General features: G+C 41.9%; 11 protein-coding genes and 1 pseudogene across 13 annotated transcripts; 4 read left to right on the top strand and 8 right to left on the bottom strand.

Moving 5' to 3' along the window:
• Positions 1-750: 750 nt before the first annotated feature.
• Positions 751-7,186, bottom strand: LOC120453011 (esterase B1). Its single transcript, XM_039637526.2, has 4 exons — positions 6,723-7,186; positions 3,317-3,629; positions 1,885-2,772; positions 751-1,623 (listed from the first exon to the last, which is right to left on the bottom strand). The coding sequence occupies exons 1-4, from the start codon at positions 6,767-6,769 to the stop codon at positions 1,147-1,149; spliced, it is 1,725 nt and encodes a 574-aa protein (XP_039493460.1). The 5' UTR covers positions 6,770-7,186; the 3' UTR covers positions 751-1,146.
• A 2,442-nt stretch (positions 7,187-9,628) lies between these two features.
• Positions 9,629-12,644, top strand: LOC120453272 (esterase B1-like). The gene is made up of 5 exons (XM_039637899.1): positions 9,629-9,721; positions 9,780-10,053; positions 10,249-10,399; positions 11,332-12,065; positions 12,154-12,644. The coding sequence occupies exons 1-5, from the start codon at positions 9,708-9,710 to the stop codon at positions 12,604-12,606; spliced, it is 1,626 nt and encodes a 541-aa protein (XP_039493833.1). The 5' UTR covers positions 9,629-9,707; the 3' UTR covers positions 12,607-12,644.
• A 1,652-nt stretch (positions 12,645-14,296) lies between these two features.
• On the bottom strand, positions 14,297-14,970 carry LOC120451962 (ubiquitin-conjugating enzyme E2-18 kDa). The gene has a single exon (XM_039635986.1). It carries the CDS (start codon positions 14,834-14,836, stop codon positions 14,375-14,377), a length of 462 nt encoding a protein of 153 aa, XP_039491920.1. The 5' UTR covers positions 14,837-14,970; the 3' UTR covers positions 14,297-14,374.
• A 358-nt stretch (positions 14,971-15,328) lies between these two features.
• On the bottom strand, positions 15,329-24,874 carry LOC120453806. The gene is made up of 9 exons (XM_039638680.1): positions 24,406-24,874; positions 21,157-22,032; positions 20,595-21,040; positions 19,520-19,696; positions 17,187-17,499; positions 16,821-16,971; positions 16,201-16,764; positions 15,969-16,138; positions 15,329-15,904 (listed from the first exon to the last, which is right to left on the bottom strand). Exons 1-9 carry the CDS (start codon positions 24,787-24,789, stop codon positions 15,431-15,433), a joined length of 3,555 nt encoding a protein of 1,184 aa, XP_039494614.1. The 5' UTR covers positions 24,790-24,874; the 3' UTR covers positions 15,329-15,430.
• On the top strand, positions 22,381-24,360 carry LOC120453390 (annotated as a pseudogene).
• Positions 24,875-24,934: 60 nt separating the features above from the next.
• Positions 24,935-25,980, bottom strand: LOC120454393 (reticulon-3-B). Its single transcript, XM_039639645.1, has 2 exons — positions 25,393-25,980; positions 24,935-25,333 (listed from the first exon to the last, which is right to left on the bottom strand). Exons 1-2 carry the CDS (start codon positions 25,865-25,867, stop codon positions 25,020-25,022), a joined length of 789 nt encoding a protein of 262 aa, XP_039495579.1. The 5' UTR covers positions 25,868-25,980; the 3' UTR covers positions 24,935-25,019.
• Positions 25,981-26,694: 714 nt separating this feature from the next.
• Positions 26,695-28,646, top strand: LOC120454392 (tubulin alpha-3 chain). The gene has a single exon (XM_039639643.2). The coding sequence runs from the start codon at positions 27,174-27,176 to the stop codon at positions 28,524-28,526; it is 1,353 nt and encodes a 450-aa protein (XP_039495577.1). The 5' UTR covers positions 26,695-27,173; the 3' UTR covers positions 28,527-28,646.
• Positions 28,647-28,893: 247 nt separating this feature from the next.
• LOC120453793 (tubulin alpha chain-like) lies at positions 28,894-29,100 on the bottom strand (the record flags this gene model as incomplete). Its single annotated transcript, XM_039638664.1, has 1 exon — positions 28,894-29,100. A coding segment is annotated over one exon (192 nt), but the record flags the coding sequence as incomplete, so codon positions are not given.
• A 51-nt stretch (positions 29,101-29,151) lies between these two features.
• Positions 29,152-31,733, bottom strand: LOC120454389 (esterase B1-like). 3 transcript variants are annotated; one of them, XM_039639639.1, is made up of 5 exons: positions 31,704-31,733; positions 31,371-31,644; positions 31,055-31,205; positions 29,771-30,504; positions 29,153-29,683 (listed from the first exon to the last, which is right to left on the bottom strand). In XM_039639639.1, exons 1-5 carry the CDS (start codon positions 31,715-31,717, stop codon positions 29,231-29,233), a joined length of 1,626 nt encoding a protein of 541 aa, XP_039495573.1. In that variant the 5' UTR covers positions 31,718-31,733; the 3' UTR covers positions 29,153-29,230. The 3 variants fall into 3 exon arrangements, with proteins under 3 accessions (XP_039495574.1, XP_039495573.1, XP_039495575.1); XM_039639641.2 differs by lacking the exon at positions 29,153-29,683 and having other exon boundaries at positions 29,930-30,110; positions 30,185-30,504; XM_039639640.2 differs by lacking the exons at positions 31,055-31,205; positions 31,371-31,644; positions 31,704-31,733 and having other exon boundaries at positions 29,152-29,683; positions 29,771-30,110; positions 30,185-30,354.
• Positions 31,734-35,747: 4,014 nt separating this feature from the next.
• On the bottom strand, positions 35,748-37,553 carry LOC120454391 (esterase B1). Its single transcript, XM_039639642.1, has 4 exons — positions 37,540-37,553; positions 37,209-37,485; positions 37,004-37,151; positions 35,748-36,934 (listed from the first exon to the last, which is right to left on the bottom strand). Exons 1-4 carry the CDS (start codon positions 37,551-37,553, stop codon positions 35,748-35,750), a joined length of 1,626 nt encoding a protein of 541 aa, XP_039495576.1.
• A 637-nt stretch (positions 37,554-38,190) lies between these two features.
• Positions 38,191-48,857, bottom strand: LOC120453781. The gene is made up of 8 exons (XM_044006450.1): positions 48,667-48,857; positions 47,599-48,095; positions 45,243-46,424; positions 44,989-45,040; positions 43,040-43,225; positions 40,227-40,491; positions 38,849-39,748; positions 38,191-38,782 (listed from the first exon to the last, which is right to left on the bottom strand). The coding sequence occupies exons 1-8, from the start codon at positions 48,711-48,713 to the stop codon at positions 38,321-38,323; spliced, it is 3,591 nt and encodes a 1,196-aa protein (XP_043862385.1). The 5' UTR covers positions 48,714-48,857; the 3' UTR covers positions 38,191-38,320.
• Positions 41,665-44,232, top strand: LOC120454388 (esterase B1). Its single transcript, XM_039639638.2, has 3 exons — positions 41,665-41,931; positions 42,086-42,552; positions 42,939-44,232. Exons 1-3 carry the CDS (start codon positions 41,885-41,887, stop codon positions 44,123-44,125), a joined length of 1,701 nt encoding a protein of 566 aa, XP_039495572.1. The 5' UTR covers positions 41,665-41,884; the 3' UTR covers positions 44,126-44,232.
• Positions 48,858-51,821: the final 2,964 nt, after the last annotated feature.

The raw sequence follows: 51,821 nt of genomic DNA, 5'->3' as shown, positions 1-51,821 counted from the left end.
TCAACGCAACCGAGCTTAGTAAATTTGAAGCACGTGTAAGTTTTTAATTACAATTAATGGTGGGTGGTGTGGTGTGGCCCCAGTTATGCGAGGTTCAGAGGCTAACGACTTTGTTGTGTGGGTGGGTGTATGTCTTGTGTTTATAGCGGTCTTTGAAGTTGCCATAGTCACAAACACATAAGCCCCGCGCGTGATGTTGCTTGTGTAAAATTGGTGGGGAGGTGTACGATATACGCCGGATGCATGTGTTTTTGTGCACAGGTGTGCGCGCGCTTTTGGTCTTGTCACCTGACAGCCTTCATCTGTATGCGTGTGGGGCCTCGTCGGTGAGCGGGTGTTAATATTGTCATGTTTGAGCGTTTAAGTATTTTTAATATCACAACATTTTGCATACTTTATGGGAGGCTTCGCATGGGTTTAACCAATACAAACGCACACGTGATCCTGTCACTCAGGCAGCGCAATAATATTTATAAGCAGATCAATGTCTTTGCTGTAGAACCTTGATTTTTAACCATCAGTTAAAACATTGAAACGACGTAATGGTTTGTTCTGTTATGTTTAAAAATTGAAAATACTTCCACAAAAGTGCACTTGTTGATCATATATTTAAATATAATTAAAAATAGCTACATCATATTGTATTGACGGATAGGCCAAATAAAAAATTTTAATTGGGAATTTAATGAGATTTATTAATAAATGGATGAATTGAATACCAATTCAGAGAGTAGTATTTAATATTGTAAACAATTAATTTAATTTAATTATACTAAGTATACATAAAAACACTTGCAAGGGTATATGAATAATAACATAATATAACAATCTATATGCTTTGCTTAACGATAAAAAATGTACCTTAGAACTAAGTATGATTTTTTACCCAAAGAACTCCCATCACGTAATGCACAAATAATTCCGCTTCGCCTTTAAAGTTCGATGGCCAACTTTCAAGCAAACAAAATATTTACCCACTCATGTTCGTGTATAGATTTTTGTAATTGCTATTTACATGTGTACATTTGATGTGCGTTTAAGGCCACCCCAGGGCCAGTTAAGGAGCTATTTCTAAATCTTATGCTATATTGCTACGGATAAATGGTTGCGATGAGGAGTGTTGGGGGAAGGTCTGTGGGTGGGCCTTCAGTATAGGAGTTCTCTTTCGTAGATGCAGTCCCAAAGTCTCAGCTTCTCGGCTTCGGGCAAGTCAATCACATGCACATCGTGCGATATGTTCAGGCACTGGAAAACCTTATCGTCCTTCGAAATGGGCAGCCACGCACCCCGCGGCTGTTCCTTCTCATCCTGGCAGACCATTGGGATGTTCGGATCCCCGGAAATGGCGAAGTGAACGATCATGGAAACCAAACGCTTTATGGTCTTGAACTCGGCTGTGCGGCGTTTCAGCTTCTTGGCAGCCGCATTGTAGAACAGGTACGACAGATCATCCGCGTGACAGGTGCCGCGTACCTTACGACCACAGGTGATAATTCGCATGATATTGAAGTGCTTCGAGTCGAAATCGAATCGGTACAGGAATGTTGGGGCCAATGGGGCGTGGTGCGCACGCGAGAGCAATGTCCTGTGAATGCCGTGCCAGAAATATTTGTACGAGAAGAGCTGAAAAGTGAAGTATTTATAATTTAGTTAAGTATATTCCAAATTGTCTATTTAATAAAGCGTATACATAAAGAATAATAAATTGGAAGCTGATACCATGCAATAAAACGTAAACATAATAAATCATAAATTGGAAGCTGATATCCTACAATAAGTTCGACTATTAATAGCTTTTAGTTCTCCCAGCATGAATGCATCAAGTTGAAAACAGACATTTTAAAACAAAATTAACTTAGTGGTAATTTATTCCCTAAAACTTACATCGCTGTACTCCAATATGGTCTTCTTGCCAGGAGTCCTATCGCCAAAATATTGCTCTCGTACTTTCTTTCCAAAGGCTTTTCTTTGCTGCTCATCTACGTGGGCATCTCTGGGCGCCAGGTTCTCGCATTCACCCAGCTGGCAAAGCAGTTCCGGCCACTTGTTCACCTCGGGAAACATCAGGAGACCCTCGAAGGAGTTTCCTCCGATGACCATGGGAATGCTGTTGCCCCAACAGTCCCGCATCATCTCCAGGGGCGACTTGGGAATCACACAGTGAGGGGTCAAATAGGGTTCGATGGTGGGTCCAAAGCTGAACATAGTTAACCGCTGGTGACGCTCCTCCATAGTGATGATATCCTCGGCCACCTTTAACATGCTGCTGGCCTTGCATTTCTTGAGATGGGCAAATATGCTCCGATCGTCTGATTCTCCCGTGTAACCAGTGGCCTGAGCCAAGCGATAGGGCCAATTTATATGGGTAGGCGTCTGAGCCCAGGGCGCCAGTGCGGATCCCGACATAATAACCGTCTTATGGAATAGTCCTTTTGCCTGATCCGTCAGCATCATATAATGCGTGGATGCCCCTCCAGCACTCTCACCGAAAACGGTTATATTATCGGGATCGCCACCAAAGAAGTGGCAATTCCGTTTAACCCATCGCAAAGCCATGACCTGATCCTTCAGTCCAGCGTTTCCAGGAACATCCAGATCTTCGTCTTCCAAACTAAGGAATCCCAGGGCTCCTAGACGATATGATATTACGACCAGCACGACATGTTCCATCATTATGTAATCCGGGCTATATAGATCCCGCGAGGCTTCACCCATTTGGAAACCACCGCCATAGATCCAAACCAGAACCGGCAAAGGTCTGTGTGGATGTAACTTTGAGAAATAAAATAAAAGAACGATATTATATGTGAGACAAAAGATCAAGTTTTAGTACAAAAGAAAAATCTAAAAACCGTATAAATAATTACTTTAGGAGTTGTGCACCAATTCGTTATCTTTAGGTGTACTAAAATGTCGTAAATTATAATTTTTCTGACACGGCTCTGGTTATCTGTACATTCAGATTCAAAAAAATCGTTGCTTAGTTGTCTTTAATAATTTACTTTGATTCTGCACTCTTTAACTATTTTCTAATCCATTTTACTTATGCCTTAAGGTGTGGACTTAGAAAATATATATTTTGAACTGAAAGGCCAAAGGCCTTGTTCGTAGTTCCCTAGCAAAACAATAGTTTCCTAAAAAGGCAAAAATAGCGAAAGCAAGCAACGTTTTAGGCTTAAAGTTATTTAGAAACATTTTCTGTGTCCTAAACTTAAAGCTTGTTTTATGTTAAAAGGTCGTCAATAATGAATTGGTATTACACACAAAAGTACACACAAATTTTCTTTGACACTCGCTTTACTGATCTTCGACTCACCTCCCTGGTGTAGACATTGAGGTACAGGCAGTCCTCGCTGCCCTGCACCTGTTTCAGAACGATGTTGACCTGGCAGGGCTTAGCGCGAACATGAGTGCACCGCTTGACCTCTGACCAGTGCTCGGGCTCCACGGGCGCCTTGAAGCGGAGCTCGCCCACCGGCGGCTTGGCAAACGGAATGCCCTCGAAGCTGTAGTAGTTGTTCCCGTAGATGGACTGCCACTTCACCCCCTTCACCTTTCCGTAGACCGTGTCGGCGATAACCTTGTCGTTGCTGCGCAGGCGCTGCTGGTTTGTCTTGAACTTGACGTAGCTGCAAGGACGAAATGTGAATAAATTAACAAGGACTAAATCAAAGGAGGCAGAGTCGGAAAGACTTTGCTGGGAAAGCCACCTTTCGGAGTGTTTGGTAGTTCGCTTTCAACTTTGTTTGTAAACAAATGCTTGACGACGGGTTTGTCGTACTGTTGCTTTTTGCGAATTTTCAATTAGCGCGTAAACAAAATCAACTATAAATAGCCAATAGTGAAAATTAAATGAGTGTGTGAAGTGATGAGGTGTGAGGGGTGCTGCCCTGTAAGCCCAAGCAAATTGTGGCGAAGTGAAATTATTAATAACCTTCACAGTGCAGTTGAGTTCAGTAAAATCTTTTAAAAATGAGAATTATAAAAAGAGTATATTTTCTGTCAAATAATTTATATTGGAACCCATTTGTGATATGTAAATATGTGATATTAATGCAATATAACACAGTAGACAATTATTAGGAAACCTAGTTATTGCCCTAGTCTTAACTATTTGATAAACTTGATATATTAACAAATAAAACAGGTTTATTTTAGGAAAAACATACATTTTATTTCTGGCAAATCGAGAAGTTATAAGTGTTCTTTAAAGAAGCAAACTGATTGAATTATAATGTGTACACCGAACATATATCATCCGAAATACCCTATGGCGATGGAGGCGCGGCCCATTTGAATTTCAAGTGCGTTTTTATTTGGGAACGTGCTCTTTAAACGACGCGTGAGCCGATCCACAACAGATCGCCATACGCCGCCGCAAAATAGATGGAATCATAAATGTCTGAAATAAATGTATAAAATAAAAGAAGACGGAATGCCCGGCCCAGACAAAATTCAAGTACGATGCTCGCAAATCAAGAGAGCAAACGGGTCTACAAGTAGTAAACAGAGGCACTGATTAATTAACAGCTTCCCGGCGTCTACTTCTGGGGTTTTTAAAGCCACGGCCTTCAGGAAATTCCAGTAGAAATCTTTTTTGAGGTGCAATCAGTGCGATCTGTTAGAGATCAAGTGCTAATTACAACTGGCCAGTCGAGGCCGAGCCCTAAGATCCACACATCGAATAACTAGTATTCTAGCTGAGAACTTGTTTCTTGTCTGTCCCCGTTAAATACGGAATTAAATGTATTTTCATGTTAGCATACGAGAGTATACATCTGCATTGCGAAATGAATATCATATTTTTCAAGGTTAAATGCTCTGAGAGTCAAATTTAAGGATGAATTCAAATTCGATTCCATTTCAAAAAAATATGCCTTTGAGTTTCCGAGTTTTCTGTGTTTTTAGAAAAATAAACTGTGCGACGTGCAACGCAGAATACTTACAAATTTAAATACGTATGCGGGGATCTAAAATGGAAATGAAAGTGGAAATTTTTGGAAATTCAATCAATGTGGCCATGCATCAAAGCATTGCATGCGGGTCAATGGCATTTTGTTAGAGTGCATTCTGTATTCAATATTATTTTCTGTCGAGAAGAATAATAAAGGAAGTATAATATTCCGCATTTTACATCTATCAAATTTAAGCATTCGTGTGTAAGGTGAACCAGAAGGTTAGAAACGGCCTTTGATTTTTAAACAAACTTGTTTTATTGGCTTTTCTCGTCGCATTTATTTTATCTATACAAATGGGCAATGAAATATTTACAGCAGTTTCTAGTTAAGTAATCGTTATCTTTAGAATGGCTGGCGAGTTTTAAATATTTGTTATAAATACACGTTTTGTATTTAAAAAGGTTCCGGTTTGTATCACATTTATAAAAACGAGAAATTTTAAACAAACGTATTAAAAACTAGGCCATTTGAAAAAAGAAAAGATTTTATTAGTGTACGCAATAAGCAGAAGTTTAAGTTCGTTGTTCAAGAGTCCAAAATTTTGCATTCGTCCATTGAACTTCTTCGCTTCTTGTTTGCCTTGCTTGACTTCTTCGTTTAACTTTTTAACTGCTATTTTTCTTCGGCTTCTTTGCGTTTAGCCAAGTTTTTACCTATAAGCTACAACTTTTGTGCTGAAGCTGCAACTTATTGTAATTGCCTTGGCATTTGCTAAACGTGATTCTTGTTAAATAATTTTTTCGATTGTCACCAGACAGTTTTTTACCTTTTCAAAGAACTCAGCTGATAGGACTGCTCGTAAAAGACTTAAATCAGAGGATCGCAATAAGTTAGTTTAAAATCTTATCAGCCTATTGTCCGATACCGATAATTGATAATTGGCTCAAACAGGAGGAACACTAATAAGTTGTGCGTTATCAATGGTGTGTGACTAGCTTCGACATAATTCGCTTGAACTTTTTCGCACTCAAGAGCCCTGATACTGATTTCCAAAACTGATGTGTAATGTTCGGGGGGTACAAGGTCCACACCAGATGTCTGCTGATCATTTGATGTTCGAGTTTGATTGCGAGACTTCGTTTTGATGACGATTTCATTTGATTATCGCTCATGCCAATGATGCGGATGCAGAATCAAGAAATTATCTGCGGCTTTATGACTATTAATAAGACCCAAACAGTGAACCGGATTCGGCTCTAAGCTTTAGCAGCCTGTAATCGCTTAATAAGAAATGAGGCTCGGCGGGCCGGACTTCTCTTATCAGGGCCTCTAAACTTAAGACTCGTATGGTCACGGCAACCGGGTGCTCATGTCACTCAGAAGCGCGGCACCCAATTGACCTTACTGATTGATGGATTTACTACACTGTAGTGCAGCGGAATGATGGCTTGTGACAAACAACAAGTCACAGTTGGCCAGAAAAGCGCTTTTAAAAACCATAACCAAATTTGCAGTACTCTAAATTTATAGTATATTCTCTAAATGCTACATGTAAACTTGGTAAAACTGTATGTGGATGCGTTATTTAATAAATATTTAATTTAGAATTGATCACGTCATTGCTAAAGTTTTAAATTCATTTAGTATTTTGAAAAATTTATATACAGATATATATTTGGTTCTGGAATATTTTATATTTGCATCGCTTAAATAGGTATAAATATATTCAAAAGATGTTAAAAATATGCATGACAACTGAAGACTAAACTCTACATAAAATCTACCACTCGATATGGCTGTAATAAATTTTACTTTGGTACTTACTTCAGTGCAATGCGCATCTGATCAGCCACGGCTATATCGAATGACATCTTGCTGTGGTCTCACGCCGCTGGCCACAATCAATTCCCAATTCCCTTCCGGATATTCGCCTATATATGCGAAACTATTAAGTTCACAAAACACAATTGGCAAGCCGCTCGAAATCCCCGTGAAAATAATCGAGGACGGCAATTGTATAAAATACCAGCTGGACAACGGGGCGAATGCGTAACGGGAGTCGTTGACGGCCCTTAAACGTGCAATTTGTAACTTGTTGTATTTTTTTATATTATTTTAGATTCCTATTCGATAAGCACAATGTCACATCACTTGTTCCCGCCACCTTAACTGCTCTGATTTTACAGATGCCGAGTAATTGAAAAAAGGCACTGAATTGCGGGAACAGTTACTAATCACCGATTTCAAGCCCGAGAATCTAAGGCTGGCGTTGCGCTTTACTCAGGGTCCGCTCGGCAACTGAGCATTTAAAGTAAGCGCCGGCTAAGTTTAGTGCCCACCGACGTTCGCCTCGCATACACAAGCCCAAACACAAGCACAAGCACAAGCACACACAGCTTGTCGATGATGATTTTTCCACTCGTTTGCCCATTCCGCACTGGCCACGGGGTCGAATGAGTGATATTCTAGCGCTAGCTGGCCGCGCGCTTGTGTGCGCTGTGCACTCAAATAAATGCCTTGGGACACTCGGTCTGCTCTATTGAATCGCTTGCTGGCTGTTCTGGGCGCCGTTGTTTTGTTTAGGCGTTATCGTTTTTGTTGCTGCCGCTTTGTTTATTGTTTATAGCATACCCCGCCATTCGGCTATCAGCCCCCCGCGATTATTATTAATGTTATTGCTGTTTTTGGGAGGAGCTTCCCTGCCCGGTTATACAAAAGTGATTACAATAATTGAGGTTAAATCAATATAATGCTGTCTTCGATTCCTTTTAAACTAAAAAATACTTTTTTACAGATTGTTAATTTGGTAATGTTTTTATGTAGGCTTGGGAAAGGAAAGCTCATCATAAAAAAATATTTAATTCATGACTGCATAATATTAATTTCTGTTTGCCAGTTCTGCTGCTGAATCTCTTGCTGAATCATGTTTTGTGAAAATTAAATATTTATTTACTTGTTTTAAATAAGAGTTCGTGTTCCTCGATTCTAAGCATATAACATTATTCTTTTTAAATATAATTAAAAATATGTAAATAAATATACCATCTTCAATAATACAGGTTGTCACTTAAGATATAATGTAACCCAACCTAATCTAATTTACTCAACGCATTTATTTGTATTTTATTTATTTATTCATTATACAAACCAGTTTTCAGCATTTATAAGTAGTTAAGTTAATTTAATATGAGCTGTTGAACACAATTATATTTCCCTTAGACATGACCATGATAAATCTATATGGTGCAATTAGCAAAGTAGCTGGGAATATTATCGATGGCTAGAATTATAAAACAACACGAAATCAATATAGAAATATTGCTGACCATCAGAAAATGTACTCCCAGCTAATTGAGTTCGTTTCCCCAAGAGGAAGCACCAGTAACACCATATAGTTCATGTAATTATAGAATATTATATCGACTTCCCAGCAATTTCCCCCCACTAAGCCACGCAAACTGACGTGCTTGTATCAGGTTCATTTTCATGTGATAAGTCAACGGCTGGCTTTTAACTGTGCTCAGCAGAAACCGCTTTTCATTTTTATATGACAAATTTTTATCCCTACGTAATTGGTCAATTGAACCCAGCAAGAGTAATTGCCTACTGTTGACGCCGCTTTAAACCATTTGACGGTTAATTTATTGAGCTCACATCATCTCTACCAGGCATGAATCTAATTTTTGTTGTTTGTACTAATGCCAAATGCCAAGATTTACTATTAAGAAGACAACTGCTGTTCCCAAATGCTTTAGACAAACTGCGGTGCTAACGTGCCCATGTGTTCAGTTCTGGCAAAAACATTACGCAACAAGCAAGTGTTTTATAGCAGTGTAGCTTACATAGGCCCATAAATAACATAAAGGACACGAATCACATCTGATGAAGTGGCTACTTTGTTTTTTTTCGTATAAAAGACTACAATTCGTCAATTGCAACTTTAGGTATTTAGGCAAAAACAAGGGGGAACCCTATAGTCGAGCTCGACGGCTATATGATACTCGTTACTCACCTAGTGAGTAACTGCGAGGGAGAAATTACCAGCGTTTTCGACCATATAAAGTAAATATTTTCTTGATGAGGATCAATAGCCGAGTCAAACTGGCCATGTCCGTCTGTCCGTCCGTTTTTCCGTCTATCTGTCCGTATAAACGCCTCGATCTTAGGAACTATAAAAGCTAGAATGTTGAGAATAAGCATGCTCCTTCCAGAGACGCCTAATTTCTATCAATTTGCAAAAAACTTTTTGCCAAGTCCACAAACCGTCAGAAACTTGCAGCCCAGCCTTTTCAAAAATGCTTATTTTCCGCAGTCAGAAATGCCGAAACTGAAGTTTTCCGAAAGTCATTACGAAATTGGTCCTTTTCATCTTTATTCAATTCAAAATTGGTTATGTTCATAGAAATAAATAATTTGTATTATTTTTCACTTGATCGAGCAAAAATTGTTTGAATTACCTATAATCATTATTGAAGGCTCAAAGGTGATCATGAACATTTTCAAAGCCAGGCCAGCTACATTTAACAAGATAGGACGATTTAAGCTTATCGCCGTAACTGTTTTGTTTTTATTATTTTTAAACTTTGCTTTTGTGGTAAAAAAAAAAGTATTTGCTTTTGTGCAAAAGCCTTTAACAATTCACACGATTAAAAGATAAGGTTTGCCACAAATTTTACCACATACATACGTATAAAAGCTCGATCACCGCACAATGTTTTTCGGCCCCAAACTTTGGCCTTTTGTGTTGGTTTGGCTTCGGATTTAGAACTCATTAGATTGTTGGCACCCACCGCGAACGGACGACTCCTAATGATGTCAGAAAGGTGAGTTTTTGAAAATCAGAATCCCCAGAATTGAATTTATTGAGCTTGCCTCTAACAGCCTGGAAACATGCGAGCTTACCCTGCCCTTGGGTAAAATTAAGGGCGTAAAACGCCTCAGTCTTTATGACGACCCCTACTACAGCTTCGAAAAGATCCCCTTTGCGAAGCCCCCGCTGGGAGAACTGAGATTTAGGGCTCCGGTGCCTGCAGATCCATGGAGCGTAGTTCTGGATTGCACCCACTACGCAGAGAAGCCAACCCAGAGGGGTTTACAGACCCGAGTTGTCGAAGGCGGCGAGGATTGTCTGTATCTGAACGTATATTCCAAGAAGGTTAGTGTACTGCGAGCTATGTGGACCAATAATAATCCGCTAAGCGAAACCTTGTAGGCTTGTTAACTTAAATTGTTGGTATCTCTTTCCCACCTATTTTCTCCGGTTTTTTTTGGCATACTTTTAACTTTTTTAAAACAAATTACGATTCTGCATAATCGATTATAATGACTGATAGCTAATTTATTTTTACAGTTGAAGAGTGACAAGCCATTGCCGGTAATGGTATACATTTATGGCGGGGCCTTCACCATAGGAGAGGGAACCCGTGAATTGTACGGCCCGGACTATTTTATGGCTAAAGATGTTGTTCTTGTGACGCTTAACTATCGTGTAGATTGTTTGGGTGAGTAATCTGAAACTGATAGCAAAAGTCTTATCAATCACAACGGTTGTTTGTTGTGCCTGTGTTTTGTATGTAATCCTTGGATAGAATGTGACCATCTACTTTTACTAAAAATATATACATAATAATTTAATTATACCAGCTACTCGTGGAATAAAGGAGTATTCTATATTCGCTGAAAGATATGCAACAGACAGAATGTAGCGTTTCCCAAAAAATAAACTCTATACAAATATTATTGATCGATCTGGTCATTCCCGGTTGTCCATCCGTCTGTCTGGTATTTTATACATGGGACACAAGATTTAGTTTAGATGTGGCAGTATACAATATCTTATGGACTACAACAGTTTAAGACTTGAATTATTTGTCGATGCATTCAATATCATACGATTTCTAAAAAAAAAAACAATTTAACGGAAAAAACGATAGTAACGTTTTGTTTTTGAATTTAAAGCTCACACGTGGTTTTTTAGTCACTTTTCAAAATATTGAGGAGTACTTAACATAACATTAGCAAATTAATAAATCTTAAATCGTCTTAAATCTTCTGATATCAAACTAAATAACCTTCTGACAAGGGGGAAAACGGTAGGCACGATCGCTCAACATAAAAGGTATAAAATCATCTTTTGTAAGGGAAATAGTTTTTTTACTTTACTTTATAAACAAAAACATTAAGAAGGTGCTTTAGTTTAATAAGTTTTTCTTTAAAGGTTGAAATATAAAACCAATAAGCTCCATTTCAATCCTAAGTAATATTCATATTCTTTCTATTTCTGCACATTTTATTGGAAGTCAATAAAGTGAATGGTAGAAATGCACACTCACATTTGTTAAAATAAATTCATTTAATTTAAAAACGATATTTCTTAAAAAAATAAAATAAAATAAATTCATTTAATTTACTTTAAAAACGATATTTCTTAAAGGATTCCTGTCGCTCAAGGATCCGAGTCTGAAAGTTCCTGGAAACGCAGGTCTCAAGGACCAAGTGCTAGCTCTCAAGTGGGTCAAGCAGTACATTTCCAACTTCAATGGCGATGACAGTAATATTACGGTATTCGGAGAGAGTGCCGGCGGTTGTTCTACCCACTTCATGATGTGTACGAATCAGACCAGGGGACTGTTCCACAAAGCCATTCCCATGTCGGGAACAGTCCACAATTACTGGGCCATTAACCCGACCGAAGACTTTGCCTTCCGCCTGGCTCAGCAGAATGGTTTCACTGGCGAAAATAACGACGCCAAGGTACTGGAATATCTCCGGGGAGTTCCGGCTAGAGATTTAGTAAACCATAGTTTGATTTTACCCGAACACCGAAGGAATGGTCTGCTCTTCGCCTTCGGACCCACAGTGGAGCCATATGTGGGTGAGGATTGCGTGGTCCCCAAGCCGCCGGTGGAGATGGCCCGGGATGCGTGGTCCAACGATTTGCCCATCATGCTGGGTGGAACTTCCTTTGAAGGGCTCTTCATGTATCCAGCCGTTTCGGCCAACCTTAAGGCATTGGATGACCTAAGCAAGGATCCACTTGGCCTGGTGCCGGTTGAAGTGCGTAAGGTCAGCAACCAGGAAGAGAGTGTGGAGTACAGTCAGCGCCTTATCAAAGCCTACTTCGGGGATTCACCACCCAGCTCAGCACTACTTATGAATATGCTCGATGTAAGTAACAGTGCTTACCAATGCACAAAACATGTTGTTTTGTTTACTTGTTAGGGGTTTATTACTTAAAATATTTTATTTACTTTAGTTATATTCCTACAAAATATTTTGGCACGGTTTTAATCGCACCTTGAACGCAAGACTTACCTATGCAAAAGCACCAACATATTACTATCGCTTCGACTTTGATTCGCCGAGCTTCAACTTCTACCGGACTAAGTTCTGTGGAGGTAAGGTTAAAACTGGTGTAGCCCATGCCGATGACCTGAGTTATTTGTTCCGGAACGTGGGCTCTTGGAAACTGGAGAAGACATCTGCGGAATATCGCACCATCGAAAGGATGATTGGCATTTGGACGGCATTCGCGGCGACCTCCGATCCAAATTGCCCTGAGATTGGTCATTTGAACTGGAGACCATCTACAAAGGATGATTCCAAGCGCGTTGTCAACATCAGCAGTGATGTGAATATAATAGACTTGCCCGAGTACGAAAAAATTCAAATTTGGGATAGCTTTTATAAGCAAAATCAATTGATCTAAACATACAAATAAATTTTCACGCATTTACGTTCTCGAAAGTGCTGTTTTGCAAACCGAATTGGTAAAAGATACGCGTTTACGTATAATATAGATAGTTATCCAATATCCGAGCTGTAAGGCTAATTTTCGTTAAGCAGAGCTACAGGCGATTTACGCGGCCAAAAACTACGTGGTACATAAACCTGGAAAGCCTGAAGAGGATTCTTAATCGTATCGGCCCATAAGTCTCTTGTCTTCGCTATGCAAGATATGGGAAAGGCTGATTGCCAACAGATTAGGTGACTTCATTAAGGAGCGCCGTATCTTCCCGGATTACCAGTTTGGATTTCGACAAGAAAACGGGGACACTGTGGAGCCGGTTCAAAGATTGACTAAACACATACTTAAGGCTTTTGATGATTTGGATTATCTTGAGGATCACACTTATCTTTGGCTAACACTTGAAAGTGGTCAGAGAATGCAACAACTGCGATGATTGGTTAACAGAAGAAGCACCATGACCCCTAGAGCCAAAAGGGCAGTCTACGTCCACTATTTGGAGTGCAGATCTGGGGTATTGCTGCAAAATCCAACTACAAGCACATAGAGCTTTTACAAAATCGTGCCATGCGTGCCATCACCAACTGCCCATACTATGTACGTGGCTCAACCCTTCATCGGGACGAGGATCTGCATACAGTGGAAGAACAGATCTCAAGGCACACTAGCATTTATAGTGATAGGCTTAAAAAACACCACAAGATGCCGACTCCCTGCCAGACCTCTAGAAATACTTAAAAGAAAGGGTTTTGCCAAAACAATAGGACAACTTTAAAGACCCCCTCGATATTTGAGATATAGTTGTAAGTCCTCCCGCGATAAGTGTGAGGTTTGGTTATATTATTTATTTGTTTAGTAGCGCTGTTATGGTACTCGTACTGAATGTACAAATTCGTAGCCTTAATAAAATAAAAAACAAGAGAGAACGCTATAGTCGAGTTTCCCGACTATCTGATACCCGTTACACAGCTAGTGAAAGTGCGAAGGAGGTCTTCAACACTGACAAAAAGTTTTTTGGCAAATCGATAGAAATTTACAAGACTAATACAAAAATGAAAAAATATCTAAACATGTTTCAAAAGTGTGGGCGTGGCAGCTTCGGGCGGTTTGTGGGCGTTAGAGTGGGCGTGGCAACATGAATCAACAAACTTGCGCTGCGTCTATGTCTCTGGAGTCTGTATGCTTAATCTCAACTTTCTAGCTTTTGTAGTTCCTGAGATCACAGCGTTCATACGGACGGACAGACAGACGGACAGACGGACATGGTCATATCGACTCGGCTATTGGTCCTGATCAAGAATATATATACTTTATATGGTCGGAAACGCTTCCTTCTGCCTGTTACATACTTTTCAACGAATCTAGTATACCCTTTTACTCTATGAGTAACGGGTATAAAAAAATGTATCTGCCAAAAACTTTTGCCACGCCCACAGTTTTGAAAATTTTTTTTATTTTTTTTTCAATTTCGACCGATATTCCTGAAAATGTTGAAATGTATCGCTGAGTAACGGGTATCTGATAGTCGGGTAACTTTCTTTTGTTTAATTTTACTTCTTTTCTTGCCAATTTCTATCGGCACACCGTCGAGTTACCTCGGTCCATTAATACGACTTACATTTCTCTTAGCGAACATTTAAAATAGGACAACTTATGTCTGACAAGTTTTAATTCATGGTCCAAACTATATATAATTTTGAAATACAAATAATGTGAGCTGCTGCTGACCTTACTCCGGTCGCTTCTCCGCATTCTTCTTGGTGAACTCTTCGGCCGTCTTCATGAACTTCTTGTGCTCCTTGACGAACTCCTCAGCCAGGTCAGAACGAAGCGGATGTTCTGGCTCCGGGTTGTGGACGATAGCTACCAGGGCCTGGAGCACCTGCTCGGTGCGCGTCGTGGGCTTCCAGTTGTCTGTGCTGATGATAGGCAGGCACACCTCTCCCTTCTCATCCACGTTGGGGTGATAGATTTTCGTCTTGAAAAGGATCTTTGGGGGCAAAAAGGGATACTGTGGCGGGAAGTTGATCTCGATGCGGAAGGCGCCCTTATTGTAGGGCGCCTTTTCCGGAACCAAAAGTCCCGTCCACATCAGCAGGGACTCGTCGCTACTCTCGATGTTGCGCAGAGTGCTCATCTTGGCCTCAACCAGATCAGAGAGTTCCCGTGTCAGACGACGAGTGGCAGCCATTCTATCAGCGGGATCAGAGTTCCTTTCCTTTGTTTTCCCTAGATCTCGGAAAAAAACTTGTCAATTTATAAATGTCTAAAAACTTAATTTTCCTATTGCTTTAATGAAGGTTTGACAGTAAAGTCAAAAGGACTTGTCGAACTGCAATTTACATTTATGTTAGTTTAGTAAAAGATATTTGGGTTTACAATTACAAATCCAATTTATCAAACGTATTTAGAAGTGATTACATATTTTAGTAAATTGATAAAAAATTAACATTAAAATAAATATGAAATATTATATTATATAAGTATATACATATATATAGGTTTTTATATACATATATTTTTATATGCGTTGAAAAGAATTGTAGTTTCCGACCATATAAAGTATATATATTCTTGATCAGGGTAGCCGAGTCGAAGTGGCCATGTTCCTATGTCCGCCCTTGAAGCTTCCAGTGAAACTCAAAGCTAAATAATTCTAACTCAATGTAAAGCATCAAAGAAGTATAAAAGAAGCCCATTGTAGAATATATTTTATAAAGCATTTTGTCCTATCTACAATTCCTACAGATTTATTTGTTAGCCTGTACAGTACAGTAAGTTCAATTTAAAACAATAAATCCTTGTTTTCATCATAAAGGCTCTCCCAGACCTTCGACTTGGACCACTCAGGCAGATCGATGAATTTCAGGTCATCACTGATGTTGAGGCACTTGATGACCTCGTCGGATTTTCGAACTGGATCAATGGTCAGCGTGTCCATGCCGTTAATCTTCTCGCTGTAGGGATTACCCGTGGCAGCAAACTGTGTCCAGATGCCGACAGTTCGCTCGATGTTCCTGTACTCACGACTTTCCTTGGGCAACCTCCGAGCCAGAAGGCTGCTGAATTGGTAGGTCAAATCGTCGGCATGGCTCACCCCCTTGACACCGCGTCCCATTCGCATAATGCGGTATGGAAAAATGAGCTCTTCGGAGTCGAAATCAAACCGGTAGAAATATACTGGTGCTCCAGCCGCATAAGCGTGACGGGAGTGGACCACCCTCAGGGCCGGAAACACAAAGTAGTGAATCGAACAGAGCTGGAAGGAATTCCCATGATTATGATTATGATTAAGTAAGCACACCTTATTGGAAGACACTTACATCCATGTAATTATCTGGGGTGCTTTCTGGTCCAGTGCGATGAGCATCTCGGATCTTTGCACTCCACGAATCCAGCTTTTCCTTATTGGGCTCCGTGGCCAGCAATTCTTTGGGAATGAAAGGAGTACCAGCATCAAGCTGCTGCGATACCTGCGGCATAAGCTTGACCTCTGCGGAAGACAATTAAATAAACTTATTGATCGAAAGTGCAAATAAATTCTCATTATCCAACCTGGGAGCCACAGCAGTCCCTCGTACGAAGTGTTTCCTATAAACATGGGGATAGAGTTACTCCAGGCGGTCTTCATCATCTCCTTTGGAGGCTTGGGTATCACGCACTCGGGCGTGGAGAATGGTTCCAGGGATGGTCCAAAGGCAAACATTATCTTGTTCATGCGGTCCTCCAATGTGAGGACATTTTCCTCCACGCGTATAAGGTCTTTGGCCTTCACGTTCTGCAAAAATTCCAGCACTTCCTTGTCGTTGTCCTCGCCCTTGTAACCAGCTAGCTTGGCTATCCTGTAGGGATTGTGGGTGATATCGCCGTTGTACGCCCAAGGACAAATGGCACTGCCCGACTGCAAGATACCCCGGTGGAAGAGCCCTTGTGTCTGTTCGGTTATCATCATGTAGTGAGTGGATGCGCCTCCTGCACTTTCTCCGAAAACAGTGATGCAGTTGGGATCTCCACCGAAACTAGCGCAATTGTTCTTAATCCACTTAAGGGCCAAGACCTGATCCTTGAGGCCAGCATTTCCAGGTACATTTAGCTCGGGTGACTTCAGACTCATAAATCCTGTGTAGGTACAAAAATGTTTAAAAAAATATTGCGCATACGCACACGTAACCTACCCAAGGCACCGAGTCGGTATTGTATGGTGACGAGCACCACATCTTCTTTCATAAAGTAGTCCGGGCCGTACCACTCCCGATTGGCCTCGCCGATAATGAAACCTCCTCCGTGAATCCAGACCATAACCGGGCGGGCCTTATCAGGCTTCACCTAAGATTTACCACAAAAAAATGGTTAGCTTAAAAGGAAGCTCTTAAGTTTAAGTATTATATTGAATATTTAGACATCAGACAGCGGCTGATCGTTTATAAAATAAAACCACGATATTGTCGTTAAAAAAGATTATTTTGACATCAGCTTAGGCGGACAGATAGACGAACGGACGGACAAAAAGAAAAAAAGGTTGGTTTTTCGGTGTTACTTACATTGTTGGAGAACACATTTAGATAGAGGCAGTCCTCGGAGCCCTCCACCTTATCGAAGACGAAATGCACCTGGACGGCCTTATCCTTGGGCTGGCTGCAGTCCCGAACTCCCTCCCAGGGAATGGGCCTTTGCGGAGCCTTGAACCGCAACTCCCCCACTGGAGGCTGTGCGTAGGGGATACCTTCGAAACTGAAGTAGGGCACATCGTAGAGCGATAGACGTTTGACACCCCTCACTTGGCCGTACTCCGTGTCGGCAACTACTGTTTCATTGGTGGACTGGCGATACTGCTGGACTTTATGCTCGATGGTTCTGCAATTGCACGATGGTACAAATAATTAGCATAATAATATTGGCTCTGCGCCCAGATAATTTGATATTTTTGTCACAAAGTCAATTATTTTAATTCATTCTCAAAGCCACATGCCAGTAGGCATACTGCATGCATTGCATTAAATTTAAATTGTTATGCTGATGCTCATCACATCGCATCCCATCCACAATTCATTCCGATGCATCACAACCCATTTCTCAGCCCTATGGTAACACTAGGAAAAACTAGCTAGGAAACATATTAGAGAATACTTGATTTCCGTAGCCATGCAATATTTTTTAGCTCCGTCCAGTTACTTTTGTGCTTAATTTAATTTTGAATGCTTGATATTATGTTTTTTTCTATTTTTGTTTATTTAATTTGGAATTTTTGTTTTGGACCTATATAGGAAACATGATGAAATTAACACTTTCTGAACTAAGTTCTTAAGTTACAGAGGAATCAGAGTTAAAAAATATAAATTAATATTTTGTTGAGTGTGCAACTAGCTACACATACACATGTAAGGCTGAAGGATCTGGCGAACAACGGGTTTAGTTGGTGCAGTCGACTGTGTGGTCCACCTGCTAACCAGGCACGTCTGTCAGTGATAAATTAACACAGTCCGCTGCCCAAAATTTAAAGCCCACGACTGAACTTAAATCATTTGCAGTTGAACTTCAGACAAGTCCTTGGACTGCTGAACTGCTGTTAATGAACATCAGAATGTGGCAGTAATCCTAAGAATATTTAATAAGCATGAGCAGTTGTTCTGCCTTATCAGAAAATGTCAGTTTGTTATCACAGGCCAAGCGCTTAAGATGCTTTAATTGCTTTTAATTCGTTTTATTGTTAACTAAAAATAGACTTTTATTCCACATTGCTAGAATACCATTGCATGTATATTCATTTTATAAAAAATTAACAGCAAACTTAGACGGTAAAACTGTTGGTAATTATTCTAAGCCCCCCCGCACAGACTTTTAATTACATTACGTTACGGCAGCAAAATAAAATCACACCTATTTAGCTATTGGTGATAAAATTTTATTTTCCCATTTATGGGCAGCAACACGTTAAAGGCAAAACACAGTGAAACGGGTTGAAACTGACACTATTTTCGCCAATCGGCTTCATTATCAAGGTTAATGCGTGATAAGAACCGGACGAGACTACGATGACTTTGAAAATCAAAAAATTATTGTTGGGCCCACAACGAGTGGTCAATGTTTAATTAAAATTATCTGTATTGACGAGCTACTCGTCTTTTTAATATAAGGGTGCGGTCGTCACTAGAGATTGTATAGATGTTAGCCATCGGTTTGCAATACAAACCAAAGTATCCAAAGTGCCAGAACCCATTATGTTTATCACTGTGGCTATAATATTACGGGTAAATTGGTCAATAAATAAATATAAAATATCATTTACGTTACACTGATTAAGCAATGAATACAGATTTATGAATTAATGCTTACAAGTGACGGTTTAATGTTTAATACCCTCGATAAAAACGTTCCGGTATTAAACCAGAATATGTAAAAACTTTTCCAGTTAATGCTTTTGATTGGCAATTTCGCTGGTTTATTATGTTTGGCTCTCTCAGAATGCCAATAAATAATACAATACACAAATAATAATACAACTGGCCAATCGCGTCTACCCTCGCTTGCTGTGTCGCAGTGCCAGTACTTAAATTTCTATTTCATCGAAGTATTTGATGACCTTATCCCACCTTACATATAATAATTGCATTACGCTACAATGCTTCATCTCCCGTCTGCAAAGCTGACTTAATAGGGAAGCCACAAATAATTAGTTTCTGCTATCCAATAAAATTAGTCATGCGTGACTATATGACAGATATGACTTTATATTGGCAAAAAGGCAACAACTTGTTGGCAAAGCTAACCACAACAACAATTACAATCGAAAGTAAGGAAAAACACTCACTGGCATTTAAAACCCGTAATTTAATAAATAATTCCCATCATCAAGGTCAAGGTGAGCGAAACTTACTTGAGGCGCCACCGCAGGCGCTCCACAAAGCCGAGGTTCTTATTCATTTCGAATGGACTAGAGCACACACACGATCCGATCGATTTGCTATATAAATATGTGTATGTAGATACTAATGAGCACGAGCTACGTACTGTATCGCGCCACCTCCGAACCGAAACTGAAATTAAAAACACACTTTTTCACAACGAATTCCAGCGGCCAGCGAAAAAGCCCGCAAAATAGGCGAAAACAAGCGGAGAAAATATTATAGAAAAAAAATATACTACATTAACACAAATATCAGAATACAAATTACTGAACAAGAAGAGCGTGGGGAGCGGCAGAGAGAGATTAAAACACACAAAAAGAACACAACAAATTGTATTTCAAGTGCGGTGCCGAGATAAACGGAATAACTGATATAGCTGGATCCGATCATCGAGCGTGGGCTGCCGGGTGGAGGCTTGGGCTGTGGGCGTGGCAGTGGCTCCTAGAGAATGCATAATTAATCAACAATGCGAGAAAAGGCTGTTTTGAGCCCAGAGTGCAGAAAACCACAGCTTCTTTCAACCCAACCGGGTATCTGAAACCCTGGTGGAGTATCTGCGAGGTAGATAAGTATCTCGGTTATTAAGAGACCAGATGTCATAAATTTAATGCTTTACCTGAACAACTAAGCCACGTTCTCTCAGCTGATCTATCTTAAACTTAGCCAAGTGACTATTCTTCTAGCTGCTTGCTAGTAAATCAAGGGGAGAAGGGATGGGTCGCCCAGTGAGTAGGTCAACAACATTTCGATCGCGCCGGCAAAACTATTGTAAACAAACAAATTTATGCGATTTGTTTTTGTTTATACGGCCACCGAGCTTTCGACTGGAGTGGGGCGTTGCCGTAAAGCTCCGGATCGGCTTTAATTCGGAAAAGCTAACAGTGGGCTCAATCGCGGTTTAAGCGGAGAAAATAAATATGAAATGCTTACTAGGTAAGTGGAAACTCTTTGGAACAGTAAAAATGACCATTGCACTAAACAAAATAGTTTATTCAATAATTAAAAAAAATGATAGCAAAATAGACTTCCATATAACCCCCCTACTACTTCAAGTCACTGTATAGCCCGTTCCACACCTCCAGACCATCCTTTTCGACCTGCGTTACACACTCCACCTGCTGTCCAATATTCAATACCTTGAAGGGCGTCTTTGTGGAGACGGGCAACCACTGATCCGACCCCGTCTCCGGGCAATTGGGATCGCCAGTCCGGGCAAACGTGGTCAATATGCCCACCATACGCTGGATGGTCTGGAACTCCGGGGAGTCAAGCGGCTGCTTGGTTTGGGCCTGTTTGTGGAAAATATAGCCCAAGTCATCCGCATGGCAGACACCGCGCTTGATGTCATCACCGCAGAGCTGGTTTCTCATTAGATTCAGCTTGGGCGAATCAAAGTCGAACCGGTACAGATAGGTAGGTGCTTGTGCGAGAGATAATCTGGAGAGGACCACCCTATGTAGGCCGTGCCAGAATAACTTGTAGCTGAAAAGCTGTGGATCAAATATGTCAATTACCATTTTAATTACAAATATTTATCCGACTATCTCAGGCGGCCTAGGATACAAATAAATGCTCTGTGAATTGAAAAAATACCCAAGTTACTCACATCTAAAATCTGAGTGATGTTATTCTTGGTGATGCCGCGCGGTCCATAGTGATACTTTACAAGAGCTTCGGCCGCTGTATTCCGCTCCTTGACGCTCATTAATTGATACAGCTCGTGGGGCAGTACCATCGCTGGTTCATGTTTCAGCAGCTCCAGCATATAGCCATTATCCAGCTGACAGAAAGGGTAGTACACCAGTCCCTCGAAGGAAGTGCCGCCCAGGAGCAGGGGCACTTCGGTGGACCACGCCTCCTTCATCAGCTGCTGAAATGGGGCTCCAACCAAGCCGCCAACAACTGGAACAAATGAGTTGAGAAACCCAAAGCAACGGTCACGGGGTGATATGAAATCGTGGCCTATGAGTTTCTCGGCATTCACGTTACGCAGAAACTCCAATATGGCGACCTCTTCTGCGGGTCCTTGGTATCCTGCAGACGTGGCCAGGCGACAGAATACACTATCCCTTTCGGGAGCATTCACCCAGGGACTCAGCATCGATCCGGACATCATGATGGCCTTGTGGAAGAGCCCCTTAGCCTGCGGCAGACACATCATGAAGTGCACAGAGGCCGCCCCAGCACTCTCGCCAAAAAGCGTTATGTTCTCCGGGTCTCCGTTGAAGTTCCGTATGTGCTGGGTAACCCATTGAAGTGCTAGTAACTGATCATGGAGACCCGCGTTGCCCGGCACGTCCAACTCGCAACTGGGCATACTAAGGAATCCCAGGGAGCAGAGGCGATAGTTAAATAGCACGTAAACAACATCCTTGCTCATCAAATAATCCGGCCCGTATTTGCTCCTTACAGCTCCGCCCGTGCGGAATGCACCACCGTAGATATACACCATGACGGGCAAAGGGGGCTCCGATTCATTGAACTAGGGGAACATTGTTTTAAATTATTAAATATTGTTTGTTTAAGAATGTTAAACTTAGTTTATTGAAACAATAGATGCTAAAACAAGTTATACCCATCCTAATAATTGTGTGTTGCTAAGAACATGGTACGTTTTTCTCATTTTGTGTTTGTATTATCTAAATGTACTCAAACTTTTTAATCCGTCCCAGTTGTATATTGTTTATAAGATTAATTAGGGTTTGCAGGCTATCTTCTCTAATAAATGTGGATGCTTACTGCTACCATAGACTGATAAGTAGTCTCCTATCTAGCTAGTCACTCCACAGATTTCCACACAGTCAAAGTTAAGAGATACTCGAGATCGGACATGTCTTTCGAAAAGTAAAATTATTTTTTCCTTCACTTTTTATTTTAGTAAAAGAGAATATATTTCCAGTAGTGAAACTTCCCCCGTGGTGCAGACCACACATGGAAAAGTGCAGGGAACGCGGTTGAAGGGTCTTTATGACAATGAATTCTATGTTTTTGATGGCATCCCATATGCTGCTCTTGGTTCTTGGAACTTGGTTCTCTTCGCTTTAAAGAGCCAAAAGAGCTGCAACCGTGGACAGGGACTCGAGATTGCTCCAAGCCAGCTAGCAAGTGCTTGCAATTGGCATCATTAACAAAAATGGTTGAGGGTTCAGAGGATTGTCTCTACTTAAATATAACAGTGAAGACGGTACGTTGTTGAGAATGTTTCAATTTTACTATAAATGTTATTTGCCCCAATATTTTTGTAATTTAATTTAAAGCTGCAAAGCGAGAAACCTTTACCCCTTATGGTTTATATCCATGGTGGGCAATTTCTTCGCGGAGATGCTTCGAGACAAACTTGGGGTCCGGACTATTTTATGGAAGAGAATGTCATTCACGTAAGCATTGGATATCGCAGTGGACCTTTCGGTGAGTTGTTTTAAAGGTTCTTTACAAGAAACTTTTTTGGTAACCAAAAATGCTCTTTCGTTTTTGATAACCTAGGTTGATTTTCTAAAAATCTAAGGCTTTAGTAATGCATAATGCATCATTGCATTAACATTTCAGGATTTTTCAGCTTTGCTGATCCCTCGCTGGATATTCCTGGAAATGCTGCTCTCAAGGATATTATTATGGCCCTTCGATGGATAAAGGCTAATGCAGCTAATTTAATGGTGACCCCGATAACATTACCATTTTTGGCCACAGCTCGGGCAGCGTGTTGGTTCATATGCTGCTGGCCAGTCCACAAGCAGAAGGACTCTTCCATAAGGCCATCCTTATGGCGGGTTTTTTTATGGAGCTTAACCCTCTGCCACATTTGGAGTTCCGTTTGGCGAAGCGTTTGGGCTACGAGGGAAATAATGTCGATAGCCAGGTTTTGGAGTTCCTGTTGAAGGCTGATCCGCAACTGCTCGTTGCTGCTGATGTTTTTAGCCCAGAGGAGAAGGCAGAAGGTATCAATTTATCGTTTAAACCCACCGTAGAGAGGTATGCAACTCCCAATGCTGTTTTATTGGCGGAGCCCAAAGAACTGCTGCGAAACAGTTGGAGCAACCGCATTCCCATCATTTTGGGCGCTAATACTGATGAGGGCCTACTCAGTATAGTTGGTTTTAAAACTGATCCTAGTGTCTTGCAGGGGTTCCGGGAAAACCCAGAGAAAGTACTTCCCTTTGGTCTTAAGATCACCTGCAACTCCGCGGAAAAGCGTGAAATGGGTCTCAAAATGCTTGACTATTTCTGTCAGGCGAATGGTGAACAACTAAGCTTAGATCATTTCGATGCTATAAAAGATATTTTCACCCACCATACCTTTCACTCGCTATACCGAATGATCCAATCCAGACTGGCTTACGCTCAGGCACCGACTTATTTCTACCGCTTCGACTTTGATTCGCCGGACTTTAACTTGTACCGGGAATCGCTTTTGGGGAAAGGAGCAGCGTGGAGTCAATCACGTGGATGAGCTGGGCTACATATATGTCATGCCAGACACTTTTAAATTGGACAAATCCCGACCAGAGTTTACGACTATTTGCCGAATGGTATCAATGCTTGTGCATTTCGCCGCCACCTCGGATCCAAATTCACCGCTTACAAAACCTCTTGTGGATTGGAAGCCCGTAAGCTCGGGACCTGCTCGTATGGTCCTTAACATCGGCGAGCAACTGGAGTTTATTTCGCATAACATGCCTAAACTAGAGCTCTATGACCAACTATTAGAACAGGCTGGAGTGTCCCTTATTTAGTCTTTATAAAACAATCCTTTCTCAAGCTTGTTACGGAACCTTAAGTTGAGCAGGCCAAAGTTAGGATACGATGGCATGCCTCTTAATAAATGGTTAGCCAATGGTGCTAATAATAAAATACTTACATGCTTGGTGTATACGTTTAAGTACAGGCAATCCTCGCTGCCGACAATCTTGCCAGTCCTTCTGTCCATCTGCAGAGGAATCGGTCGCTCCTGCCGAGCATCGAGCTCTGAATTCCACGGATTTGCCGAATGAGAGGGCCCAAATCGGGTTTTTCCCAGTGGCGGCTGGGCAAAGGGAATCCCCTCAAAGCTGTAGTATACGTCACCATAGATACCGCTCAGCCGACGACCCTTTACACTCCCTAGTGAAAGCTTGACGACCTTGGAATCCGCATCACCTGCTGATGGGCAGGAAAATCGCTTGAAGCTGGGACCACAACGCGGGACGAGGAATCTAAAACATTTGATCCGACTTTGACTTCTCGGCTGACAGAGCTTCCACATGTCATAGTCGAATGCTATTTTTGACCCAAATGAGATGGTAGACTCGATCCAATCGAAAATGTGTTCCCGATACCCCTTAATAAACCAGAGAAGTTAGGTAATGAGGTAATAACGATGGCCAACTGATTAAAAAGAAATATGTGAGTAGAAGGAAAATATAGAATAATATATATTTCCACGATGAACAATAACATCAAAGAAGGTTTTGTTCATTTTCCAATGAACATAGTTCAGTGTGCCTCAATAGGCAAATCCCGGTGCTCGCAATCACGACAACGACATCCTTTGCGGTGCTCCTCCTCCAGGAGACTTAGAAGTTGCTCATTATCGCATACCTTATATAGCATTTTGCCTTCCTTGGATTCCTGACCCTCATATGGTGGCTTCGATGGATATTCTTTCTGAATACAATCCGATTTTTCAGCTTTAGTTTCGACTATATTCGATGGATCCTTCTTGCAACTACGCAATTTCCGGATCTGGACATCAACCAGTGGCTTATACGACTCGTACAGTTTTGGTAGGGTAAAAATAAACACGTGTCCTAGAAAAAAAATTAATTCAAGTATAATTTTATAATGCAATTAATGTGCTCATACATACCAAATAGAAGCAAAGTCAATCCGTTGAAACAATCTCCCAGCAAATTAATGCCGCAGAGTAAAACTAGGAACTTCAGGGAATCCTCCCACTTTTCCACCAGCAACAGTTCAATCATACGGTTTAAAATTGAATTCAGATGGAAAACTGCTTTCCCGGCCAGATAAAGAGTCTCCTCCCGGGGAATGTCTATCTTCACTTGAGGATAGAAACGTGAGATAAGATCTTTGTTCCCATCCTTCTTCCAGATCCTCCAGAACTGCACCAGAAGGCGATAAACAATTGCTGCCAGGAGAACAGTGATCCCTGCCATGCTTATTACACTGATCACCGAGTGGACCATTACATCCAGCAGGAGGAGCAGGATGCCCGTAAAGACTATCAAAGTCTTTCGGCAATTGCGCCACAACAATAGGTTCTTCAGATCCACAAATATCTGGCTGGACTCCTCAGCCTTCAACGAAGTATCGGAATTCATATTTTTGAATTTCTTAAAGTCACTTTCGGATGCTGGTTCTGGACTTGGAGTAAATTGTGTTTAATGTTTTCAGAGCTGATTAATATTTCAAAGGTCAACTGAATAGACATAGTGAAAGGATTTCCGGTTGTCAGGGCACTACATTTTGATTAACCACTGTGAGGGTTACTAGTTTAAATATCTTGATTAAACGTTAATTTCCATATTGGTAAAGTTCTTTCGAATTTTATTTCACAAAATTAACTGTGCACCAAACCAAAAAAAAACTGTAAGCTAGTAATTGTTATGCCATACCCTTGCCATCCTTGCACTACACCTTGTACATCTATGCACTATTTCAAAGCATGCTAGTTTCGCGCGCGCAACCAATCGATAAGTGCGCAAAGTGGATCGATAACTGCGCAGTACTGTACTGCACTCACAATATACTGCACACAAAAATATACTAAACGTGCCAAAAGCAGTCACTTGCTTGTTCCCTTCCCTAAAAATATATGAAAAAGATATATATAAAAAAATTAGTTACTCTCAATGTTGTCCTCTCAATTTATTTCTTTTTTTATAACCTACCTATAAAAATATAAATTTCGATTTAAATACTTTGTTTTTCTTGGTAACTAGTAGATCTAAAAACTACACATTTAAACCTATTTAAATGGAACATTAGTAATTTGGCATGATTTTTTATCATAAAGAAACAAATTAAACAGAAATCAAAGTTTAAAGAATATACAATTTTATACATTTCTTCGATGTGTGGCTTATGGTTTATTTAAGCAACTGTTGGTATTTTATGAACTACTTGGTATCTTTAAACTTCCACCCCGGCGGTCACACTTAATCCACTGAACAAGCGTGCTTGTGCTAAATTAATTGACTGATCTTTGAATCTGGTAAATAGCGCCAATATAGCCGCATCTGAACATCTGGTCGATGGTAATCTAATATTAGCCAAGAGCTAGCAATGTTGTGCAAAAATCAGCGTGAAACTAAAGCCGAATTCAAACAAAAAAACCAAACAGCGGCCTGACAGGGTCTTCCGTGCCACCAAAGCAAAATCGATTGGTAAAAGAAACGCGTTTACGTATAATATAGATAGTTATCTAATATCCGAGTTGTGAGGCTAATTTTCGTAAAACAGAGCTACGGGAGATTTACGTCTGTTGAAAATCCATTCTCGGGCATTCCAACGTATACGCCCGCAGAGACAGACCCCAAAATCGTAGGCTTTACACTTTTTTCGTGAATTGATAAACCGAAACTCGAAACAAGAAACCCGGAATCAGAAACCCCATTAAAAATCAATATGCGGGAATGTATCTCCATCCACGTGGGCCAGGCTGGTGTCCAGATTGGAAACGCCTGCTGGGAGCTCTACTGCCTGGAGCACGGCATCCAGCCCGATGGCCAGATGCCTTCCGACAAGACCGTGGGCGGAGGTGATGACTCGTTCAACACCTTCTTCAGCGAGACTGGAGCTGGCAAGCACGTGCCCCGCGCCGTGTTTGTGGATCTGGAGCCCACTGTGGTCGATGAGGTCCGTACGGGAACCTACCGTCAGCTGTTCCACCCCGAGCAACTGATCACCGGTAAGGAGGACGCGGCGAACAACTACGCCCGTGGCCACTACACCATCGGCAAGGAGATCGTCGATCTTGTTCTGGACAGGATCCGCAAGCTGGCTGATCAGTGCACCGGTCTGCAGGGCTTCCTCATCTTCCACTCGTTCGGTGGAGGTACTGGCTCTGGCTTCACCTCGCTGCTGATGGAGCGTCTCTCTGTCGACTACGGCAAGAAGTCTAAGCTGGAGTTCGCCGTGTACCCAGCTCCGCAGGTGTCCACCGCCGTGGTGGAGCCCTACAACTCCATCCTGACCACGCACACCACCCTCGAGCACTCCGACTGCGCCTTTATGGTCGACAACGAGGCCATCTACGACATTTGTCGCCGAAACCTGGACATCGAACGACCCACTTACACTAACCTGAATCGTTTAATCGGCCAGATAGTGTCCTCGATCACTGCCTCTCTGCGATTCGATGGAGCCCTTAATGTGGACCTCACCGAGTTCCAGACCAACCTGGTGCCCTACCCCCGCATCCACTTCCCGCTGGTGACCTACGCCCCCGTCATCTCCGCCGAGAAGGCCTACCACGAGCAGCTCTCGGTGGCCGAGATCACCAACGCCTGCTTCGAGCCAGCCAACCAGATGGTCAAGGTGGATCCCCGGCACGGCAAGTACATGGCTTGCTGCATGCTGTACCGCGGCGATGTGGTGCCCAAGGACGTGAATGCCGCCATCGCCACCATCAAGACTAAGCGCACCATTCAGTTCGTGGACTGGTGCCCCACAGGCTTTAAGGTGGGCATTAACTACCAGCCACCCACTGTGGTTCCTGGCGGGGATCTGGCCAAGGTTCAGCGTGCTGTGTGCATGCTGTCCAATACCACTGCTATTGCCGAGGCCTGGGCCCGTCTGGACCACAAGTTTGACCTGATGTACGCCAAAAGGGCCTTCGTCCACTGGTATGTTGGTGAGGGCATGGAGGAGGGCGAGTTCTCAGAGGCCCGCGAGGATCTGGCTGCCTTGGAAAAGGACTACGAGGAGGTCGGCATGGACTCTGGTGACGGCGAGGGCGAGGGTGCTGAGGAGTACTAGAGCCAATAGGTGTGCATCTCTCAAAATCCTGCTTATTTTCATACGCTCCCACTCGCATGCATAAATTCTCTCCGACACTGTATAGCGAACAAAGAAGAAAATAAAAACCCCAACAACCCAGTTTGTGTTTTTATTAACCATTTCTAAAATAGAACCCAAAAAAGGCAGTACAAAATTGAATTTAATTAAAGGAACTAGAGGTATTAGAATGAACTTAAATTTTATACAAGACCAAAAGTGATGCATTAAAAAATATGTTCACGTGGGGTACACCTGCATATATTTTCCTTACACCGTAATCGTTGTGTATTTCTTTCATTTTTATGACTTGCTCCTTTTCTTGTTTATAAGCAAGATTTTTTTTTGGGTTGGTTAAACTGCTCTATGTACGAAAGCTGGATACGCGAAGAACTCCAGCTTGGACTTCTTGCAGCAAGGTGAAGCCAGAGCCAGTACCTCCACCGAACGAGTGGAAGATGAGGAAGCCCTGCAGACCGGTGCACTGATCGGCCAGCTTGCGGATCCTGTCCAGAACTAGATCGACGATCTCCTTGCCAAAGGTGTAGTGGCCAGTTTAACGAAAAATTAGCTATCCGAGCTGGATAGATAACTATCTATATTATACGTAAACTCGTATTTTTATCAATTCGGTTTGCAAAACAGCACTTTCGAGAACGTAAGTGCGTGAAAATTTATTTGTATGTTTAGATCAATGGATTTCGCTTATAGAAGCTATCCCAAATTTGAATTTTTTCATACTCGGGCAAATCTATTATACTAACATCGCTGCTGATGTTGATAACGCGCTTGGAATCATCCTTTGTAGATGGTCTCCAGTCCAAATGACCAATCTCAGGGCAATTTGGATCGGAGGTCGCCGCGAATGCCGTCCAAATGCCAATCATCCTTTCGATGGTGCGATATTCCGCCGATGTCTTCTCCAGTTTCCAAGAGCCCACGTTCCGGAACAAATAACTCAGGTCATCGGCATGGGCCACACCAGTTTTAACCTTATCTCCACAGAACTTAGTCCGGTAGAAGTTGAAGCTCGGCGAATCAAAGTCGAAGCGATAGTAATATGTTGGTGCTTTTGCATAGGTAAGTCTTGCGTTGAAGGTGCGATTATAACCGTGCCAATACGTTTTGTAGGAATGTAACTAAAGTAAATAACATATTTTTGGTAATAACCCCTAACAAATAAACCAAACAACATGTTTTGTGCATTGGTAAGCACTGTGACTTACATCGAGCATATTCATAAGTAGTGCTGAGCTGGGTGGTGAATCCCCGAAGTAGGCTTTGATAAGGCGCTGACTGTACTCCACACTCTCTTCCTTGTTGCTGACCTTACGCACTTCAATCGGCACCAGGCCAAGTGGATCCTTGCTTAGGTCATCCAATGCCTTAAGGTTGGCCGAAACGGCTGGATACATGAAGAGCCCTTCAAAGGAAGTTCCACCCAGCATGATGGGCAAATCGTTGGACCACGCATCCCGGGCCATCTCCACCGGCGGCTTGGGGACCACGCAATCCTCACCCACATATGGCTCCACTGTGGGTCCGAAGGCGAAGAGCAGACCATTCCTTCGGTGTTCGGGTAAAATCAAACTATGGTTTACTAAATCTCTAGCCGGAATTCCCCGGAGATATTCCAGTACCTTGGCGTCGTTATTTTCGCCAGTGAAACCATTCTGCTGAGCCAGGCGGAAGGCAAAGTCTTCGGTCGGGTTAATGGCCCAGTAATTGTGGACTGTTCCCGACATGGGAATGGCTTTGTGGAACAGTCCCCTGGTCTGATTCGTACACATCATGAAGTGGGTAGAAGAACCGCCGGCACTATCTCCGAATACCGTAATATTACTGTCATCGCCATTGAAGTTGGAAATGTACTGCTTGACCCACTTGAGAGCTAGCACTTGGTCCTTGAGACCTGCGTTTCCAGGAACTTTCAGACTCGGATCCTTGAGCGACAGGAATCCTTTAAGAAATATCGTTTTAAAATAAAAATGATTTATTTTAACAAATGTGAGTATGTATTTCTGCCAATCACTTTATTGAAAGAATATGAATATTACGTAGGACTGCCTTTTAATTTTTAGGAAATCGAGATTATTTGTTTTTATATTTCAACCTTTAATAAAAAGTTATTAAACAAAATAATTGTATACCTTTTATGCTTTTCTTCCTTGTCAGAAGGTGATTCAGTTTGATATCAGAAGATTTAAGACAGATTAATAATTTCCTAATGTTATGTTAAGTACTCTTAATATTTCAAAAAGTGACTAAAGAACCACGTGTTATATGTTATGAGTTTGATCTTTAAATTCAAAAAGAACACGTTTCTATCGTTCTTTCCATTAAATTTTATTTCTTTGTAGAAATCGTATGATATCGTATGAATCGACAACTAATACAAGTCTCAAACTGTAGTGGTCCATAAGATATTGTAGTATTACTAAACTAAATCTTTTGTACCACCAACTAACCGAGAAGATAAAGATAATTGTTATGAGTTTCAGATTACTCACCCAAACAATCTACGCGATAGTTAAGCGTCACAAGAATAACATCTTTGGCCATAAAATAGTCCGGGCCGTACAATTTACGGGTTGCCTCTCCTACAGTGAAGCCCCCGCCATAAATGTATACCATTACCGGCAATGGCTTGTCACTCTTCAACTGTAAAAATAAATTAGCTATCAGTCATTACAATCGATTATGCAGAATCGTAATTTGTTTAAATAGCTTTTTTAAAAACTATTAAGCTAAATATTTAAGCTAACGGGCCTACAAGGTTTCGTTTAGCGGATTATTATTGGTCCAAATAGCTCGCAGTACACTAACCTTCTTGGAATAGACGTTCAGATACAGACAATCCTCGCCGCCTTCGACAACTCGAGTCTGTAAACCCCTCTGGGTTGGCTTCTCTGCGTAGTGGGTGCAATCCAGAACTCCGCTCCATGGATCTGCAGGCACCGGAGCCCTAAATCTCAGTTCTCCCAGCGGGGGCTTCGCAAAGGGGATCTTTTCGAAGCTGTAGTAGGGGTCGTCATAAAGACTGAGTCGTTTTACGCCCTTAATTTTACCCAAGGGCAGGGTAAGCTCGCAAGTTTTCAGGCTGTTAGAGGCAAGCTCAATAAATTCAATTCTGGGGGATTCTGATTTTCAAAAACTCACCTTTCTGACATCATTACAAGTCGTCCGTTCGCGGTGGGTGCCAACAATCTAATGAGTTCCAAATCCGAAGCCTAAACAACACAAAAGGCCAAAGTTGGAGGCTGAAAAACATTGTGCGGTGATCGAGCTTTTATTCGTATGTGGTAAAATTTGTGGCAAACCTAATCTTTTAATCGTGTGGATTGTTAAAGGCTTTTGCACAAAAGCAAATACTTTTGTGTTTGCCACAAAAGCAAAGTTTAAAAATAATAAAAACAAAAATATTACGGCGATAAGCTTAAATTGTCCTATCTTGTTAAATGTGGGTTAGGCTAGGTTTTACCGGCCGTCGGATGTGTCTATCAGGAATCTGCTTCCTAGTTGAGCAAGTCTTTTCGCTTGCAGTGCTGGGCAGTGGCATAGTAGATGCTCTACCGTTTCTTCCATTTCTTCGTCCTACAGCTACGACAGAAATCATTATAGTCTTCTGGCCTGGGTGCCTATCAACCAATGCCCTGTGAGGACTCTCATAGCAGTGCTGAGGTTTGCTCTGGTCAACCTTAAGAGTTTTGACGTTCTTTTTGAGTTTATTTTTGGCCATATTTGGCGTGTTAGGCGACAGTGTGTGGTATTCTCCCATATTGTCTGTTTGTTTCGGTTTAGGTTTTCCATAATTAGTAGTTTACATGTGGCTTAAGGCATACTCATGCCCTCCATCTCTTGTATGAGTGGCGCGGTAGTGCCTTCCGAACTAGTTCATCTGCGATGGAGTTGCCTTCTAAGTCCCTGTGTCCGGGTACCCATATAAGGCTGATTACGAATTGTTGTGTCATCTCGTGTACAGATGAGCGGCAATTCGATACTGTTTTTGAGTGGCTTGAGATTGAGCCAATCGATTTGATAGCTGCTTGGCTATCACTGAAAATGCTTACGTGTGAGCTTTCCGATTTTAGTGCTTTCAAATGCTTTAGGGCCTCTCTTATTGCTGCTACTTCAGCTTGGAAGACGCTGCAATGATCGGGGAGTCTGAACGAGATGCGTAGGCCTAGCTGTTCGGAGTAAACTCTTCCTCCTACTCTGTTCTGTAGTTTTGACCCGTCCGTATAGAAGAATATAGCATTCTGGGGGCCAGGTATTTGTGAGTTCCAATCGGCCATCTCTGGGATAATTGTGTTGAATGGTGTTTGTATGTACTCCGTTGTAGTGCAGTAGTCTGTCCTGGAGGGGACTATTTGAGTGTGTTTTAGGATACATGAGTGACCCGCTTCTTGTGGGTTCCACTGTTTGGAATCTCTAAAACTGATTGCCGCTACTGTGGCCTGTTCCATGCCAGCTAGTTCTGGGCTTGGGAGGTTGAGTATGGCATTTAGGAATTCGTTTGGGGTGGTGCGTAAAGCACTGGTGATGCAGAGTGCCGCGGCTCTTTGCATCTTTGCTAGCATTTTTGTGCTGGATTTCTTTTTCAGGGCCGGCCACCATACCACGACCCCATACAGTAGTATTGGTCTGACGATGGCCGTATATATCCAGTTTACTATATAGGGTGTCACGCCCCATTTCAAGTTCCAGTTTAGTTTCTTGTCAAGTATTACGGCCAGGTACCTTGCGCTGCTACTGAAGGAAAGTCTTTGATTGTTGAGGATAGGTCAGGACTAAGTCTGGTATATATATATAATTCCTAGTGAAGAGAACCAGCTCGCTCTTTGAGGGGTTAATTCCTAATCCGTTATTCTTGGTCCAGCTGGACAAAACACTGAGTTTTTCGCTCATGCACAAGGATCGCTTTGCTTTCCTGATCGCTTCTTTGTAGTTTGCAAGGGCTTTCTTGTAGGCGGTCCACAGGGCCTCCTCATTTCCTGCCTTGGCCCTGTTAAAAAGGGTTCTGCAGTCCATTCAGAGGGGAGATAGTTCTGCTGACCACCAGGGAGGTTTTCTTTTTCTTTTGGGCTTGCTGTTTGGGCAGGCCTTTTTTAGTGCATAGTTGCAGGTTTCTGTGAAGATTGAAACTAGTTCGTTTAGACTAGAGATTGTTTGGGGGTATGGAGGGGGATCCGTTGGGATTTTTTCCCTTAAAATATTTTTGTATTTTTGCCAGTCTGTTTTCCTTGGGTTTGAGAAAACTGCTGGCTTTGAGGGGTTGGTTGTGAGGGTCGTTTCTATATAACTGTGGTCCGAGAAAGAGTGCTTATCTAGCACCCTCCAGTATTACCTCTTTTCGGTTCTTAATGATAAAGGTGGGGTCATTACCTTTGTTGCATATGAAATTGAACTAAAGATAAAGTTAAAAAGAGACTCACCGCGGTCGTTTGTGTCTGTACTTCCCCATTGTGTATGGTGGGCGTTAGCATCACAGCCTATTAGTAGGCCTATGTTTTGCTTTTCGCTGTCTTTTACCAGTCTCCTAACCAGTTCAACCGTCGGTTCTTGCCTTTCGTAGGCCATGTATGATGACAGCACTCGGAACGGAGATGGCTGACTCTCCACGGTGGCTGCCTCGTTGTCTGCATCGCTGTAATTATGGAGCAGAAAAATGCTAAGATGCTTTTTGGCTAGAATGCAGGCTCTTATTTTACCTTCGCTGGGAGCTGTTAGAAGCTTATATTCCTTAGTCCCTAATCCTGAAACCTTTCCTCCCACTATCCAAGGTTCCTGGATTAGGACTATGTCGACTCCATCTTCAGCCAGATGGAGTTGAAGAGCAGCGGAAGCTGCATTACTGTGGTGGAGGTTTATCTGCAGAAGCCTCACGGACATCTGCTGTGGGCCTCTCCACCACGGTTTTATCGGCTTCCTCCTCGTCCGATGTGTCCAGGTCAGTCAATTGTCCCATGTTCGCAAGGCTGCGGAGGATTGAGGCATCGGTAGAGTAGCCGTCCTCGGTTTCCGATGCCTCGATCTCGGAGGCGATCTCCGCGATCACTCCTCCACTGCCTTCCTGATCCTCCTTGGCGGAGTCCGATTTGTAGACCTTAATGGTCACTGAGCTAAACCCGAAGTTTAGCTCCCCGTGAGCTTCCTCAATGGGAGCTAGGGACTCCTTGTTTAGAATGAGGATGGCCTGGTTTGTTGGTCCCTCCATTTCGTCGACCTTCATCACTCGCCAGTCCGAGGTGGGAAGGTGGGCGTTGCATCGCTGCAGCATGGTGAGGATCTGGTCCGGCGCCTTGATGGATGCCGGGATCCAGATCCTTGCTTGGGGTCGGCAAGGTACGTCGGACCAGCTCAACGCAACAAGTCCGGCGCCCTCATACACCTTCCCCAGCTCCTTTACTGCGGCTTTGTACAGCTCCAAAGAGCGCTCGTCGTCGCAGGCGATCACCTTGACGCTGCCTTGGAACCATCCCACGTCTTTGCAGACAGGAGGGGGGCCAGGTTCTTTGGCCAGAATTTCGAAGCATTTTGTAGCTAGGGCTGCTTCCACCCACTTCCACTTCTTACGTGGGATCCTGCCACTCGGGTCGTTTCTGTCGACCACGCCCAGGAGAATGCGCCCTGGCTGTACGCGTTGCCGCTTTGCCGAGGGGTCGGAGGGAACGTTCTGGGAGCGCTCCTTTTTAGGTGGAAGTCGCTTTTTGACCTCTGTGTCTTGGGTGGCTTGGGGACTTCCTTGTTGAGGTTTGGCAAAACGGATCTTGCCCATTCCACCTTCATTCCACCTTCATTCCAACTTGGCGACTCAGTCGCCTCAGATTTGAGGCGGGGTTCACCCAAACCCCATCCTGTGGTCAGGTGGGCTCACTCGCCAACTTCGCTGCCTTGAAGTTTGTACGGCCAGACTGAGCTTTGCCAGGGGACCTGTTTCCAGCCGCCCTCGCGTGGAGAGTATAGTCGCACTTCCGGGTGTATGGACAATTACGGCGCGTTCATCTAGCAAGCTTAAAACTACACGTTGTTAAATGTATCTGGCTTTGAAAATTTTCAATATCACCTTTTAACCTTTAATAATGATTATAGGTAATTCAAAAAATGTTTGCTCCAGAGCAAGTGAAAAATAACACAAATTATTTATTTCTAATGAGCAAAACATAAGTTTTGGTTTCAATAAAGATTAAAGGGTACGATTATTTAAAATAAAGGTACTCCCGCCATTTCGTAAAGACGATCGAAAAACTTCAGCTTCGGCATTTCTGGCTGCGGAATAAATTTTAAGTCCTCGCTAATATTAAGAACCATTCGCTTTCCGAATCGAGTTACGGGCTTCCAATCCACTAGAGATTTAGTGAGCGGAGCATTTGGATCCGAGGTGGCGGCGAATTGGACAAACATGGCCACCAATCGGCGAATGGCTGTGAACTCTGGTCGAGACTTGTCCAATTTGAAGGTGGCTGGAAGCTTGAAAATGTAGCCCAGCTCGTCAACATGTCCAACTCCCCTCTGGTCTTTTCCCATGAAGCGAATTCGGTAGAAATTAAAATCCGGCGAGTCGAAGTCAAATCGATAAAGGTAAGTGGGCGCCTGACCGTAAGCCAGTCTGGACTGGATTAGTCGGTCCATTGCATGCACCATGCCGTGGGTTAAGAGCTCCACCAATCCGTTTGTGTGATCTACAGTCAACTCGTGGCCGTGCGCCTCGCAAAAGTGATGGATCAATGCTTGACCCAATTGGCGCCGCTGTCCAGCATCACAGCGGTTTCTCAGGGTCCAAGGCAGAACCCGCTCCGGGTTGCACTGAAAGTCCTTTAGCCACGTAGGGTTCATTTTTATGAAGTTTAAGATAGTCAACCCCTCGCCACTGTTGGCGCCTAAGATGATGGGAATGCGATTGCTCCACGAAGTTCGTTGGAGGTCAACTGGCTCGGCAAGGAGCACTGCATTGGGAGTGGCGTAGCTTTCAATGCTGGGTTTGAAGGACAGGTTCTGACCCTGTCTCTTCTCCAGTGGAGTGAAAAAGTCCGCAGAGACGATCAGTTTCGGATCTGCCTTCAAGAGGAACTCCAAGATCTGGCTATCGACATTATCTCCCTCGTAGCCCAAATGCTTGGCCAGGCGGTACTCCATTTGGGGCAGGCTATTCAGCTCCATTGAAAATCCTGCTAAAAGGATGGCCCTATGGAACAGTCCCTCTGATTGTGGACTTGCCAGAAGCAGCTGAACTGTCATGCTGCCGGAGCTGTGACCAAAAATGGTGATTCTCTCGGGGTCCCCATTAAAGTTGCCCGCGTTGGCCCTGATCCAACGGAGGGCCAAGATAACGTCCTTTAATCCAGCATTCCCAGGAATTTCAAGGTCGGGATCCTTTAGACTGAGGAAGCCTGTAAGAGTATAATGAAATATAAGCGATTTGATCGAATCCCAGTTGTTTTAGCTCTATTAAATATCACCTAAGGGTCCCAGTCGATGGCCAACGCTTATGTACACAACGTTTTCTTTCATAAAATAGTCGGGACCCCAGGCGCGTCTTGAAGAATCTCCGCCCTTAAAACCGCCTCCATGGATGTAGACCATCACAGGCATGGGATCACCGTGAAGCTAAAAGAAACCCATTATTGCTGTTTGGACTAAAGTACTAGAAAGTAAGAGACTTACAGTTTTTACTGATATGTTCAGATAAAGACAGTCCTCAGAGCCCTCTACCAACTTGGTTAATGTGCTCACTTGCAGGCACTTGCTTAGCGGCTTAGAGCAATCGCGAATCCCGTGCCATGGTTTGAGGTCATGTGGCTCCTTGAAGCGTAGAGTTCCCAGCGGAGGAACCGCATAGGGGATTCCATCAAAAGCGTAAAACGGTTCTTCATATAGGGATTTAAGAAGGGTTCCCCGAACCTTGCCATGTGTAGTCTGTACCACGGGGGCAACTTCGTCGCTGAATAAAACAATAAAAAACAAATTGTCATTGGATTTAAATGAATGCTCTTACTAAACGTCCGACATCTCCGAATACAGCTGGTCTCTAGCTTTAACTGCCTTCGCTTATGATTAAGCAATGAAGACCTCTATCGATAGCCGGGGCTTATCAACCTAAAAATACTCGGATCGCTCTCATATCTCAAACAATGGTAAATTTGCCGCACATAAACAAGGGAACAAAAATTAAATTACAAAGTAGACTATCTTGAACTGTTTACATACAAAACAAGAGAGATTGAGAGTTCCCCGACTATCTGATACCCGTTACCCAGCTAGTGGAAGTGCGAAGAGCTTCATCTCAACTTTCTAGGTTTTATAGTTCCTGAGATCTCGACGTTCATACAGAAAGACAGACGGACATGGCCAGATCGACTCGGCTATCGGTACTGATCAATATATATATATGTTTGTTCGGAAACGCTTCCTATAACGCTTGTTCTATACTTTTCAACGATTCTAGTATACCCTTTTAATCTACGAGTAACGGGTATAAAAATTAAAGTACGAAAGCGAAAGTAACAAGTCATACAAAGTGTAACGCCTTATATACATACATCATTTTTTCTTCCTTTTGATTGCTTAAGAAAATATTTAATATAAGAAATAGGGAATAGTATGCGGATTTACAAATGCAAAACACACCAACCACAACAAATAGTTGTCCGATTTTTTATACAATATATTTCCAACTAAAATTTTTATTTTAGATACTCGGCATCGTTATTAAATGTTAAGTCAATTGTTTGATTTAAGATACAAATTTTGTTAAGGAGGACATTTAATACTCTTGGTTAGTCCGTTGATTGGCAGACACTTTCCCAGACCCTCAGCTTCTGCAGCTCCGGCAGCTCCATCAACTTAATGTTCTCAGAGATGTTGAGGCACTCCAAAGCGGATTGGCTGTTTAGTGTCTTCCATTCTTTGGCTCGAGGAAGCTGATCCTGGATGAGCTTGCAGCTAGGATTCGATGTCCTCGCGAAGCTTGTCAACATATCAATCATCCTCTCGATTGTGAGGAACTCGGGTGTGTGCTTGTCCAGCTTCCAGGAGAAGTCTCCATACCACAGGTACGAGTGATCATCCACGTGGGCCACGCCCCGCAACTTATCCCCGCAGTACTTCAATCGCTGGTGATTGAACGTCGGAGAGTCAAAGTCGAACCGGTAAAGGTATGTGGATGCACTGGAAGCACTCTTTACACGGGATCTCAGCGTTTTTAGAATGGGATGCCAAAACACTTTATAGCTGGCGTACTGAAAGAAGTTTGCAAATATCTTTATCTGTCAAATCAAAAGATGTAAAGATCTAAATTATCTCACCTCGCAGTACGCTTTTAAGGAGTCTGGCGACATGGAAGAAGGGTCGCTGCCGCCGAAATGAGTCTCCTGAAGCCGCTGGCCCAGATGTCGAGCCAGCGCCTGGGGTAGATTCCGCTTCACATCCAGTGGTAGCATGTGCTCTGGTTCATTTTTCAGGCTGGTGAGCAAGTACGGAGCCATTTGGACTCGGGCGTACATCAGCAAACCCTCGAAAGAAGTGCCGCTCATCAGCACCGGAATCCTGTTTCCCCAGGCCTTGTCTAGCAGTTCCTGCGGATGCTTAGGCAGCGCACAGTGCTCCGTTTTATATGGCTCCACCACTGGTCCAAACTGAAAGACGCAGTCGTCCAGGTGCTCCTCTGCGCTGAGTAGGTATGGTCGTACGAGTGTCTCTCCCGGTAATTTCTGCAGGAAGTCCAAAACCATGGCGTCGGTTACATGCTCGGCACTTTCCATTCCCAGGTTGACCGCTAACCGATGGGGCAGATTTTTGATAGAACAGAGGGCCCAGGAGCAGAGCACATTGCCCGATTGCAAAATGGCCTTCTGGAACAGACCCTCAGCCTTGGGATTCAGCATTAGGTAATGCACTGAAGCGGCTCCGGCGCTCTCACCAAAAGCGGTCACGTTGTTGGGGTCGCCATTAAATCTTTCAGCGTTTTCTTTGATCCATTGCATTGCCAGCAGCTGGTCCTTCAGACCTGCATTTCCGGGCACTCCAACGGCAGGATCGTTCAGGCTCAGGAATCCCAGTGGACCCACGCGATAGCTAACTGTGACTACGACCACATCGCGCATCATGAAGTAGTCAGGACTATGCAGCTCCTTGGTGGGATCGCCCTTTTCGAAACCACCTCCAAAAAAGAACACAATCAGCGGTAGTGGACTTGGAGAGTCGAGCTGTATGGAAGGTAAATAATGATTTAGAAACGCTTGGGATATATTTGACAATATAAAAGACTTAATCCTTCTTAAGACTCCTGCTCTTGGAATAAAAACTTTTAATGGGTTTAAAGGGTACTTCTAAAGAAGTAATAATTTGAACTGAACCCAAACTAGTTATCTTTCTCTAATTAAGGCTTCAAAAAGTAAACTGTGTAAGTAGTTTTTATTCTAAAAATCCCCTTTCATACTTGGCTTTTGCGTTAAACACATACAAGACCTCAAACGCCGTCCAACGGACTAATGTGACTCAGCGGTTAGCTGATAATCGTCATATCTTATAAATGTGAGGTCAGATAAATGAATAAAATTTCATGGGCTCTAAAGTCCCTGATGGTTTTGTTAGACAACATTAAACTTAATTATTACTATTGACACTCAACCCAAGTAACCTTGACTCTTTAAGAAAGTATACTTAACGATCCCGCAGTGGTACCTCCTTCGCGTAGACATTCAGATACAGGCAGTCCTCGACGCCCTCCAGCTGCTTGGAGTAGTGGTTGAATTGGAGCGGCTTCTGGCCGGACTGGGTGCAATCCAGAGGCTGGCTCCAGGGTTCCACGGGCAGGGGGGCCATGAACCGGAGCGGCCCAACCGGCGGCTGCGCGTACGGAATCCGCTCGAAGCTGACGTACTCATCGCCGTAGAGACCTGAGCACAGTTTTCCGCGCACCGGTCCGCTGGTCGTGTTCACCTGCAAGCTGGAGGAGGAGGATCCAGGAACACTTAGTTCACTGCGGAGGGTTCACTGCTTCTGCAACCTTACCTCTTCATGTTCGACTGCTAAATGCTGGCTTCGCGCTCGTAACTTTTTATCTTGCAGTGGAAAAGCATTTAAAGACCTTTTATCGCGCAAAAAATGAAATAAAAGCAAAGAATTTCGAGACAGCTGATTTTCAGTTTGCTTTGCTAGCTTTTTGTGGCACTGTGTTTAAGAAGCTCAATGTCACTGCAAAAGTGTTGTTGTTAACAGCTGACTTCGGCCATAACAGAAGAGAGCATAACAGAAAGAGAGCATCTTCAGCGATCAAAAAAAAAAGCTCTATTCTTACCAGCGATGATTTGCTAACAGTCACAGTCGCGTACCACATATTGATGCGTGTAATTCTTTATTATCTTTATTCTTTATAGAGTTTATCTTACCTAATTTATTTATGTTTAAAATTTCATAAACCTTTTGCATATTTAATATTATGTGTTTGAGAAGCTTAATGTCACTGCAAACGTCAGAATAAGAAATCAGAATTTCACATATGTAGATATGTAGAAAATTGTTGTTTACCCGCTGTTCGTAGAGTATACTAGATTTGTTGAAAAATATCTAACAGGTAGAAGGAAGCGTTTCTGACCATAAAGAGTATATATATTCTTGTTGAGGATCACTAGCCGGGTCGATCTGGCCATGTCCGCCTGTTTGTCCGTCCGTATGAAAGTCGAGATCTAGATACCAGGCATGTAGATACCAGAGACATAGCAGGCCGATGTTTTGATATTTTTTCTTTTTTTTATTAGTCTTAAAAATTTCTATCGATTTGCCACGCCCACACCCCGCACCCTGCATCACGCACCCCGCACTCCGGACCACACACCAAGCACTCTGGTTCCCGCACCCCGCACCCCACACCCCAGGATTTTAAAAATATTAAAATTTTGTTTAAATATTATCAATAAACGTAATATGTAATGTTAAAATAGTTAAATATTTATAGGTTTATACATGAATACAAATTAGTTTCTAATTCACATAATATGTAATGTTAAAATAGTTAAATATTTATAGGTTTATACATGAATACAAATTAGTTTCTAATTCGCTATTTTATTTATATTTTATTTTTGAAAATATATTTGCTTCCAGTAATCATATAATATATGTTTTAAAGCAAAACAGTGACCAATTTTGCTTACCAAAGCTGTTCCTGATAATGATTATACGGCTATATAGTTATATGTATTAGAGTATAGCCGAGTGTTGCCGGCGTCTCTCCGATCAGTCGCACGGAAGAATTCGCTCGAACTAGAAATACCGCGAAGCCCACCAAACGAAACAGTGGATCCTTAATATAATCCTTACAAATAGAAACGAACAAAACCATGGAGGTACAAGTGGGATGGCCAAAGCTGCTGAAGATGGGAGCCCAGTAAGTAATTAGATAAGATAATTAAAGGTCAAGAGTACATGGCCAACGTCGTGATTTTTGGTAATCGTTACCTTTGGACCTTGTTCTTTTTCCCTAAACGCTCAACAATGTCTACTTGTCTACGACCCCCGATCTGACCCAATTTATCATTCAGGCTGGTGGGCCACAAGGTGCAACAGTACCGGCTATCCACGAGTCACACAGTGACTTTGGACACCAAATACGGACAGGTGCGCGGACTCCAAAGGAAGACGGTCTATGATAAGGAGCCGTACTTTGCCTTCGAGGGTATTCCATACGCCAAGCCCCCCATGGGTGACCTCCGATTTAGGGCTCCTCAGCCACCGGAACCCTGGCAAGGAGTGCTCAACTGCACTACCAATAGATCCAAGCCCATGCAGAGGAACATGCTTTTGGGAATTGTCGAGGGCAGTGAAGATTGTTTGCACCTAAACGTTTATGTGAAAGTCCTGAAGTCGGAAAAACCGCTGCCCGTAATTGTGTGGATCTATGGAGGTGGTTTCCAAAAGGGCGAGGCCTCCAGGGATATTTACAGTCCCGATTACTTCATGAAGCAATCAGTGGTATTCGTCTCTATCAACTACAGGTTGGCAGCACTAGGTAAGTAACTTTTAGTCATATATGACTGAATTAGGAAATAAATTTAAATCCAATTATTAAGTGTACACAGTACTCTTACATATGAAATTCCAATGAGATGAATAACTCATTTTTGATAAGGGGTCTAATCATTCACATGTGAGCTGGGAATTGGGTTTTAGCCAATATATATAATCTTTATCAGCATCAACAATAACAAAGTTGATTAATGAAATAGGTATAAAATAAATGTATATAAACTTATTTATAGTAGGTGTCAAGTCGATTTACGATTCAACATTCTATTCTAGGAAACAAACTAAAGTAGTTAAATAGGGATACAGAAATTTGTAAATATTTAATCAATTCATATAAAATAACGTTTATATCTTATGTCTCTCTCTTAGGTTTTCTCAGTCTAAAGGACCCGAAGCTGGATGTTCCTGGAAATGCGGGACTTAAGGACCAAGTAATGGCTCTACGTTGGATAAGCCAGAATATCGCTCACTTCAATGGCGACCCCCACAACATCACTTTGATGGGAGAAAGTGCGGGATCTGCTTCTGTCCACGTGATGATGACCACGGAGCAAACACGAGGTCTCTTCCACAAGGCCATCATGCAGTCGGGATGTGCTCTCAGCGAGTGGATGGAGAGTCCGGATAACAATTGGGCGTTCCGGTTGGCCCAGAACCTGGGATACAAGGGCGACGAGAAGGACGCGGATGTCCTAAGTTTTCTCAGTAAGGTTAGCGCTCGTCAGATAGCGGCTGTTGATCAGAACGTTATCAGCCAAGATGAGGTCCGGAGCTTCCTAATATTCGCCTTCGGTCCTGTGGTAGAACCCTACGAAACCGACCATTGTGTGGTGCCCAAAAGACACAAGGATCTGTTGTCCGGGGCTTGGGGCAACGACATTCCCGTTATTGTCGGAGGAAATTCTTTCGAGGGTCTATTTTCGTACCAATTGGTTAGAAATGATCCTTGGGCCTTGAAAAACTTTCACAACATCCTCCCGAGGGAGGTTAGAGAAACCAGCAGTCTGGAAGGGCAGGATCTTCTGGTTCGGCGACTAAAGAAACTCTACTTCAACAACGAGATGCAAGAATCAATGGAAATGTTTGAGGCACTGAATATATTTTCGCATCGCCAGATTTGGCACGATACACATCGCTTTATTCTCGCCCGCCAGTCTTATGGCCCCAAAACTCCCACCTATCTATACCGTTTCGATTTCGATTCCCCGCACTTCAATCAATTTCGGCGATTGGTGTGCGGCGATCGGGTTCGTGGAGTATCCCATGCGGATGAATTATCGTACCTGTTCTACAACATCATAGCCTCCAAACTAAATAAGTCGTCGATGGAATATAAGACCATAGAGAGAATGGTGGGCATGTGGACGTCGTTTGCCTCCAGTGGGAATCCAAATTGTCCAGAACTCGGGTCTACTAAATGGGAGCCCGTACAGCCGATGGAAAGCGCCGTGGAGAAGTGCTTCAACATCAGCCACGATCTTGAAATGCGAGAATTGCCGGAGGCCGAATGCCTGGCTGTGTGGGATACGTTTTATCCCAGAGAGTCTCTCTTCTAGTTCTCAACTACAAACACAAGGTCAAGTGTATATTTTTTATTCTTTAATAACGTTTTTAAATCTTTTGTCTTAATAATGCATAAATACATATATTTATTTTTGATAATAACAAAGACTTCCATTTAAGACTTCTAAAATAATCACAAATTAATTTCTAATTATACATTTTGCACTTATGTGTTTATAGATAAGGAAGTATTTGGTTGTAGGTCGTGTATATTTTTGAAAAGCTCATATTTATAAATAGAAATTAGAGATTGGGGACTTATTTTAACTGTTTTTACCCCTTATTTATATATAATTAACCTTTTTTTTTAACTTACCATTGAAACAGTTTTGCAACTGTCAGTAAATATCATTATAGTCGGCAAACATTGTTGAGTCATTGCGAAGATCAAGCTTAAGGTCATTTAATGGAAAACTACCTGGCAAGGCGAATTGCTTTTTGCATTGTGCTTAATGCTATCACACAAACAAGTTTTATTTAACTAGATTAAACCATGTATTTGGTAAATATTGATTAAGCCACATCTAAATATATAAATCTAAATATATATTTTTTTAAAACTTATTTTCCCAATGTTTACCAGGGCCAATGCTGAAATTTTAGTTAAGGTTAATTATACCCGTCAATCGTAGAGTAAAAGGGTATATCAGATTCGTTGAAAATTATGTAACAGGCAGAAGAAAGCGTTTCCGACCATATAAAGTATTCTTGATCAATCCGTCCGCCTGTCTGTCTGTCCGTATGAAAGTCGAGATCTCAGGAACTTTAAAAGCTAGAAAGTTGAGATTCAGCATGCAGACTCCAGAGACATAGACGCAGCGCAAGTTGGTTGACCCATGTTGCCACGCCCACAAACCGTCTAAAACTGCCACGTCCATACTTGTGACACTCCTTCGCACTTGCACTAGCTGAGTAATAGGTATCAGATAGTCAGGGAACTCGACTTTAGCGTTCTCCCTTGTTTTTCATCAAAGCAGGTTAAGGAGGCCTAAGCGGGCTGTTTGACCAATCATAATTCAATTACACAATACATTAAAATAATTTTCATTTTCCTTATTGTCGAAACCCAGGGGCTGTTTATTTACAAAGTGCACATACAAACTCCCATCTAGAAAAGGTCGTGCTTATCGTATAGTCTATCCCAAATCCTATTTTGCTTTGACTCCGGCAGCACAATGAACTCCAGTTGTTTTCCAATATTGAGACACATCTGCGGACCTTGCTCATCTAGCGCTTCCCATGTGGTCGGGGCGATCTGTGGACAGTTGGGATTGTCGTTCCGGGCGAATGCCACCCACATGCCGACCAGTCTCTGTATGGTTTGGTACTCCATCGAAGACTTCTCCACCTTGTTGGCCAAAATGTGGTAGAAAAGGTAGGAAATATCGTCGGCATGGCTGACTCCGCGAACGTGTTTTCCGCACATCACCTGCCTGAAGTGATTAAAGTGGGGTGAGTCTACATCGAATCGGTACAGATATGTGGGCGTAGTGGGGGCGTGGCTGAGGCGGGCCAATACAGTGCGATGGATGCCGTGCCAAAAGTGTTTAACGGACAGTATATGCAGGCACTCATTGAACTCCATTCTCCCACGAGTTGCATCCTCGAAATTATCCACCTTGAACTGACGTAGCAAATCCTTGAGATGAGACTGGCTTCTCTTTTCCCTGATCTCCCGAGGAATTAGCACCTCAAAGGCACTTAGCATGTGTTCCTCGTCGTGCAGGGTACTCTGGTAGGCGAAGAGGCCTTCAAAGGAGTTGCCCCCCAGGATCAGCGGCAGGTCATTTCCCCAAGCCCCCGGCAGCATATCCCTATGGCAACGGGGCAATACGCAATCCCTGGTGATATATGGTTCCACAACGGGAGTAAACGGAAACAGGACGTACTCCCGTCGTTCCTCTTGAGAGACGAGAGTAATCCCCTGTGCGGCCATTTCGGAGGCGGGGGCTTTTTGAAGGAAGCGAAACACTTCCTTCTCGTTCTCACTGCCCGAGTATCCTAGTTGGCAGGCCAGGCGGTGTGCCCACCTGCCACTTGGCTCATTGGCCCACTCGCAGAACATGGATCCCGATTGCATGATGGCCTTGTGGAAGAGCCCTCTTGTTTGCTCAGTGGTCATCATCGCGTGAACGGAGGCTGCTCCCGCACTCTCGCCCATCAGCGTTATATTTTGGGGGTCTCCATTGAATTGGGCTATGTTCTGACTGATCCAGCGAAGGGCCATCACTTGGTCCTTAAGACCAGCATTTCCGGGCACATCCAAGTCACGATCTTGGAGGCTAAGGAAGCCTGAAATATTCCAGAGATTTGAGTTAGCTTTTGAGAATTGTATATTACTGGTGAACATGTTAAGTTCAGCTTATAAAGTATACCCCAGCAATACTAACGTAAAAGGACAAAACCAATTACATACATTAGAAATTCATCTCCCTGTTACCTATCCATAACCCCAAATAACGAAAACATAACTGATTATACCAAATACTGTAAAATCTGTGATATACTCAGAAGAGATCTCTCAAAAATCATAAGACTACGTCTAGGACACACCAGAGTGACCTGACCCATGAGTATCGATTCTCCCAGTCAATCAACCGTTTCCGCAATATTGACCCGAAAATCTCGAACAATTATTTAAATTTCTGAATAAAGCAAACATAATCGATCTACGGTAAATATTCAATGTTTAAAAAAAAAAAAAGAAAATATCCGTAATCCCCAAATTGTAAATCACTGTATATATAATGTAAATAATTGCAAATGTTGTTTTAACTAAATATATAAGTAAATATTGTTACAGTCCGACTGAAAGCCCCAACAGCTATAGCCGATATCTATTGTATCATAAGTTTTGAACTTTTGTCTACAACGTACAAATAAGTAAATAGCGTCAAAATGGTTTGATTTAATAAAAGCTGATTTAATCTATACTATAGATGTAGAGCATTTCGATCTACCAGTTCGTTACACGGTTCGTTCCCGCATGAGCTTACATACACATTATTTTAATTGATCGTTAGAGTAATAATAATTACAGGTCAGTATTGTTCTCCCTCCAATTTAACAGCAACTTAAGCGACAGTAATAGTAGTGCTAACGATTTTATGACTAGAGGTGGCAGTAGTGGGCAATTAATCTACATGGCCTGGGTGTTCTTTGGGATTGAAATTAAGTTTTCATGGTTTGGAAAGAGCAGCGTGTAATTCGTATGATATAGACTATTCTGTAAGTAAGTGAGATCAAGGCAGGATGAAGATTTTTTTTAATTTATTCTATATTAGTGTTAAGCTTGTGAATAGTTTAATAAGAGAAAAACAATTTTTGTGCAGAGTTTCTGCAAGAGAGCTACGAATTTTTAAAATTATTTTAAATATATTAATTAATATTATTACATTATATAACATTTTAGCTTGAAATATACATTTTAAGTTTAAGTAATTAATGTAAAACCATAGAAACTTACCTAATGCGCCCACCCTGTAATTAAATGTGACAACCACGACGTCGTGCTGCATGAAGTAGTCTGGACTATAGAAATCGCGACCAGCCTCGCCGATCTGGAATCCACCGCCATAGATCCACACGATCACTGGCAGCGGTTTGTCCGACTTCAGACGCTTGGAGTATACGTTTAGGTACAGGCAATCCTCGCTGCCTTCGACGATGCTGAGCACGAAGTGTTTTTGCATCGGCTTGGCCCTCGGGTAGGTGCAGTCCCGTATTCCCAACCAGGGGCGTGCTGGTTGGGGGGCTCGGAAGCGCAGCTCCCCCACCGGCGGCTGTGCGAAGGGGATTCCTTCGAAGGCGAAGTACAACTCCTCGTCGTAGAGTGTCCTTCGGCGATGTCCGCGCACCTGTCCATCCCTGGTGCAGACCACTTTCGTCTGCTTTGTGCCTAGGCGATACTGGACGATCTTGTGGCCAATGAGCCTGTGTGAAAAAATTAGATTTATATGTTTTCTTATTATTAAAAAAATAAAAAACAGTAATCCCATTTGTACTTATCCCATTTATACTTATATATGTTATTTTATGTATTTTTGGTTGATTATGTGTTAGGGTCTTTTGAGTTTGAGTTTACTAGTAAGCCATTCTTATCTTATCATTGTGAGAGCAGAACAAGTACTCAATTGAATACAGTAAAAGCTCATTTGGTAAACTGCAATGTTTGTCAACTATTTTCGATCAGCAAGCGTTTTGAAATCTATAGCCTTAGCGCGAATTGAAACTCCCTTTTTCGATGTTGGTATGAATTTGGTAGCCTAAAGTGTTAATAATGAGGATAATACTTATATTAGGCGTCTTTCGAGTCTGTCCAAAAATAATAACATGTCAGCAATGCCACTCATTAGTTTGCGTTAAAGCTGTGAAATATTTGTGATTACTTCGAGGCACAATAAACCTTATCAAGTATTTGATTAAACTCTGTGTTCAGCTAAATACTAGAATTCATTTGAGTAAAACCATAGAGTGAAACACTACGAGGTCTCTCCAAGTAAGCTTTTACTGTAACTGCCTATAAGTCACCTACTTGGTGCCCATTTTCAGCAGATCGCCCACGCCCACTCGGATCTCCATTTATCCGCTCGCGACTCCAATTATAGTCACTACTATGTGAATAGAAGACTCAAGGGTCAGAATCAGCGGTACAATCCAGTGGGGCACAATAGTGAAGTGAACACTTCCGCAGGCCGCGATCGACGAGGAACAACTGAATCGCGCAATCCGATCCATCAGTTCGACTGCCAGTAAGCACACAGCAGCCTCATTTCAGTTGAGGCTTTAATCACGACCGCCTCTTATCGCAATGTGAGTTGCCGCCGCTGCACCGAAACATATGGCGCAGAATATTGGAGTAGAATATCGAGACTGATAAGCGGAGAGGGCCGAACTGCTCACAGAAGACAGCTGTTTCGCGTCTTCTGTGTAATAGCTTTTTAATGATCACTCTGCGCGCTCGCGTAAGTGATATAAACTCGAAGTTCATGGGGTCGGAGAGTGGAATAAACCTGCACGATCTCATTTACGGTGTTATAGGTCATGCAATTGCCACCGTAATGGGTTTCATAATAATCTGCGCAAAAAATATGGATCTGTTTATTTACTCATTTAAAGCATTTAAATTAAAGCTGCGCGCGCAGCTAACATGAACTGCTTTCACTGCTTGCATTTCTCGGTCGCTGTTAAAGCAAGTTTGTTATATACAGAGTTGGGACAGGTACGCTATACTTTTACCTAGTTAAGGTACAAGGTATTTACAATAATAAGTACCTAGGTAAGGTTTTCAAATTTTTCTGTACCTAGGTAAAGGTAAAAACAAGTTTACGAATTTTAAACTTTTTTATTCGGTTCTTTTTAAAATTAAAATAACAATTCATATTTAAACTTACAAAAACTATTATAGTATGAATAACTTACTTAATCAATGGTTTTTTAAGCATAACTAAGGTTTCGAATACGTTATCTCCCAGCCTATTTCTTTTTGGTGTTAGTATTTGACCCCCGCAACTTTAAATTCTTTCAACGGGAGCAGAGCTGGGAAGGACAGTGTTAAACTTTAAAAATACATTGAGAATTCGCTTATATTTATGCAAAGAAGTGACATTTTTGTCGAGATCGTTTAAATAGGCTAAGACTTCCAATTCAAATTTACAGTTTTCTAAATATTTTTCCTCTTCCTGATTTCATGGCCTCATATGACGCATAGCTGTTTGGATGCACCCTCTACAAAAAAAAGTATTAATAGAATAAAATATTTTTTAAACTTCATAACATTTAATTTTGTGACGGAATATTAATTTTGGCGAAATATTGTATGTGCGTGTGTAAAAATGAATGGCTACTTCAATATATATTATCAATATTTTGGCGCCAATTATTGTATGTGCGTATGTAAAAATGAATATATATCATCCATTTCCAATATATATTGATGTATATATCATCCATTTCCAATATATATTGATGTAGCCATTCATTTTTACAAACGCAAAAAATTCCGTCACAAAAGCACACATACATACATACATATGTATGTATGAAATAAAATGTGCCGATTTGATTTGGTATAAGAAAACGTCGACACATCAAAGCACAATTTTTATATTTTCTAATTTAAATGCGCTTTTATTTACAAAATCATTTTTTTCCATGTGCGTATGTATGTACATATGTATGTATAAATACACATTTCGCGATAAAATATTTTCCGACAAAATACCCTTTTAACACATTAAAAAATTTGATTTTGTCAACAAAATGTTCTCTAATTTCAAAAGTATAAATGAACTTTTATATCCCGAAGCACAGAACTTATACTTATTTTCATTTACTTTACTTCACTTTTAACTTGCACAGAAATACACACAAATGAACATATAATATAATTATATTATACTTGCCTTAAGATGTTTGTGTAAATTTCCAGTCGAATTTTCGTCGAACTTAATCGCTTTATTTACACACAATACACATTTGACATCTGGCTTAAAAAATTGGCCATTTAAAACAAAAGGTAGTTTCTTTTTATTTGAGCTTTCTTTTACGGACTTTTTCGTCTCTTATGGACAGGTGTGGGTTCTTTCACAAATTGTTAAGGTAGGATCAAATATGAGTTCGATTATTTTGTTCAAAGGAAAATAATTAAAAAGTCTATTTAGTAATAAATAAAGAAAACCACAAATATTTCATTTCCTTTTTACCTAGCTTACCTACTTCTCTAGGCATATAAAAAGTAGTACCTATGTAAATTTAAAGGTAGCATAATATTTTTATACCTAGGTAAGGTAAAAGATACCAAAAAGTGGTACCTAGGTACCTAGGTACAAGTATCTAGGTACTTCCCAACACTGGTTATATATGTATACTATCATTTATATCGGAAACCCCTAATAACAATCAATTTCTTAATTCTACTTAAATGTTCTATTAATAGCCGGAGTAAAAGGAGTAGCCTTACAAAATCAGTCTAACAATTTTACCCTTAGTTGCAGTCTGGCCAACCGTGATTTAGCTTTAGGGGATCCTTGTTTGCTAGCATCTTTGGTAAGAGTATACCCGAAAAAGGTCAGGTGTACTTCAAAGTTGCCTAGATAAGTGCAAACGGAGAAAACGATCAACGATTTTTGCAGACGAAAGTCTCGATTGCTTATTGTTACATATGTGTACAAACATGTGATAATGTAAGCAAATTTCAAATTTAACAAAGGAAAAATATTTAACCACCTAATCATTATATGTATTTTTAATGAAGCAGGTTTTTGCATCTTTTAACTTAGCTCAATAATCTCTTATTGACTTATGTTATATTTTCCAGTTCTAAGGATTTAATGACGAATATTACGAACTTCATTTGGTAACTTGTCTACAATTTGGTAAATTGTTGTGAACTTTGTCGCCTTCTTGGGAAAATATTTTACAGATTTCAAATCAAAGCCGAAGAATTCATGTGCGACAAAATTCAAGGAAACTGCGAACAATTGCAATGAAAATAAATTGCCAAAACTTGTATCGTGAAATTTTTTGGGGTAACACATAAAGTTATGGAATTTGCATATGCGTCTCGAAATATTCTTTCCCAAGCGATGGAAAATTTCTTAGGAAAACATTTATTTACGCGCAAACGATTTTGATTAATAAGGCAGCTCCGAAAAGCAAAAGGCGACGGACGGCTGCGTCAAGTAATTA

This window comes from Drosophila santomea, chromosome 3R, assembly GCF_016746245.2.
Source record: "Drosophila santomea strain STO CAGO 1482 chromosome 3R, Prin_Dsan_1.1, whole genome shotgun sequence".
NCBI lineage: Eukaryota > Metazoa > Arthropoda > Insecta > Diptera > Drosophilidae > Drosophila > Drosophila santomea.
Note: the sequence above shows the minus strand (reverse complement) of the source record. Positions and strands in the feature narration are given on the sequence as shown.

Bases quoted from the DNA above. Each gene is read 5' to 3' on its own strand.
- LOC120453011 (XM_039637526.2), bottom strand. From the start codon at position 6,769: ATGTCATTCGATATAGCCGTGGCTGATCAGATGCGCATTGCACTGAA. The intron at 3,630-6,722 runs GTAAGTACCAAA...TCGTCCTTGCAG, and splicing joins CAGATGCGCATTGCACTGAA to CTACGTCAAGTTCAAGACAA. The intron at 2,773-3,316 runs GTGAGTCGAAGA...TATTTCTCAAAG, and splicing joins TCAATGTCTACACCAGGGAG to TTACATCCACACAGACCTTT.
- LOC120453272 (XM_039637899.1), top strand. The intron at 10,054-10,248 runs GTTAGTGTACTG...TTATTTTTACAG, and splicing joins TGAACGTATATTCCAAGAAG to TTGAAGAGTGACAAGCCATT. The intron at 12,066-12,153 runs GTAAGTAACAGT...TATTTACTTTAG, and splicing joins TACTTATGAATATGCTCGAT to TTATATTCCTACAAAATATT.
- LOC120451962 (XM_039635986.1), bottom strand. From the start codon at position 14,836: ATGGCTGCCACTCGTCGTCTGACACGGGAACTCTCTGATCTGGTTGAG.
- LOC120453806 (XM_039638680.1), bottom strand. From the start codon at position 24,789: ATGTGGAAGCTCTGTCAGCCGAGAAGTCAAAGTCGGATCAAATGTTTT. The intron at 16,765-16,820 runs GTAGGTTACGTG...GTACCTACACAG, and splicing joins ATACCGACTCGGTGCCTTGG to GATTTATGAGTCTGAAGTCA. The intron at 16,139-16,200 runs GTTGGATAATGA...TGTCTTCCGCAG, and splicing joins GGGACTGCTGTGGCTCCCAG to AGGTCAAGCTTATGCCGCAG.
- LOC120454393 (XM_039639645.1), bottom strand. From the start codon at position 25,867: ATGAATTCCGATACTTCGTTGAAGGCTGAGGAGTCCAGCCAGATATTT. The intron at 25,334-25,392 runs GTATGTATGAGC...TTTTTTTTCTAG, and splicing joins ATTGACTTTGCTTCTATTTG to GACACGTGTTTATTTTTACC.
- LOC120454392 (XM_039639643.2), top strand. From the start codon at position 27,174: ATGCGGGAATGTATCTCCATCCACGTGGGCCAGGCTGGTGTCCAGATT.
- LOC120454389 (XM_039639639.1), bottom strand. The intron at 31,206-31,370 runs GTTAGTGTACTG...TTATTTTTACAG, and splicing joins TGAACGTCTATTCCAAGAAG to TTGAAGAGTGACAAGCCATT. The intron at 30,505-31,054 runs GTGAGTAATCTG...TATTTCTTAAAG, and splicing joins CTATCGCGTAGATTGTTTGG to GATTCCTGTCGCTCAAGGAT.
- LOC120454391 (XM_039639642.1), bottom strand. The intron at 37,152-37,208 runs GTAAGTCTCTTA...GGTTTCTTTTAG, and splicing joins TGAACATATCAGTAAAAACT to CTTCACGGTGATCCCATGCC. The intron at 36,935-37,003 runs GTGATATTTAAT...ATACTCTTACAG, and splicing joins CCATCGACTGGGACCCTTAG to GCTTCCTCAGTCTAAAGGAT.
- LOC120454388 (XM_039639638.2), top strand. From the start codon at position 41,885: ATGGAGGTACAAGTGGGATGGCCAAAGCTGCTGAAGATGGGAGCCCA. The intron at 41,932-42,085 runs GTAAGTAATTAG...TTTATCATTCAG, and splicing joins CTGCTGAAGATGGGAGCCCA to GCTGGTGGGCCACAAGGTGC. The intron at 42,553-42,938 runs GTAAGTAACTTT...TCTCTCTCTTAG, and splicing joins CTACAGGTTGGCAGCACTAG to GTTTTCTCAGTCTAAAGGAC.
- LOC120453781 (XM_044006450.1), bottom strand. From the start codon at position 48,713: ATGGAGATCCGAGTGGGCGTGGGCGATCTGCTGAAAATGGGCACCAA. The intron at 48,096-48,666 runs GTAGGTGACTTA...TTTAATAATAAG, and splicing joins CTGCTGAAAATGGGCACCAA to AAAACATATAAATCTAATTT. The intron at 45,041-45,242 runs AGATGGGAGTTT...CCTATTACTCAG, and splicing joins CGATAAGCACGACCTTTTCT to CTAGTGCAAGTGCGAAGGAG.